Source organism: Chenopodium album, chromosome 10 (genome assembly GCF_948465745.1).
Source record: "Chenopodium album chromosome 10, dcCheAlbu1.1, whole genome shotgun sequence".
NCBI lineage: Eukaryota > Viridiplantae > Streptophyta > Magnoliopsida > Caryophyllales > Amaranthaceae > Chenopodium > Chenopodium album.
The window spans coordinates 33,643,647-33,715,735 of NC_137843.1; the positions used below are offsets into that span (position 1 = coordinate 33,643,647).

General features: G+C 38.0%; 2 protein-coding genes across 2 annotated transcripts; one reads left to right on the forward strand and one right to left on the reverse strand.

Moving 5' to 3' along the window:
• Nucleotides 1-11,808: 11,808 nt before the first annotated feature.
• Nucleotides 11,809-13,235, reverse strand: LOC145565153 (protein FAR1-RELATED SEQUENCE 5-like). Its single transcript, XM_081625241.1, has 3 exons — nt 12,576-13,235; nt 12,245-12,313; nt 11,809-12,084 (listed from the first exon to the last, which is right to left on the reverse strand). Exons 1-3 carry the CDS (start codon nt 13,233-13,235, stop codon nt 11,809-11,811), a joined length of 1,005 nt encoding a protein of 334 aa, XP_081481367.1.
• Nucleotides 13,236-17,015: 3,780 nt separating this feature from the next.
• LOC145563891 (serine carboxypeptidase-like) lies at nt 17,016-30,866 on the forward strand. The gene is made up of 9 exons (XM_081624290.1): nt 17,016-17,365; nt 18,152-18,320; nt 19,289-19,408; nt 28,953-29,096; nt 29,220-29,370; nt 29,551-29,639; nt 29,863-30,121; nt 30,223-30,356; nt 30,520-30,866. The coding sequence occupies exons 1-9, from the start codon at nt 17,067-17,069 to the stop codon at nt 30,646-30,648; spliced, it is 1,494 nt and encodes a 497-aa protein (XP_081480416.1). The 5' UTR covers nt 17,016-17,066; the 3' UTR covers nt 30,649-30,866.
• The last annotated feature ends 41,223 nt before the right edge of the window (nt 30,867-72,089 follow it).

Here is a 72,089-nt window from a genome sequence, read left to right on the forward strand (position 1 = left end):
AGGAAGGATACTCAACTCAAAGGCCTCCTATGTTCAACGGCAAGTTCTATACCTACTGGAAGAACCGCATGGAAATCTTTATCAAGGCGGAGAACTACCAAGTCTGGAGGGTCATCGAGGTTGGTGATTTCGATGTCACCAAAACAAATGCTCAAAATGAGGTAATCCCTAGGCCTATGTCTGAATTTGAGAAAGAGGATTTTGATAAAATGGAAATCAATGCTATGGCTGTGAAATTGCTCCATTGTGGACTTGGACCTCATGAACACAATCGTGTTATGGGGTGCAAGAACGTTAAGGAAATCTGGGATTTGCTGCAGATTACTCATGAAGGAACCAATGAGGTTAAACGCTCAAAAATCGATCTGCTTATATCAAAGTATGAAAGATTTGAGATGCAACCTAAGGAAACCATCCAAGAGATGCTAACCCGTTTTACTAACATCATAAATGAGTTGGTTTCCCTTGGTAGACAGATTCCTACAGATGAGCAGGTTAGGAAGGTTTTAGAAGTCTTCCGCAAGATGAGAAATGGAGAGCTAAGGTGACAGCCTTTCAGGAAACTAAGGACTTTACCAAGTTCAACATTGAACAACTAGCAGGTTCTCTCATGACTCATGAGCTGCACCTTCGAGTCAACAACGAATCCATGAGGAACAAGGGATTGGCTCTAAAGGCTGATGAGGAGGAAGACTCAGAAGTAGACGAAGATGAGGCTGCCCTAATTGTGCGAAGATTCAAGAAGATGTTCAAGAAAGGCCGCACCTCAAGGAACTTCGGGAAAAAGACCTCAAATCCAAAACCTGACTACAGCTGCCACAAGTGTGGATCCCCAGATCACTTTATCAGAGACTGTCCCCTCTGGGAAATTTATAAAGGAAAAGGAAAGGCTAAGGAACAAGGAAGAGAAAAATTCAGCAAAGCAAACTACCAAAAGTCAGACATGAGGAAGGCCATGATAGCAGCCTGGGGAGACTCAGACAGTGAAGAAGAAGAGGATGACCAACCAGAAGAGGAGACGGCTAATCTTTATCTGATGGCTAAATCAGATGATGAAAAGGCCTACCTTGAGGAACTCCAGAAAGTGGTATTTCTTGATCCTAAACAGCTTAAGACTCTCTCTAAAGATTCCCTAATAGATATATGTCTAGAAGAAGAAGAATCCTTTAGAGATACTTGTGTGAAACTAAACAAATTTGAAAAAGCTCTTAAGGTTTGCAAAGAACATGGTGCTTGGTTGGAAACAGCCTATGCAAAGTCTCAAAGCAAATTAAGAGAGCTTGATTTTAAATATAAACACATAACAGAGATAACTGATAGAATCAAGAATGAAAGTATTCTTCTGAATGTTGAATTAACTCAGTATAAGCTCATGAATTCTAATATCAGTTCTAGCAGTTCCTCAAGCGATCAGTTGTTTAAATTCAATGTTAATTTTGAAAATTTGAAAAATGAACTTTCTACTTTAAAAACTCAAAAGGATCAACTTGAATCGAAACTGAATGCTAGAAATGATAGAAGTATTGACCCAAAGGTCATACCTAAGTGGATAGCTGAAGCTCAAGGAAAACGAACTGAAGGCCTTGGTTACATGACCAAGAGAAAAGGTAAGCAAAAGAAATATGTTGAGCTTCCTAGCATGAAGGTATGCACTTTTTGTGGTAAGACTGGATATCTCTATGATCAATGTAGAATAAGAGAAGAAGCTGATAAAAGAAATGTAAAACAAGTGTGGGTCAAGAAAACTGATATTGCATCCACGTCTAGGGAACCCAAGGAAACCTGGGTTCCTGATCCTAATGCTTAGTTTTCTTGCAGGTCCTAGTGAGGGGGAACAACTCGTGGTATCTCGACAGCGGGTGTTCAAAGCATATGACAGGTGATAAATCAAAATTCCTCTCACTAGAAGACTACCCTGGAGGAACAATAACCTTTGGGGATAATAAGAAGGGCGAGATCATTGGAAAAGGCAAAATTGGAAGATCAAAATCTCATTCCATTGATAATGTGTTCCTGGTCGAGGGCTTAATGCACAATTTGCTTAGCATATCACAGTTTTGTGATAAAGGAAACTCTGTAAGTTTTACTTCTGACTCTTGCAACATCATCAACAACAAGTCAGGAAAGGTTGTTCTAGAAGGAACAAGAAGAGGGAATACTTATACAGTTGACCTCAACTTAATCCTAAGGAACAACCTTACATGTCTGAGTGTTGTTGAAGATGATCCCCTGCTATGGCATAAACGTTTTGGACATGCTAGCTTTTCATTACTGGACAAGCTAAGGTCAAGGAACCTGGTTGTGGGACTTCCTATAATCAAGTTCCTACATAACAAAGCTTGTGATGCATGTGTGAAAGGCAAGCATGTTCGTTCATCTTTTAAATTGAAGAAAATGGTGAGCACTACAACGCCTCTGGAATTAATCCATATGGATTTGTGTGGTCCCATGAGGATTCAAAGCAGGAGTGGCAAGAAATATGTTTTGGTTATTGTTGATGATTATTCCAGATTCACTTGGGTTATTTTTCTTGCTAGTAAAGATGAAACTTTTAACGAGTTTGTTGTTTTTGCCAAGAAAATCAGTGGTCAATCCATAGTCCATCTTAGATCAGTGAGAAAGAGGAGAGAAAGAAAAGAGAAAGAGAAGAGATAGAGAAAGAGAAGAGAAGAGTAACAAGTTGGGTGACTTGTTCCTCGGGGTTTCAAGTTCGTTGAGGAACTTGAAGTTTGAGTCTTTAGTTTGTAATAGGACCATTTGCCCTATTCTAGTGAAGATTCTTTTCCCAAAATCCCAAGTGGTCATGGTTTTTCTCCTTGTTAGGGCCAAGGAGTTTTCCATGTAAAAATCTCTCTTGCATCCTTTAGTTCCTTCAGTTTATCTTTCTGTTCCTTTAGCTTACTTAGTCTTAATTTCGCAAAAAGTTTGGCTAAACTCTCATACTACAATTCAACCCCCCTTTCTTGTAGTATTCATTAGAATAACACTAAACACTAGGGATATTGGTTCCACATGCAAGCTCTATGATTATGCTAATTTATAGATCACTCAATCAATTCAACATCACAAGGGACAAACAATAGTTGCAATCAAAGGAATCCAAAAGCTATCTCCTATAAGCCAAGCTAGGGTTCACTATGAATGGCTAACAAGGAAAATCACAATCAAATTCAATCAATTAAAGCAATTCTCAAATCTAGGGTTCATGTCATTGAAATTTGCAATGCAATCTAGATTAATCTTATAGGTTGATCACTCCTAGTTTAATTAATCACATGCACAACTATGTCAACCAATTTAATTGCAACAATCCAATCGATTTAGTATCATCAACTAGCAAAAATCATCAATCAAGCATGCTTCCCCTTCTCCCTAGCAACTAATCTACTCACTAATCATGGTGAAATAAAGGAACAAAACAAATTCAATCAAATTCATATTCATTTAAAGCTTAATCAAAAGAAAATCAATCAATCAACAAATTCTAGAGCTAGGAATATAATCTCAAACAAAATTCAAGAAACTAGAAAGAATTGCATTAAAAGTAAATCAAAGGAAAGAAATCTTACAAATTTTCATTGAATTGAAGAAGGAATTTCAAGATCAAATTGAAATCTAAGATCAAATTCAAGTACAAACAAGTAAATCTTAAACTTATCTCTCTACTTTCTCTCTCTACTATTTCTGGAAAATTATGTCTCAAGTGCAAAAGTTCAGTCGTCATAAAAAAGAAAGTCAAAAGCTATAAATAGAAAAATCGAACGAAGGGGCTGCACAGGGCCGTGCGCACGCACTGACCAGCCGCACGCACCCCTGTGCCGCGCGCGCGCACCCTTGTGTAGTGCACGAGGCCTTGGCTCCTTCGCTTGCTTGATCAAACTCCGCGCTCCCGAGCATCCCCATCATCAGTGCACTCGAGATGATGCCCGCGAGCAAGGCAGTCCCAAAATGAGCAAATTGACTTGATTATTCACCTACAAAACACAAATAAAACAAAGAGAGAAAGCATAACAAAATAAAACTAAAACTAAACTATGAATTATCAACTAAAAATATGAAAAACTCGTAAAAAATAATCGAGAACCAAAGTGAATTATAAAAATGGAAATCAAATAAAACTAAGAAAATTATATGAAAATGATGAAAGAAAAAAAAAATGAACCTAAATCTTATTCTTTTGAGCGCCATAAACGACGCTCATCATTTCATCGTAATCAATACCATGAATTTGCTTGTAACCTTTTGCTACAAGTCTAACTTTGTAAATGAATACATTTCCATCTTTGTCGGTTTTCATTTTTAAAATCCACTTACATCCGATAGGTGTGTAACCCTCGGGTAAGTCAACCAAGTTCCAGAATTGATTTTCAAATATGGAATCCATTTCAAATCTCATGGCCTCTTACCATTTAGCAGAGTCGGTGCTCGCCATCGCTTGCTTGTATATTGCCGGTTCGTCTCCATCCATTACCAGGATGTCTTGATTCTTAGTTAATACAACACCAAGATACCTATCGGGTTGAGACCTCGGCCACTGCGACCTACGTAGGGTAACAGACTGAGCATTTGCATTGTTGGTTTGACTTTGCACATTTTAACCAGCGTCAACAGATGCTATTTGAGAACTTTAACTGCCAATCTGATTTTGTTGCTCGTCCTCTCGAAATTCATCGAGTTCGATTTTTCTCCCACTTGTCATTTTAGAAAGATGTTCCTTCTCCAAAAAGACACCATCTCGAGCAACAAACACTTTGTTCTCGGATTTGTTATAGAAGTAATACCCTTTGGTTTCTTTTGGGTAGCCGACAAAGAAAACCTTATCAGATTCTGGGTGAAATTTGTCAGAAATTAATTTCTTGACATATGCTTCGCATCCCCATATCTTGAGAAAAGACAACCTTAGAGGTTTCTTTGTCCATAGCTCGTATTGAGTCTTTTTTACAGCTTTTGATGGAGCACGGTTCAGTGTTAGTGCACGCAAGCACCAAGCACGCACATACGCGCAACACGCCACGCACCAATGCAGGCTGCTGCTTGCGTGCGTGCCGCTGCTGCTAGCTAGGCTAGCTATGTGCCAGCAGCAAGCTAGTCATGCGCACTTAGCACCATTACCTTGGTGAGGTGCGCATGTTAGCACCATTGGCCCCTAGCACTCGGTTTGCTCGGCGCATTCCAATGCTAGGGGTATTTTAGTGACTTGTTGATTAATTATTGATTTTACCGTCTCGTCTTTTATTAATTTGACTCGACTTGCGACGCTCGGTCTCGACGCCCTAGCTCGATTTCTGACGTCTAAATTCATATTACTCGAGCGACTCACTAATTCCTTCCAAATTAATTCGTCGTGTCGAATCATTAGTTGCTTGGGTGTGACTCGAAGGGTTCAGTCAAGATTTAATTATGCATTAATATTACTGATCGGAAGCGGCCTCCACCTAGGCATTCTGATCACTTGAACTTACTGAACAATTAGCTTTGTAATAGCTCCGAACCCTCGATCGGAATAATACACTTGAACTTCCCAAACTCAACACCAAAGACACACTTCTTGGGATTGAGCATGACCTTGTGCCGCCTGAGTGTGGTAAAGGTTTCTCAAAGGTCAGCAAGATGATCCGTCTGTTGCTTGGATTTGACTATCAGGTCATCAATGTACGCCTCTACATTCCTCCCAATCTAATTAATGAAGACAGTATTAATCATCCGTTGGAAAGTAGCAGGCGCATTCTTTAAGCCAAACGGCATTACAGTATAGCAGAATAACCCCTGATCAGCGACGAAAGCCGTCTTCTCTTGATTTTTTTTCCACAAGGGTATCTGGTGGAAGCCTGAGTAGGCATCCATAAAACTCATCAAGGCATGCCCGGCTATAGAGTCGACTAGTCTGTCGATCTTTGGAAGCGGGTAACTGTCCTTTGGACATGCCTTGTTCAAGTCAGTGTAATCTACACACATGCGCCAGGTACCATTTAGCTTCTTTACAAGCACGACATTTGCAACCCAGTTAGGGAAGTTACATGGCCGAATGACCCCAACGTTTAACAATTTTTTGACCTCGGCAGCTGCTGCTTGACTTCTCTCCTCGCCGTGATTTCTTTTCTTTTGCTGGATGGGCTTCTTTTTGGGATCCATGTCGAGTTTGTGGACAGCGAGATCCAGGCTAATGCTTGGCATCTCTTCCACTTCAAAGGCAAAGATATCTTTGAATTCCTTCAGTAGAAGGTGCATGTTTGCACCCAACCTTTCAAAAGCAACTGTCCCCACCTTAACAGTTTGCTCTAGACGGCTGTCATCCAGAGGAATATCAATGTGATCGCCAGCCGGCTGGGGACGGATCTCATCTTACCGTTCCCCGGTCAGTGATTGCTATTTGTTCTCTTTCTTCACCTCCACCGACTGATCAGCTTTTCTTTTCTTTCCGGCTGCTGATGGGGCTTGGTTAGAGTCCTTGACATCGTCAAGGTCTATTGGCTCCTTTACATCGTCAACACTCTCTTACCGTCTTCTGATCCCCGTTCAGGGAGCCAACAGAGCCATCATCCTTTTCATATTTTAACAACATGAGAGCTGGGATGATGACGGCCTTGCACTCGTTTAGAGTGGGATGGCCCAGAATAATGTTATAGGCGGTCAACTCTTCAACCACCAAAAATCGGACAATCATATGTCGCCCTTTTCCCTTCTCCTCTAGCCGGATGGGTAAATCAATTTATCCGACTAGGTGCATGACCCCTCCCCCGAAACCAACTAGAGGGTGGGAGACATCGCGCAGGTTATCCAGCTTGTACTTCAGCTTGGACAGACACTTGTAGCTGATGAGGTTACAGGAGCTACCCGTGTCTATAAGGATTCGACCAACCAATTGGTTAGCGACCTTGCATTCAATGACAACCGAGTCGTCACGCGGCCGGCGGACTTTGCCCCGGTCCTTCTCAGAGATGAGGACATCCTGGAAGGTACTGCTAGCAGACGCTTGGCCATCATCGATAGAGTGCATCATCTTCTTTAGATGATTCTTGGTGCCCCGGATAGTCAGGCCACCGCTTGCGAATCCGCTTGCTATGGTGTAGACCGGCTCCTTGTCAGTGTCCGAACTACTAGCAGGCTAGGCAGTTCATGGACGATTGTCCTATATTCGTCTCAACAGTCGCTTTGGACTTCAAGATGTAAGATTTCAGCACCCCCCGTCAGCCAGACGGTCCAACGTCTGCTTGAGGCTATAGCAGTCGTTAGTGTCATGGCCGACTTCCTCATGGAAGTGACAGTATTTATTCCTATTCCGTGACTGGACGAAACTCTTCATTGGATTCGGCTTCTCAATGGTCAGTCGATCCTTTATCTCCATGAGGATGGAGTAGCAGTCTTTATTAAACTCGTACCTTGGGACGTACGGTTTGAATTCTTTCTTTTTCTTCTAGGTCGGCTGATCAGACTCATCAACCGCCTAGACTTCTTTTCTCTTTCTACTCCCTTCAGCTTTCTGAGCCGGCTGAGCAAACCGACTCTCTTTTTGTTTGTCAGACTTTTTGGAGTTTGACTGATGGCTGGACGAGCAGAGGTCGATGGCTTGAATAAAGCTCTCCGCGTTTATCAACGCCTCTTGGAGGATGAAGACCCTCTTTCGGACGAGGTCAAACTTAAAGGTTGACCCATCCTTCAGACCCTTGAAGATGTCTGTATAGGCTACCTCATTAGTCAGCCCTTACATCTGGATTCTCACCGGATTAAACCGCCTGACGTAGGAGCGGAGTCCTTTTCTCTCTTCCTATCGTATGGTGCTCAAGTCGAGACTTGTTTTCTTGGCAGGGATGTTCATCGAGAAGTTGGAGGCAAACAGGAAGGTAAGCCTCCTGAAGCTATCAATGCATCCGACTGGCAGGTTGCCAAACCATTGTTGGGTTATGCCCTTCAGGGTAGCCGGGAAGCATCGTCACCACATAGCGTCCTCCAACCCCTGCATGTGCATAAGGTTGGTGTAGGCTATGAGGTGGTCCTCAGGGTTGGTGGTACCATCATAGGCACCAACCAATACATTCTTAACCTTGGCCGGCTGTGCCGCCTCGATTATTTCCCTAGTGAACGCAGAGGTTTGTTCACCAAGTCTGAGTAGACGGAGCTGCCAGTTCAGGGGATGGACATTGCGTGTCGCTTGACCTCCAAAGAAGGTCGGCTGCATGAATGGAGGGACATGCTGCCCGTATGGCATCTGAGGCACATACGGGATTGGTCTAATCATCTGAGGGCCAGAATGGGCAGACTTGCCTCCTACATGGCTCTTATGCAAGGATTGAGAATTCCTTGCAGATGTATTTTAAACTGTTTGGAAAGCTTGATATAGAGGCTGACTCACACAGCTGCTGGCTCCGGTTGTGCTCGATGATCTGTCGAGCATCGGAGAAGGTCTTCTTGCTGCCATCCGGCTGAACAGCTCGAATGACCTTCCTTTTGCCCGTCTGGGGCAGAAGGATCTTGGACTAGTCAATGGCAGGCGTAGTCTTCTCCTTTGGGTGTGGAGTAGGCTGCCTATCTCTGACTAGCTTTCTCCTCTCAGCTTGAGGAGTGTTTTTGGCCGATTGACCCTTGTTAGAGCCAGTCGTCCTCTTATTGATCAAGTCCTTGATTTCACCCTTGAAATTTGTCATGAATTTCATAAGTTCATCTCGGATGACTGGAGCCTGACCTTGCGCTGCCTAGGTGTCCCCAGACAGTGGCCCAGCTAACTTGCTAGTACCAGCTTCATTGTTGCCCCATTCCAGCTTATCTTTGGGACGAAGGCACTTCGAGATGAGTGACCCATCAGGGGCCACATAAGTTTCAACCTCGTAATCGTTATTTGAATCATTGTCCGTATGGACCTCCCCATCGGCAATAGGCCGGTTGGGTTCAGGTGGTACAGACTCTTGAACCATCTTAGAGGTACTCTCCCCACAGACAGCGCCAAATGTTTTGGGTGTTTTTAGTCCCTCGGGAGAGTTACAGCTCGAAGACTGGTCCGGTGCGGCCTATACCTGCAAAACAACGGAGACTCCGAGTGGTTGGAGCTCCGCCTCCGACGGTCAACTTAGAACAGGCTTCGGAAAATGTAAGAGTGCGGAAAATTAAAGTGAGATCTTCTCGAATTTCTCAAGTATTTTCTCTTATGAGAGAGAATGTAGGGTAGTGTAATCAATGAATATAGATGTCCCCAAAATGTGGGGGAATCTCCCTATTTGTCCCTGATTAGGTCACTCTGACCAAATTTCTGATGGGCTGCGCCGAATTACGGCTTTCTCGGGATTTGGGCCCTAAAGGCCGTCTTTTCCCCTAAATACTGGGAACGCCACGTGTCAAATGGAGATAGGTCCAGTTTGGACTAATCTTGGGCTGACACGTGTTGCCTGCTGGTTGGTCCACGTGGCATGGGTAAAAATTACCCAAAACAAACTCTATGATGCGAGTGCTAACCGGTGGCCAATTTTTTTTTTTTTTTTATTGGATGTCCTTGCTTTTTCATGCCTTGATGGTTTGTGATTGTTTGTCTTGGTCTATACTTGATGTTATTGAGTGTTGTTGTTTTCCATGATCAATATCATGTTATTCTTGTTGAAAATCTTCTGATGATTGCTCTTTCATGATGAGTTGGTGATTTTTGCTCCCTTGAATCCAAATCCCTAAATCCAAAACCCTTGAATCCAAATTCCTTTGATCCAAATGATTGTATAGTTGATTTTTTTATTTTGAGTGTATAGTTGATTTTGATATCTTAATTGGTTTGTTTTGATTTGTTTTTGTTGATTAGTTTGATTTTATTTCTTTGTCTTTCTATTTTTGATTTAGTTTTCTTATTATTTTGTTTTGAAGTTACTAACCGTTTTCTTTTTATATAGTTCCATTTTCTCTTTTTCATTCTCACTCGGTTTTAACAATTCTTGCTATGCTTGATTGGAGCCTCATGAAGCTGGTATTTTCGTTACCCCGCTTTTTCTTAGCTTAGCTTGGTTTCCCGGTGAAATCTTTCTTATTTCCCTCTTTTCTTTCTTTTCTTTCATTGCTTGCATAGAGTAGGATTAGTTTAGGAAGAGTTGAATGGTTCAAGGATGTTTGCTTTGTAACACCAAGAGTGTTTGGGGTCATTGGCGATGTTCTCGAATGACCACGTGTTTTACGATTGGGATTTATATGACATGCATGCATCTTTGCACTTTTCTTTATCTTTTCCTTTCTTTTCCTTTTCTTCTCTTTCTACTTTCCTTTTTCATTTCATTCTTTTCAAAAATGCAAAAATACCAAAAATATAATTTTGAGGCTTTCTTTTCATTTTCTTTTCTTGTTATGCTTTTATTATGGACATAATATCTTTCGAACCTTTTCTTTTGAATGAATGGTTTCCTATGTGGTATCAGTATGCACGGTTTGAGAGTATCTTTGGTTGACTCTAGGATAGAGTATGCTAAGGTAGTGTCTTTAGAAATTTTGGGACCTTGTAGCCGGATTCCAATTGTTTGTGGAAAGTTGAAATTGCTCCCTTTTGGTGAATTTGAAACTAATAATGAGTTATTGTTACAACCATGTGAGGTTTTTTTTCTTTTCAAGCCTTCTACATATTTTGCATGAGCGGCGCATGGATCCTTGACTATTGTATGATTTATCTAAAATTTGACTCTTGTCTCCCGAGATCACGACCTAGCCATTTAGGAAGGACAAAGGCATCTTTTCGAGGTGGTAGTTTTTACTTTTCTAGGATAGTTTTCTTTTCATTATTTTGGGGTTTTCATTTGCCTACTTGCTAACCATTTGAGCCATAAACCTTCATTTCAAGCCATATCTTTAGATTTTGAGCCTTTTGTTTCATTCTTGTTTACATTATTGGTTTTTGTGAAGCAATTGATCATTTTGTTGGAGAATACAGTGGATGAGTTGTATATTGGTTCTTATAATGTATGCATGTTTGTGTTGTAAATATCTTGTGAATAAAAGGCAAATGCCAAGTTGAAAAAGCCATCCATAGTCAAAAGAGGCGAGGACAATGAATTAATGTGAAATATTGAAAAAATGAAAAAAGAAATGAGAAAAAGCAAAGCAATTCAAAAAGCTTTGGCAAAATTGAAAAAAGTGAAAAATGAAAAAGTTCAGAAAAAATATTTTGATGTAAATATTTCTCCATATTTCAAGCATTGAGGAAAATGCTTCATTTTAGCTTGGGGGAAAGCGTTCTTACGATTTTTGTATATATGTTTGTGATTTTGGCTTTGAATAAGCTTGGGGGTGTTGGTGTTTTTGTTTGGTGATTGCTTGATTATGGTGTTGAGGATTGATCACCCTTTGCTTCACAATTTAGGTAAACCACCAAATTTCAAATTTTGGCCTACCTTCATCCTTTTCGCCCTTGCATTACAACCCTTCTCAAGACCTTTTAACCTTTGTGGTTGAGTCACAAGTCGGTGGAGGGAGATGTGAGTCAAGCCTATAGAGCGGTGTGCATTAGTCAAGATGTCGAGTAGCCTAAATCTCTTTATTTTTCCGGTTCCTTCGATGAATCATTGAGATGCTCATTAGAGGTGTATTTGAAGCTAATTGGGAGATCGTGGTAAATAATGTTTGAGATGAAGGTGAATTATGTTTCATCGTTCTCTATGCTTAGCATATCATATGTTTCAATCAACCTTAGATATCTTGGAATGTGCATAACAGACAAAGATACCTTAGAGAACTACAACTTTCAACACCACATGAGAAATAGGTTGCCTGGCATTCTTCTTGAAAATCATAAAAGATGGCACAACTATAAACAACAGCAACGTGCTTTTCCAAGTGTAAATGAGTAAGCAATTAAGGCTCGGATTTATTAAGCCTATTCAACTCATCCTGTTCATGCCTTTGAGCATCAAGAGCAGTTTCATAACAGACAAAGAATTCAACACAGGTCACATGAGGGTTTGTAAAATTACAAAAGAAACTGTTTTCACCTTCAGACCTAGAAGTATAATGGAGTAACCCACCCATAAATAAGTCCCTGAAATATGCAGGGATCCAAAGATGTTTAATCTTGAACATGTAAGCAAACCACTCATGATTGACAAGGTCAAATTCCTCCATAACACTGTTCTAGACATCAACAAATACATGGGGATCAATTTCTCTCCCAAACTATTGCACTTAGCTTTTTCAAGAACTCAGTTTCATTACAAAACTGAGTTCCAACCTTTTCAGGTACCTTCCTCATTGTGTGCCACATACATAACCAGTGTTTAGTCTTGGTAAAAACCTTATGTTTGGCAATACCCATTGCAGGGTCTTGATCAATGATTATACAGCAGGGTTCTCCTCCCATACACTTCAAAAAAGTTTGAAATAGCCACACAAAAGATTCTACATCTTCTTTAGATAATAAAGCAGCACAAAATGTAACGCATCTCTTATGATTATCAACTCCAGTAATAGGGCAGAAAACCAATGAATATTTATTTGTGTCATAGGTAGAATTAAAAGATAGAGAGTCCCCAAACAATTGATAATCTCTTCTACCAATAGAATCAGCCCAAAAAACACGTGTCAACACAGTAATCAAAATAATAACCCCCTTTACTGGTTTTCACTTTTTGTTCAAGGTTTTGAACAAACAATGCACCATCAGCATTAGAGATATAAACTTTTAAGTCCCTAGAAAAATTTTTGAAATCATTTTTACTGCCCCTGACATTTTGAAACCCACCACAAAGTTCTTTCATGATCCTATAAGACATAACAGCCCCTATATTAAACTGTGAGTTGTCAAAAATAAACTTCTCATGAGCAAAATTTAAACCAACTTCATATTTAGTAACCTGCCTAGTAATAGGTATAGAAAAAGGGTGAGAATGAGGCTCATAAAAAGAATAAACCATATACTGGCCACCATTACAAAACCTAAATTTAATCTTAGCGGGACATCCAACTCTCTTCACAGTCTTTTTCCTTAAACATGCACTTTCAACTTGTTTACCAGTTTTCTTGTTATTTGTCACATACCCTTCTTTGCTACATAATAAATATTTAATTACAGTAACTCCTTTATCATTAGAATCATCCTTATTCTTTTGTACTTTAGGTGTACTAGAACGGACTTTAAATCCACACTCATTGGCATATTTGTAATAAAAGGCAATACCATGTTGAAGAGTATCAAATTTCATTCCAACAAAGGGTTTGTTTTCCAAAGAACAACCTGGCATATACTCTTTATCACCTCCAGAATTATAATATATCCTAGGAAGCATAGGCTAAGTGGGTGTTTTAAAAAATTTTACATTCATATCTTCATTAGTGACAGCAGCAGAACAATGCTCTACACTTTCAGTCATCTTCTTAGAAAGTAAATGAATCAAAGAAAAAAGTAAATTAATAATAATAACAAAAAGTAAACCAATTTTAAAAAGTATACTAATAAAAACTAGGAAAAATTGTCAAAAACCATCTTTTATAACACGTTTTTTGTGAAAAAATACCTTATAAAAATTTTCTTGTAAAAACACACCTAGAACCAAATTTATTTTGCGAAATAAGACCTTAACCCGGTTTCAAAGCTTTGACCTTGTTTTCCGGCATTGACCCACGTGAGGGTCACGTGCTCAACCCCTCCCTCCTCAAACCCGCCAAAACAACAGCCTAACCAGCCCAACCGCCGACACTACCACCTAGCCGCCACTAGAACCACTTCTCAGCCGCCGCCGACACCACCACCCATCAACATAGCCTTCGAAAAAATCCCTTTTCTTTCTTTTTTACCCTTTCCCCCTCCAATTAGGCTTTCTCACTCTTCTATTTTTCATAGCAACCCTTGAATTTTTTTTAATTGAAGGGAAAAACTCCATTAGCTACCCTCTTCTCTCCTCTCTATTAGTTTTTTAGGGGAGGGTATAATTTTCTAGGTGAATTTACGTGGTTTTCAGTGGGACGTGGGTGGTTGTAGGGGTGGGTGAGGATTTTTATGGGTGGGTTTTAAGTGATTTGGGTGGGTGGTGATGGCAACTAGGTTGATGGGTGGTCATGTCGGCGGTTGAGAAGTGGTTCTAGTGGTGTCTAGGTGGTGGTGTCGGCGGTTGAGGTTGATTATGGTATAGTTTTGGTGGTTTTGTGGAGGGAAGGGTTGAGCATGTGACCCTCACGTGAGGGTCCGTGAGGGTCAACGATGGAAAACAGGGTCAATGCCCTAAAACCGGCCTAAGGTGTTATCTTGCAAAAAAAATCTGGTTTTAGGTGTGCTTTTAAAAGAAATTTTTATAAGATGTTTTTTCACAAAAATAGTGTTATAAAAGGTGGTTTCTTACAATTTTTCCTAAAAACTATTAGAGGTATACTAAAAAGCTAATGACTTAAAGCAAAAAGTGAAAAAAAAAAACTGAAAAAATTAAACAAACTAAAAAACATGAAGTTAAAAGGATTAAGCAAAATTAATAATGAAAAGTAAATGACTTAATGCAAAAAGTAAATTTAAAACCACAAGTTCTACTACTTGATTAAGACCAGCCAGCCATATAGCAACTATATACATAACAACTACCATGAATTGGGTAAGTAAGTGTAAAACCCTAAATCGGGAATAAAAAAAACATAAATCGGAAAAATAAAGCCCTAAATCAAACACTAAATCATATAGAATAAATCATAGAACAATTAATAAGTGAAAATTGATAAATATTACAATAAAAAACCATAAATTGTAATGAATGAAACAATGAATTCAAACAAAATCATAATATAATGCAAAGAACAATAAATCGTAATATAAGACTCAAAACAACACAAAATCATACAATAAGACTCAAAATTAAAAATAAAAAAAATTAAAAATTAAAAAAAAAACCAAATCGTAATATAAAACCCTAAAATGTAGTAATTAATTCAAAAAAATCCCCAAATCGTAGCATATGAACCATAAATCGTAGAAAGTACTTCAAAAAACACAAAAGCATAACAAAACAACACTAAATAAAACAGAAATAAGCTAAAAAAATCGAACGAAAACAAAAATAACAATTCAAAAATAATAAATCGAATGAAAAAACAAAAAATCTCAAATTGAACAAAACATATCGCAAATCGATAAAAAAATTCACTAAATCGCAAAAAGTATAATAAATAAAAAAGAATTACCTCAAACAATGACGAAAATCAAAGAATCACAGCAAAAAAACTGATGAGCGAAGAACAAAATCCCGATTTCGATACAAGAGAAACGAAAATATAGAGAGTTTTGAGGGTAGAGAGAGAAAGTACAAGAGAGGAGAGAGAAACAAAAGAACTGCGAAAAGAACAGGAGAAAGGTTATTCAACTGGCAAAATTACCAAAATGCCCTTTAATGAAATTGAAAAAGGCGGGTGAAACACAAGCCGTCAGATTAAGAGCAATCAACGGTCACGATGAGTTCCTAGTTCCTATTATAGGACTTGGTTATATATATATATATATATATATATATATATATATATATATATATATATATATATATATATATATATATATATATATATATATGTTATTTGAATTTTCTACTCATGGTTTAACAGTCACTTGACAATCATACTTGTCCATTTATTGGTATTAATAATGTACTACAAAAAATGAACGGTCGTCTAAAGCTGTGTTCACTTTTCATTTTCTCTGAATATCTTGGGAAAGGTTGGTTGCAAAGAACGGTTATATATAATCACAACTTTTATTGAAAACAAAACTCTAAACTAACTTTTTATCCTAATAAATCTATCCAAGTTTTATTGAAAATAAAAATTTAAAATAACTTTTTTATTCTACTGAATCTATCCAATGTTTTTATTTTATTCTACAAACAATATATTCAAATAAATTCTACGTGTTGTATGAAAATTAATTGTCGCCTACGTGGTGTGACACTTGGCTAAAAGTTGGAATGCCAAGTGTCGCTGTCTCGTGAGTTGACTAAAATTTTAACTTTATATATTAGTATGATATAATTACAATTGACATACTACCTCCGGTTCACATTACTTGCAATTTTTGCCAAAAAGGGACGGTTCACATTACTTGCAATTTTTGTCAAAAAGGGACAGTTCACATTACTTGCAACTTTTGTTTTTCTTTCCTTTTTTAGTAAGTTTTTAACTACACAATGACGAATTTACCCTTACTTTTTTTAAAAAACATCCTAATTAAGCTATCCCAAGATTCATTAATTTCATCCATCATCTTCTTCCCCATTATTTTTCTCTCTCCTCCTCCAACCCCATTGTCATGATGGTAGGTTCAAATTGGTGGGTCGTTGGTGGTAGGTGGGTTCAGACCGATGTATTCGTGGGTGGTAGGTAGGGTGCTAGGTTCAGATCGGTGGTTGATGGATTCGGTGGGTGTTGGGTTTAGATCTGTGCTTGCTAGGTTTAGATCGGTGGTAGCTTGGTTCGGCGGTGCTGGGTTTGGTTGGTGTTGGGTGGTCGTCGGTGGTTGATGGGTTCGTAAGTTAGTGGGTTCGGGGTTGCTGGGCTCGGCGGTGCTGGGTTCGATGGTTGCTAGGTTCGTCGGTGATGGGTTTGGCGTTGCTAGGTTCGTCGGTGCTGGGTTCAATGCCTGCTAGGTTTGTCAGTGTTGGGGTCGCTAGGTTCGGGGGAAGATCGGTGCCAGGTTTGCTGGGTTCGATGGTAGGTGTTGGTGGTGGGCGGTTTCTGTACATATAGGTGGTGGTGGTGCTAGGAGCGGCGGTAGGTGGTGGTGGGGCTAGGAGCGGCAGTAGGTGGTGGTGCTAGGTTCGTTGGTAGGTGGTTGGTTCACTGGTAGGCGGTGGTGGTGGTTTCTGTACAGTTGGGTGGGTTGGATTAATGCTTAAGTATATACTCTTATTTTTCAATAATCATGTTTATGATCTTTTGTCTAGGTTTCTGCAATACCTCCCAAAATTACAAGTAATGTGAACCGGAGGTAGTATATTAGATTTACCATGACTCCAACCCAATTTTTTTGAAAAGTGAAAAGCCCTCGAGATTAAAGTATTTATCGGATTTAAGTCATTAACTGCACCACAAATACACACTACAGTATTACAGGCCTCATCCCAAGGCTCAAGCATAATAAACTTAGAAATATGGAAAAGATGATCATTTTCTTGACAATCCTCTTCTTCTTCTCTTCCTTCACCTCTGCCAAATTTTCAATTTTCAATGAATTTCAGGCTGATAATCCCATTGAAGCGTTCAATTTATTCCCAAAAAGACCTGTTAACATAATCAATAGCTCTGATAATGGCGATCTTTCTCACAGCGGCCCAAAAATCGTCGAAAAGAGGTTCAAATTTCCCAATTTCTACGATCCTAGTGGTGCAGCTGTTGAAGAATTGGGCCATCATGCTGGTTATTATGAGATTCAACACTCTCATAATGCTAGGTTTGTGTTCATAATTCTTACTCTTTGAATTTTTTTTTTTAAATTTTTGTGGTTGTAAAAGTTGTTAGTAAAATTGAAATTTCAATTTTAGATTGTTGTTAAAATTTGTTGATAAAGGTTGATTCTGGGTTATTATTTGTGTTGCAATTGAATCTGATTGTTTGTTATAACTTCTAACACAAAAATGCATGGCTGTTTTTGGCAAAGAAATTAATTATATATAATCTTAAATATGTGTAAGAATTTGATGAAGATGTAAGAAAAATGGATAAAGATAAAGAAAGAAAAAATTATTTTTGGACATCTAAATTCTAAAATGATTAATTATGCATTTTTTCTTTCCCTAAATAGAAGTAGAGTTGCGAAATATCGAAAAAATAGGGCAACTTAGTGATCATAGACTTCAATTAGTTGAGTTAGTAGTTAACATAATTTTATCAAGCTTTAAAATTAGATAAAGATGAACTTGCATTTACATACAGCTTTTTTGATGGGGTCTGAACTTTAAGGTCTGGTGCATTGTGTTATTAGTAAATTCCTTACGTTTGATAACCCGGAACAGTTATTGTGGGCATTAGGCCATTGTATGGTCTAATTAGGGTCTACATCTGGTAATTAATTATGGGCAATCAAGTGTTGTTTGTTCAATTAGGCTTACTGCTTGCATTGTTCAGCTACATTTTTTGGCTTATAAAGTAGACATTTATCCATGATCTTCGTCATTTCTGTGATACTCGTCAATTATGATGAATTTTCTAAATGTTTGTGTACCTGTGTCATCTGTAGGATGTTCTACTTTTTCTTTGAATCACGTAACAGAAAAGAAGACCCTGTTGTTATCTGGTTAACTGGAGGGCCTGGTTGCAGCAGTGAGTTGGCTCTCTTTTATGAGAATGGGCCATTTAAAATTGCAAACAACTTGTCCCTTGTATGGAATGAATATGGCTGGGACCAGGTACTTTAGACACTTACTGCCTTTTGACTTACATAGTGACGTGTGAAATTGTGCTATGCTTCATACATTAATGTCTCTTGTGAAATTAAGTCGTTCTGAGTTCCTGACCACCATGACATTATCTAAGCATAGATGATATGTGCTTTGAGATTTATAAAGATGGAATAAAGTCATCCACATTGTGGCCGTAAACTACCTTCAAGGCTTCATGCCAAAGTATCTCATTCTTAATGCTGTTTACATGGTAGTCATTGTCTTGAGTAACAAACTTGAGACTTTAGAATTTGAATCTATGGACTTGGGTGTCTTACACAAGTATGTGTCATTGTGTCCTAGTGTCACACTCTATTGTAAAGTATGAGAATTTAATATTACGCGTATTATGAAAAAAATTATGATTTTTTTTTTTTTTCAAATTGAAGTGTCAAGTTTCCGTAATACATAGTCATGTTGGAGTGTTGAGGACATGACACAAGCTCTAGAAATGATATAAAGCTGGGATTGGATGCCCATTATGATGGTTCCATGATCTGAGTTGCCTTAATTGATAAGGTCATTTAGTCGGATGTAATGATTCTTACTTTACCAGATTGAAGGGTTGTCATTTGGTTAAGGAGGCTGGTTTCAAAAAAAGAAAAAAATTTGGTTAAGGAGGCTGTCTGGTACTTTTTTGTATACATAAAAGTGTAACTATGTAGGGCAGGTTACAGTAGAAATGTAGAATTGTTATAGGTTTTAAATCTGGATGATCAGATTGAGGATAACACTTCAATTGTTATTGGTTTTTTATTTATTTATTTATTTATATATTCTTTTGGTAAAATCCTATTTCAATTTTAGAAGTAATACTACTAGTTTCTTGAGGTTATATGTGGAGTTTTAGTCTCTTGCCCATTTTCACAGCAGATTCCAGAACATGCTATTATTAAAAATATCATTTAACAGCCAGAGTTATTGCTGTTTTGCAGGCTGCCAACCTCATCTTTGTTGACCAGCCCATTGGGACTGGATTCAGTTACTCCACTGACAGACATGATATACGACATGATGAAAGTGGGGTTAGCAATGATTTGTATGACTTTTTACAGGTAGATCTGTCTTACCATGTGTCAAACTTTTGGTCTCATTCTCTCAGGCTTTCTGAATAGAATTTTCTTGTGGTATTTACTTCGACATGATATTTTTCTGGGATGTTTCGTTTTATCATTAATCATTCTTTTGATTAGATAATCATGAATCAGATAGTAATTACTAAGAAGATGTGAGAACTTGGTCTTAGGTAGTGGATCACTCATTATGTATAGACAGCTGTATCCTTGCCTACCTCTTTTGCAAGTACTGGATATCTATAACCAAGCTGCATCTTATTCAATCTCTTAGACAACTATTTGATACCCATAATCATGTAGCTTTCAAGGCTATAGTAACTGAAGGAAGAAGAAAAATTATGACAATTGCAGTAATGAGAAAAAGGATCGTGGTTACCTTATTCAATTTACATTTAGGCTTGAATGCACTGACATAGATAGGTAAAAATGCATTCTGCCCTAAGCTTTAGCCTGTTTTGTTGTCTGTTTATCCTTACCATTACATTATTATTGTTGGGAAATTCTCATATTGTTAATCAGAAACAAATATTATTATCTCTGGTAAACTTATATCAACCATGAAATCAATGGCTATCAGTACCTAACAATTAAGTTGAATTTCTAATAGAGCTGTCAATTCAGGTATTCAAGTCGGGTTCGAGTCGGGTCAAATCAGTTTTTGGGTTAAATCAAGTCTCGGGTCAAATCAGGTTCAGGTTATGTTGGGTCAATCTAGCCTTAGATCAGGTTCGGGTTGGGTCAATTCCAGTTCAGTTTATTCTGGGTCATTCACCCTTTCGGGTGTAGGCCGGGTTCGATTCGTGTCAAATTTAGATCGGATTTAATTTCAGGTTCGGGTTGGGTTGAGTCGGGATTGGCGGGTAAATAAATGGTACATTCGGGTTCGGGTTAGGGTTAGGGTTGGGTAAGATAATTTTTTGATCGGATAATCTTAAAGTTGGATCATTCTTGGTTTTGGTTCAAGTTCAATTCAAATAAATATCATTGTGGTCAAGTTGAACCTATATAATTATACCTTCCATAATTTGATCAAGCATCATCAAGATTTTATTAAACCTATATACGAAGTAATAGAGAACAACAAGTATATAAGCTGAACCCAATATGGATTGAGGGTTTACAGAATTGTACCAGTATATATATAAGCTAAACAAAAGGTATATAAAAATTTTATTAAACCTTCCATGACTCGGGTCAATAACAGGTTGTGTTGGGTTATAATTATTTTCAGGTTCTAATTGGGTTGGGTACTAGTCAGGTTCGGATTATTGTCGGGCCGGATTAAATTGGTTGACGGTTACCATCAGGTCGGGTGCGGGTTCAGGTCATAAAGTATTGGATCAAATTGATTGTCGGTTAACATCAAGTCGGATTTGGGTTACAGGTCTCTAATTTCACCCCATTTTTCGGGTACAAGTCGTGTTCAGATCATTGCTGGTTCGGTTTGGGTTCTCAGGTCGGGTCAGTTTTTGATAACTCTAATTTCTAACCATGATCAACAAACACTATCATCCGCATTCATCAAATTTCTCCCAACTACACACTGGAAACCAGAAACCCACAGCTGTTGTTACACTCTTGGTTCTTGCCCAGATTTGTAGCCCTGCCATGAGCCCAGCTGTAGTTTGCAGCGATCAACGCCACCAGTGTGCCAGGAATCTGCAGCCACGAGGCTTGTTCCCCTCGACCTGTCTTGCAAAACGTTTGACAGGGAATATAGCAATAATTCTGGCAACAATTGCTCAATTTGGGCATTGTTTAGAAAAAATTAAGTGTTATTCAACGGGCTTAATTTGTTAATAAGAAACATGCTAGTAATTAGGGTCAACAGAGAATTCGCAGCAATTAAGTAGAGAAACTAATATCCCCTAGATAGATTGTATTGATTGATCAAAGCAATCTCAATACAATTCCCTTCTTTCGAGAGGTTCGAGAGGAAGGAATTCTCTCCCAATACTTCTATTTATAACTTCTCTGCATATTTTTCCCCCATTAACATTCTACTATTTATTACAATTATTCCCTCATAACAAACTGACAACTCAGCTAACAAGAAATAACAAACTATTTCTGAATTACTTGATTGCCCTTCCTCCATGACAAACTTCAGTAACTGATTCCACATCAGCCATCCAGTTGCTGCTGCTCTGGATTGGGCCTTCTACGAGCATAGGTAAAGTGCACTGCAGGCCTGGGTTGAGCTCTTGCAAAACATTTCCAATCTTGGGCCATTCAAGCTCTACTACTCATACTTTAACCGTTTAACGGGATTAAGCTCCTCTATATGGTTTTAATATCTTAGATATGTAAATATGTTTTAGTTGAGGGACCTTTAGGAAAATAATGGCGAGCATGGGCTGTCAAATGTGTTTAGGAATACTTAGCATAATTTAACTTATCAGTAACCAACATTTAATTTGCGGATCATAGAGAGGTAATACTCAATGAAAAGCACACTATTATGTATTACATGAAAATCTATTTTACTAGGATTCTTGGGAAGTAAAGTGCCCAACACGAAGGCAAAATGAATTTTATGATTTCATGTTATATACTTCATTCTTTAACAAGTGCAACTTAAGTATTCTTATCCCTTCCAGGTGTTGGAAATATGTAGGCCACTACTACTGTTAATAGGTAATTGAACATTCAGAGTGATGAAGATGACAGATATATCATTGGGCTATTCACGAATATAAACAAGTTGCATATTGTCTAAACCTTCTTTCCTATGAGCAAGCTTAAAAATATTTGTTTTCTATAAGTTTTGTAGAATTGACAGTTTTAGCCAGGTTGTTCACAAACTGCTCATGAACATATTTTGTCAGTGCTAATACTATACTCTCGTTGCATGGTGAAATGAGGACAACTTTAGAAATATGAAAAGGACAGTATACCGTTTCACTGGCCATAGTTTGTCCTAGAAAGCAAATAAATCCATATAATGTTCCTGGTTATTGACCTAAGGAAAATATTGCAATGGTGCTAATTGGATGAACTTCCATGAACTGGTGTAGAATCTGAGCTTGATACCCAATAGCAGATTCACTAATTAACTAACTTAAAGTCTGAGATTGTCCCATTCTCACTCTCCTGTTTTTGTGTCCCCCTTTCTGTCTTAATTAGTTATGTGTTGTATGCACATTTATTTGTCTATCTTTAGAGGAGAGTTTGGATGGATGCCGTATGAGTACCTGTTACTGGTTATTGGAAATCCAGTAATTTAGTGGTTTTATCTTTAATTTGCAGAACTCAAGAACTAATTCCATAATGGCTTCCTTTGCCTCTCCAAATTTGTTTTTATTTCTTATCCACGTTTCCTTCATCAATTCACTGCCTATAATTTTCTCTCGTTTTGATACTCTTCATGTTCTGATGTCTTATTGAGACTGGCTAACATAAATTTTTGATATGTGATCATCAATTTTTACATCTTTTCTGCTCATGTAAGGTGTATCAAACTGAGTGTGTCTATCTAATGTGATAAGAAATCGGGCACTAAAATTTCCATCTGATAGCTTTGATGCTTTCTGCTACTTAATGCAAAGTGTTGGAGCTTTGGTGGATGATATTGCTTTTCAGAAGCAGCATTACTGCTTGTACTGCTTCAGGTCATTTTTCACAGAAATTGATACACCTTCTGCTGCTTTTGATAGGAAATTTTTGACAGAAAATGCATCTTATCTGGTTGCAGATATTTTCATAAGATGGTTGTTGATAGAGATCGACATACATACAGTTTTCAACTAATTCTCATTCAAATTCATAACAGTAAAATCTGGGAAAACATATATTAGGTTAATATTTACTCCTATTTGTAGTACGCCTATTATTAGGTGATTCTTCCTTTGTTTATTTATACTTGCAACACACCTTTTTTTCATGCTATTTAATGAAGCGATTAGACTAGTCAAACAAAGAAATTAAGCTATAAAAGCTAAGCCATTACTTATCACTTTCTTCTTATTGGTGGTAAATTTTTGTCAATTTATTTGTCCACTTACCTAGTCTAATATTTCCCTTAAAGTGCGTGCCAAGTAGACATGAAACAGTTTGCAATTGTTACCACCCCTTTGAAAATTCAAGAACAAGCAAATAATGTCTACAAGTATTGAAGACTATGAAGAGAATTAAAAAAGGGAGAGAAGTGATGATATAGAGAATCGGAAGAAATAAACCACCCTAGCACTATGTAGTAGTATTAATGAATGAATCCAGATCACAAGAATTCATCGTGTGAAAATTTATGCTCCTCAACCTCTCAAAAACTCTCTCTTAGTGTTTTAAACTTTTAACTATTTTAAGTTTTGCGAATACTTTACAAAGTGGCTTTTGTGAACTGATTTATATCAAGAGTTTTATGAGGCATTAATGAAACAGTGTTTTATATCTGGGCTAACAAAGATGATGCGTATCCAAGACATGAATATCATCATTTTATTATTTTTATTTATTTTTATTGAGTCGTCTATTAATCATGAGGTTGAGTGGCGTCAATCCAAAAGTTACGCGTGATCAATCAAATTAGAGTTGGAGTAGAATTAGTAGATTGATAAGATATTATTTTCTAATATTATTAGAAGATATATTTTGCTATTTAGGATAGGTTATTTGATATCTATATCTTATATATTTTATTTATCTTTTAGTTATCCTAACGGCATGGGATGTTTGTCTATAAATATTCTTTATTTTCATTATTAAAGGTAGAGAAGTTTTGAGTTATGATCAATTCGTATGAATTGTTTTAGCAAGAGAATTGCATATGATATTTTGCTGGGAAAGCTACCAATTTAGTTGTTATTTAGTCTTGGCTAGATTAAATAGATTCATATCCCCAAAATTCCTGAAGAGTTCATAGAAATACGTATCAAATTGGTGTGGCTGCTGGGATCGCTGTTAGGCGAGGGAAACGGAGCACTTCTTGAAGTTCATGCAAAATTTTGTTGAGATCGGGCCTAAAAAATATCAGTTTTGTAGGTCAGATTGTTTGGCTTTGTTCTCCTTCGTTTCTAAGTCTTTTGGGGTGATTCTTTTTTTCAAATTGGTTAACTTTTTGTCTAGTTTCCACTTGGGAAATTTGAGAATTTTATGAGTAGCGTAGATATTAAACTGGGTTCGTTTTTGGCAACTGGTCAAAAATCGAATTAGTCAGATAGTGTTGAGAAGAAATTAAACTGTAACCACTTGGCTGGGTATTTTTTGCTGAAATTTTGATCGAGTCTTGTAAACATATAGGGCTAGCATCATACAAAATTTTAGAATTTTTCAAGGTGTTTTGATTGGGTTTTTGTCCTCAAACTTTCGATCAATTTTCAGGACTGGTTTTGTGTGTTTTCTTATTCACTTCAACATGGTGAATCAAGCTGAATTTGCAGCATTGTTGGATGAGCTGAAGAAAATTAATGCTCGATTGGATAAGTCGGAAGAAGTTAATGCAACACTCCAGCAAGAACCACATAACCGTGACTCAACTCCGCCCACACGCAATCACACAGTTGAAGAGATCAAACTTGCTGATTTGCCCACTTTTGAAGGTGATGGAGACCCGGAAACTTATCTTGATTGGGAACGAAGGTTAGACCGTCTCTTTAGGTACAAGAACCTAGATGACACTAAGAGGTTTCACTATGCTATCCTTAAACTGACCAAATATGCATCTCTTTGGTTTGAATCCTTTCAAAACCAACGAGAACGAGATGGGAAAGCACAACTTGCAACTTGGACTGAATTAAAACAAAAGATGAAGAAGAAATTTGTGCCACGATCGCATAAACAAGACTTGTTTTTGAGGCTAAACTCTTTGCAACAAGGGTACATGACAATTGATAACTATATCAAGGAATTTGAGAGATTATATATAGCATGTGATTGTGAGGATGAGGAGGAACAAAAAATTGCTAAGTTTGTTCTTGGCCTCAACACAAGCCTGCGTTTTAAGGTCGAATTGCAGCCCCTAACTACCTTCGATGACGTTTGCTCGTTGGTTATGAAGTTGGAAAAACAGAACAAGGGGAAGAGTTTCGTTTTAGGGCAATTTTCGGCACCAAAAGCTGAGCATATTGCTGCCCACGAAACTGAACAACAAGCTGCCACCAAAGACGACACCATGGCTGCCTTAAAAAGCAAACTTGAAAAGGCTCCACTCTCGCAGCAACCAATGAGGAAGACAGTATGTTTTCGGTGCCAAGGTTTGGGTCATGTTGCCAAACAATGCCCCAATCGTTCCATGGTTACTCGGGAGGAATTTTGTACGTTTATGTTGCATTATATGGATGATGTTACAGTAGATGAGCAACAACAACCTTTGAACGATATTACGTCGTCGGATTTTTGGGAAGCTCAACCACGATGCACTCCGGAAGATGAGGGACATGCTTTGGTCTTGCGGCGTTCTTTGATTTCCGATTCGGGGGATGATTTTGACACTCAAAGGTGTAATCTCTTCCACTCAAATTGTCTTGTTAAGGATAAAGTGTGCTCTTTTATCATTGACAGTGGAAGTTGCACTAATGTGTGTGCTCTAAATTTAGCCGAATCTTTGCAATTACCTATGCGTAAACACCCTCATGCTTACAAATTAAATTGGTTGAATGATGATGGAGGTGTTCGGGTTCAAAAGCAAGCATTGGTTAATTTTAAAGTGGGAAGTTATACGGATGAAATGTGGTTCGACGCAATCCTATGACTGCTTGTGCTCTACTTTTAGGTCGTCCATGGCAAACCAATCGTCATGTCATCCACAATGGCAAGACAAATGAGTATTCTGTGCTTATGGGGGATAAACGGTTGCTCCTCCAACCTTTACCACCAAGAAGGCAGTCACCTACAACTAAACAAGAGAGTTCTAATAATCATGTATGCTTGAGTTCTTGCCGTGACGAGGTGCTTGATACTACCACTATTAAGAAAGATTGACGCAACCAAGTACTACAATCGAGGAAGGGTACAACATTGGATGTTGGTGATCGAGTTTGGTTGTCACTCACAGCTCAAAGGCTTCACGTGAATCACAAGGATGGTGAACCTATGGATGAGGGTCCATTCCAAATCATTGACAAGGTGGGGTATGAAACCTTCAAGGTCCTATTGGGTGATGGAGTGTGTGCTACCTTGTCTTCGTGCGACCTAGTTCCTTGTTTTCCCGATGAAACTTGAGGACAAGTTTTTTTTCAAGAGGGGGAGTGAGATGCGTATCCAAGACATGAATATCATCATTTTATTATTTTTATTTATTTTTATTGAGTAGTCTATTAATCATGAGGTTGAGTGGCGTCAATCCAAAAGTTACGCGTGATTAATCAAATTAGAGTTGGAGTAGAATTAGTAGATTGATAAGATATTTTTTTCTAATATTATTAGAAAATATATTTTGCTATTTAGGATAGGTTATTTGATATCTATATCTTATATATTTTATTTATCTTTTAGTTATCCTAACGGCATGGGATGTTTGTCTATAAATATTCTTTATTTTCATTATTAAAGGTAGAGAAGTTTTGAGTTATGATCAATTCGTATGAATTGTTTTAGCAAGAGAATTGCATATGATATTTTGCTGGGAAAGCTACCAATTTAGTTGTTATTTAGTCTTGGCTAGATTAAATAGATTCATATCCCCAAAATTCTTGAAGAGTCCATAGAAATACGCATCAAAAGACTTATTGGTATAAACAAGGACATGTTGGGTGTAAAAGAAAGCTAAATTTAAAACTGAATCTGAAGCAACATGGACGAGTCACACCAGTCATGGATGTGTGAAATCAAGAGAAAATCCAAGTTTCAAGGGGCAAAAGTGTACACTTTTTGGCTATGTTACATGGACTCAGGAATGGGTGTTGGACACAGACACACATGTCCAAGTGTCCGATCCGGAAAGTCTTAAAAATTTAGGACGCGGGGATTGTTCGATATTTGGACACGGGTACGGAGACATGTCAATACGTCACTTAAATTTATATAAATAAATTATATATTATAAAAGCTTTAAATTTTCATTACGTCCATCCCTAATTTTTTTTTTTTAGTTCTTTTCTAGGTAAATTCTACCAATAAATGGCAGTCTTTTTTTTCTCCATCTTCTCTATATCCATAGTGGTCTTGTTTTTCTTTCATATTTGTCCTCTTTTTTCCTCTCCACTCTTAATGGAAGTGTTCGAGTGCACCGTGAAGGGTTGGACACGTGCCCCGTGTCGTGTCGTGTCATGTCCGATTTTAGCCATGTCCAATTAACATAACAATTTGGTAAATAAAAGGGTAAAAATGCTCGCAATATCTGTCTTACTCCTGCAGAGGTACTCCAGGTAAATAAAATACATGTTATTTTAATGTTAATTCTTATTATTTCAATTTATATATATTTTATTTCACCTTTTTTTTCAGTCATCTTCTTCGCACACTCTCTTCCTTCCTCTTAGCTACTTCAACTCAAAATCACACATTTTCTCTCTCTTCTCTTCTTCTAGTTTTCTAGTTTTTCCAGAAATTAACCTCCCACACTCATTCTCTCTCTCTCTCTCTCTCTCTCTCTCTTCCTCTCAGCTACTCTAACTCAAAATCAAACACACTTTCTCACTCCTCTTTTCTTCTTTCAATTTTCTGGGTTTCCTATGTATCAATTGATTTGAAATCATTTAAGGGTTCAAATGTGTTCATATCCAGAAATTTAGTACCTCCCGAAGACTTGAAGTGTTTGATTCTCTTTACGATTCCCTAACACTCAACGCTGCAAATTTTATTTTGATGTGAACTTTTTATTATTTTAATTTTAATATATTGTATTTTTAAATAAGTTCTTGTTATTTTATGTTAAATAGCATGAGTTGAGATTGAAGTAAATAAGTAAATACGAAGTAACATATTGTTTTAACAAAATAACACAAGATTTAAGCAAAATAACATAAAGTGTAGGCAAAATAACACAACCATATGTGTATTGAGTATCATGATCCATAGTACTCAAGGAGTATATAATACTAATACAAAATGCTTATGGTGTTAGCGGTTTTACCCTTTTTTGACACAAATTCTTACAATTTACCCCTTGATAATCGAAATTTGTTTATCAAGGTTATAAAGTGGGGCTCCCTCGTGAACTTAACATGGGCATGTCACCTGCTTCTTCCCTTTTAAAACTTTAATGTTTGCTTCCTCCTTCCAGAACTACAACTAACATGGACAGGCCTATGCAGTCTCCATGCCTTAATTACTTTCATGCTTGAATTACCAAGCAACATCATAAATCTCCATTAACACCTTGAACCATCTCAATTAAACCTAACAATAACTGCCTAAGGAGTTAACAAACGATGAATTATGTCCGAGGTCTTGCGTTTCATGACCAACAGATACTGTATCATAATATCATTCTATCATATATGTTCTAGGTAGCTTTTCTTATATTTTCTTTGCCTTGCTGACGCTGATTCAAATAAAACTTTATGATCCCATCACCTGAATCTGACTATTTACTTATTATTGGTGTTCTGTCTTCTGACTTGGTGGATTCCATTTCAAATGCAAGGCATTTTTTACCGAGCACCCAAGCTTCGCAAAAAATGACTTCTACATCACTGGAGAATCATATGCTGGCCACTACATTCCTGCCTTTGCTGCCTGTGTTCATAGCAAGAACAAAGCTAAGAAAGGAATTCATATCAACCTCAAGGTCTGATAATGGTTTTTTTTCTTTTGTTTTTTTTTTTTTTTTTTTTTTTTGGTTAAATCAAAACATGTGCTCTAGTGTATGTGATATTTTAGCCGGTTGTAACATGTTTCAACATACGAACAGGGATTTGCAATTGGAAATGGGCTGACTGATCCTGCAGTGCAGTATGAAGCATATCCTGATTATGCATTAGAGATGGGGCTGATCAAGAAATCATCCTACAATGTGATCACCAAGATGGTTCCTCTGTGTGAAACAGCAGTAAAACTCTGTGGTATTGTTTTGTTTGAGGTTTTAATTGCATTGTTTTTGGCTGGGGGTTGTGTGTGTGTGTGTGTGTTGGGGGGGGGTAGTTGTGGGAATGGGGTTGAAAAAGAATCAAAATCTTTCTGGTGATGTTACGTAGATACCTTAATTTTTATTCTCTAATTAATGTTTTGGTCTATTGTTACAGGTACAAAGGGTACAGTCTCCTGCATGACTTCATACCTTCTATGCAACACTATATTCACAAGCATTAGACTGCTAATTGGTGATACTAATGTATGATTTTGTATAGCATTAAATATTTAGAGTTAAGATTCATTCTTTGCTAAACTTATAGAGAAAGATCTTTCCTAAATCTAGAAAAAATCTAAATCTAGAAAAAATAAAAATACCGTTTAGTAACTAATCAAATGATAATTCTTGTCTTTCTTCAGAATTAGCTATAATGGCTTGTGTTTCACATGAATTGATGAATTCTGGAACTTATTGGTTCTTGCAGTATTACGACATCAGAAAAAAGTGTGAGGGCCGCCTGTGCTATGACTTTTCAAACATGGAAAAGTTCTTAAATCAGGAATCTGTTAGGAGTGCTCTGGGTGTGGGGGACATTGAATTTCAGTCTTGTAGCACCACTGTATATCAGGCCTTGCTTGTTGATTGGATGAGAAATCTCGAGGTTGGCATCCCAGCTCTTCTTGAGGATGGAATACAGTTGCTTGTATATGCTGGAGAATACGATCTCATCTGCAATTGGCTTGGTAAATTTACAAAAATAAATTTGTCAACCTGCTACTTCAAAATAATCTGTAGTTGATTGCATGTTACTTTGCTTAATTGCGCTATTATTTTGTATTACCAGGCAACTCAAGATGGGTCCATGCAATGGAATGGAGTGCACAGCAAGATTTTGTAGCTTCACCTGAAATTCCTTTTGAAGTTGATGGCTCTGAGGCAGGAATCCTGAAGAGCCTTGGCCCTTTGAGTTTCCTCAAGGTTTGACCACTCTTCCTGGAATTAAGTTTTTGGCATTTTTGTAAAGTCAATTTATAACATTTGAAACTGAAGTACAAAGTACTTACTCTAGTTTTAAATTGGGGAAATGCTTCTCAGAACATGACTGTTTTGACAAAGCTGCTGTGAATTATTCATTTAACAGGTTCATGATGCTGGTCACATGGTTCCTATGGATCAGCCGAAGACAGCCTTAGAAATGTTGAGACGATGGACTCAAGGCTCACTTTTGCTATCTACTTCTACGCCTCAAACTTTTGTTGCTTCCCAGTGATACCTTATGTTCAACTCTTCTAACAGGGCCTGTCGCATGAAGAAATGTTGTACTTGATCTTTCTAGTGTTTTATGTAGCTTCTGCTGACTGCTCTGGTTTGGCAATGGTGTATTTTTACAGGGACTTGAAAATGATCTGAACATGCATACTTTGGCTATAGCTGTACTTTTGTAAACCTTCATAATATAAATAATGCATATATGGAGTTTTTTACTTTTCTCTTGGAGCCTGAGTAAAACTTCTAAAATCAAGATTGACACAATCTGTAACGAGAGAATTACTTGGAATCCTTCCACATCCAGAAATACTAGGAAAGAAAATTTGTAGATACCGAAAAAAAAAAAAAAAAAAATTATTTCCTCTATCTAACAAATATTGCAACCATTATCGTTTTGTTATGAAATATTTGTGGATAATCATTATCCTCGTATCATTCCGAAATGTTCTAGGTTTATATTCTTATCCAATCAAGTCTTAATTATATTGTATGTATATATACTCCATCATATGGAATAAAGATGTACACATTAATTCTCTCTCCATCTCTCATATTTTCTCCATATTTCACAACACGTTATCATCACCAAAACTCTAATTCATTAATTAAGATCAGATAACATTTTAATTGTACCGGGGATCGAAAATTTGCACAGAACCAAGTTTTGGATATACTCGATGAAGCTCAGAACCCTATTGTCCGCTTTGGGTCAGATTAGTTGTACACCGATATGAATAGCGTTAAACGATTAATATAATCAAGCGAGAAAATTAATGTATCAATGGAAGAATATTCAACTTTTATGGCCTAAATTGCTACGTTTTTGAGGTTGAATACTGTAAGTGACGTTCTCATGTACTTTAGAATTAGTTAAGGTATTATAATATTTTTAAGGAAATATAGAAAAGAGTAATCCCCACCTTTGCTCGGTCTTTCGAAAATAATCCCACCTTTGATTATTTCAGAAACAATTTCACCTTTAACAGGGATCTATCTTCTTTAAGTGGACCTTAACTGGTTGGTGACCGGTTTTCTTAGATTACTTGCCACGTGTTGGTTTTTAATTGGTCTATTTTTTTTAAATACATAAAAATAAATAAAAATAAAATAAAAAACCCTCCAACATCCAACCCCATCCCTGACAGCTCCAGCCCCACCTTATTCCCCCGCCCCCGCCCTCGCCCTCGCCCTCCCCCTTCCCCTTCCCTGACAACCTTAGCTCCAGCCGCACTCCCCTAACCCCTCTATTTAGTGAGTAGGTGGCTGATGGTGTGGGACTGTGGATTGGGGTTTCTTGATTCAAACTCCTGTTTCATTCGGTGACGTAAATGATTTGGAGAGTAATAGATGATGTGGGGTGATCTAGGAGAGAAAATAGAGGATGAATTAAAGGGGAAATAGCCATTAAAATTGACTGAAACTCCATCAGTGAATTTGAGTTCTTGATGATTGGAAATGGAGTGATGCTAATTGGTAAAGTTTAAATTTCAAATTTGTACCTTTGATCATCAAGTGCTGTAAAAACTATGGAAGATGAAGATGATGTAAATTTGCTAAAATTAATGAAATTATAAAATGATTAAATTAAAAATTAGGTGGGGGTAGGGTTGCAGTTCACGCAGGCGGGGCCTTTCGAGGTAGAGGATTCCGTATAGGGGTGGGGGTGATGCCGTCATGATGTGATGAGGTAGTTGCAAAGGACTAATGGTGGTGTGTGGCGGTGTTTATGGGGGTTTGCCATGGAAAGGATAGACGGAGGTTGGAGGACAGAATTGAAAAATAACTATTAAATAAAATAAAAATATTTCACCTGTTAAACCGGTTGTAGGTCAAATAGACTGTTAAAAAAAATCCTATCAAAGGTGGGATTATTTCTGGAATAATCAAAGGTGAAATTATTTTCGGAAAATCGAGCAAAGGTGAGATTATTGTTTTCCATTTTCCCTATTTTTAAAGGTTCGTGATGATTTGGTATTATGATTTGCTCTTTTTTTTTTTTTTTGATTGAAAGGAAAGCTTGTTGTCTCTTTAGCTCTTGCAATTTTATTTTATTTTTGCGTATGTTTTTGCTTAATTGCTTTTGGCATATTGCTGCCGTTTACTCATGTCATGGTCAAGCGATGGGCCTGATTGTGTAAATATAATAGTGGGTATCATTGTATACTATGGAGTAGTAGATTGAGTAATACTCTTTGACTTTTTGATGATGGGTTAATTGAGGTTATTTGGTTTCATGAGTTCAGATATGAGACTCTGATGTTGTTAACTTGAATCTTAATGATGGTTTAATTGGAATTCTGTTTGCAGTATGTTGCTGTTTTGTCTCCTACTCTCGTTTGATCATGGACCTAATTTTCCGCTTTTTCAGATTGATTGGTATAATATCTATGGAAGTTATTATCATTTGGTTGATGATAATCAATTAGGGGTTAGATATATTTTTAAGTATGATAATCAATTTACTATTATATTGGATCAACTAATTATAGTTTTGATATTAGTATTACAGGAGTTTTGGATGATAGGTGTTTTAATCGTTAGATTACATATAAGTTATATATACTTATGTTGTTATATATATACTTATGTTGATTAGTTTTTAAAGTTATTTATCATGTATATCTCCATTATAATTCTACTATTTTTATGTTCAGTCGTAATTTGTAAAATTGATAATGCTCACGTAATATACATATAATACAATCCCACGATGCCTAACTCTAGTCAAACAATATCTTATGGAAATTCTAGAGATTGAAGATCAGGGGAAATCTACCAAAATATGTCCTATTTTACATAATACTACGTATATATTAACATATATATATTCCCATAAATATTATCTTGATATATCTCAATACAGATTGATGCGTTCAACTACGCTTGTTAAATCAAATTATCCGATTTATCATGACTTTCAAGGGTCCTACACCTGTGGGCTAAGTATATGTTTAGTTCGCCTATTATTGGTTTATTATGTTTATATTGTTATATAATGTACTTTGTACTTGCGTTGCATGTTGATACTCAAGACATAATCTTGATGTTGTTAATGTGTTTTTATTCCTTATCCTTGAGAGTTAGTTAATGTTGATCTTGAAGTGTCATATAACTGATTTTTCTCTCTTAGTAACTTAGTAAGCATGCGACGTAAAGAATGATTTAATTTGAGCATCTTGACATTGTCAAAATTAACCCCAAAATATTTCATACGGAGTATGAGATTATAGTCATTACTATATATGATGAGTAAATGTACTAAGGAAACTAGAGTTTATGAACTAAGGCCTTACTTGGTTTATCTTATTTTTACTAGTTTGGTCTGATCTGATCTGATATGATTGTCTAATTTGACCAAATTGTAACCTTAAGTGAACGATAATCTATAAGGAAAACATATATAAAGTGGGGTCTTGTTAGATTCGTAATAATGTGTATTTTATTAATATGTAAATTTCATAATTTTTTTCATTATCGGAATTAAAGATAATTAGCGATAAAAAATTGCACATAAAATGATGATATGATCTGAACTTATTTTTTCTGATCTTGTCTGGTCTGAGCTTATTTTTTCTGATCTAAACTTATTTTTTCTAAAATAAGTAAAAACAAGGTGAACTAAACAAGGTCTAATTTTAACAAGGTAAGAATGAATTAATTCGTTGAAAGTTGTTATATTGCTTATATAATCTGTGAGATTACTGGTACGTAGATGATTTCAAATCATGCTAGTATTTGTTTAAAGATGAATTTGTGAAAATAAATCAAATGTTTTGTTAATTAGACGCGAAAGGAATTTATGAATTGTAGTTAGTATTATATTGCTTATTACAATTTTTTGATTTTATTAATATACACGCATTATAATTGACATGAACTTGATACCATGGTCCTATTATTAGTTAAGTTCATATTATTACCAAGCATATATACTGTCATGATTTCTACATTAAATATAGATTGTGTGATTTCGTTCATTCAATTATATGCAATATTATACGCCTACATGAAGATGGAATATTTTTGAATGATGTGTAAGTTGAACATGGAATTCTAGTATACATAGAGATGAAGTTCCTTGAAATTATGCGCCAAGAATCTCTCAACTTTAGAAAAGTTGACATAATGTCTTTTAATTTGGTGGTTATTATAGATACCACACTTTGGGTGAGTATTACTGATTTATAGATTACAAGATTCTTGCTACTCCCAATAATAAATGAGAAATAATTGTAGGATTGAGATGACACATGCATATTTTAGTGATGAATATAATTTATGCAAAAGGTATACGATCTGCAAATTAAAACATGATTGCACAATATTTATTTGAACAAGAGATAGATGATATTGTAGGAAACTTACTTGAAAAATGTATTACTTATGCCCATAGTTTTAAGAATTTGTGATATAAGGATTAATATAATTGGACTAGAGGAACAAAAAGAGTTTTATTAAAGAATAATTTTACTTTGCTTGATACATGTTATTGCCATAAGAATTTATGACTTTAAAAAGTGTAAGTAATTTTTAAAGGTTGTTGACTAATATCATAACCCCATTTTGACTTTCATCACCTCCAAAAAACGACTTATTTGATTTTACCACCTACATAAAAAAAAAAGTTTTATATTACCACCATATAAAAAAATAAATGTTGGCTTTTACTACCAATCATCTCCAACTAACGGATTCCGTCCATAAATCCGTTAGTGGGGCCTACCTTGCATACGTGTCACCATATTATTGGGTAAATTTTTCTAAAAAATAATTAAACAAACAAAACAAAAAATAAAAAAACCCTAGCCATCAACTGGCGGTTGTTGCCATCGCTAGGACCCTACCGCTAGACTGGCTACTAGCCCCATCGCCGGATCGGCTACCGGCCCCACCACTAAACTGCTACCAGCCCCACCACCTATTCGCCACACAACGACCTCTGCACAACCACCGCACAATGCACAAGCCACTACCACCGGATTTCGACCCCCTTTCCACCAATTTGTGACCTCAAAACCCTAGCCACCGAATTCTGACCACCCATAAAAGCCCCCTCTTAATTCCGACCACTCTTAAAACCCTAGCCACCACCAAATTTTGTACTCCAAATACCTTAGCCACCACCTAATTCCGACCACCTCCCTAGCCCACACACCAAATTTCGACCCCTCGTTAGCCCCACACGAAATTCCGACCAATAGAGGTAAGTTGATTTCGTTGCCGGTTGGTTGACATGGAAGATCGGGGAAGATGAAGAAGAAATGTCAAAAAGGTGGGCCTTACTAACGGATTCATGGACAGAATCCCTTAGTTGGTGGTAAAATCCAATTCATGGAAGGAATCCGTCGGAAATTGCCTTTTTTTTCTAGTAGTGGTAAAATAAAACTTTTTTTTTTATATAGGTGGTAAAAGCCAATAAGTCATTTTTTGGAGGTGGTAAAAATCAAAATTTCCTAATATTTTATTATTTTATGTAATTCTTGCACATGAATAATAAGATATATGAATTTACAAGATACATTGATGGTCTGTTTGGTACATACATTAGCTTTAGTATCAATGATTTATTTAATATTTGGAACGACACCATTCAGATTGAAGATGGATATCAATAGATGTCATTGGCTATATACCAACTATAAATGCTCAAAATAAAATTGATGTCCCAAAAGGACAACATTAGATGCTAATGAACCTAAAGCACGACTTAAGCGTGGTAGTCGGGCCTAATAGGTTCCAAAGATAAGAATCTTCAAGCAGGAAAAGACAACTATTGACAATAGCATATTTGAGGAAGTGATACATTATGATAGATTTCTAGAAGAGATTATATTTGGTAAAATGGATATATACCTATGGACACCTACTTTTGGTCCCTATCCCAACCGAAAGTGCTATGACGATAAATAAAACCATCTTTGTGTTGGATCAACGTGAAAGATACTTATGGACTGCTGTTTAAGTCATGAAAATACAAAATGACTGGCTCAACCCAATACAAAATGAACCAAAGTTAATTAAAACTAAGCCCGATCTATAATTAGGCCTAATCCCGAGAATAAACCTAATTTTGACGGATTTTGCGCCTAGGTTAAAATTCAAGGTTGTTGCAGGAAAAAACCGCGTACAACTCAGAGAGTCACGCTAGCCTGGCGCGCGTAACCCAAAAGGTTGCGTGTGACACTCAGCACAACTTCCTGTTCTTCACTCACAGGAGATTCAGAATTTCTCAAAGGTATTGAATCGAATCTTACCATAAATCCATGTGCAAGAGATCAATTCGCATCCTCATTACTTACGTGCAGCAAGAGTGCACGACCTTCTGAGTTGCGCGCGCCACCTGCTGCGGCAGAATGTTTAAAACCCTAAATGCATCCATTCCCTATAAATAGGGGCTCAATACGAAGCTTTGATAGACAGAAATTAACCTAAAAAAGCTTGCAGAAACTTTGTGAACTTATGCACTACTCAACCCTATTGTCCTAAACACTCACCCCTTTTGTTACTTGTCCTTACGGTGGAGGTTCCCGAACAAGAAGGATTCCATAAGTGTTCTAAACGAATATCTAGCAAGGAAAAGTGGTAAATTCCCGAGCACTTAGATCGATCACCATTTCTTTTATTGTCTAGATAACATTTAATCAATTAATTATTGTTGTTTGATAATTTAAAACGAACTTTTAATTATTTAATTAATTCACACAGTGTTCTTTCGTTAATCAAGACTAGAATTTGGATAATTAATTGATTGTTTTATCACCTAAGCTAAGGTGAATTGTGTTTATTTTGTTCTTTCACGAATATTGATTAAATAAGAATAACGACTTTTGCAATGTAATTCCTACGTGATTAATGCGTGTAAATAAAATCAACTAATTTAGTTTTAGGTATCATGTTTCAATATTTTTTGGTAATGAAATTGTGGAAAAGGAAGAGCTAGTAGAGGCCGCATTAGGGCTAGAATAGAGATTCTCCCCATAAAGGGAACGTTATTTTAGTACCCTCGCTCCCGAACTCATTTCTAGTACAAGAAGACCAATTTGGGCATGGGTAAACTTATGATTCATGCTATATATCCCTTGAACCCTACTTGGGAGAAAGGCATGAATGAGGTTTATGAGTTTTCCTAAAACTTATTGGTGACTCTTTACTAGTTTCTTACAAAAAGGGGTAATGATAGGATCAACTCTAATTCAAGGTCTCTCAAACAGTCAAGAATTTAAGTCCTAATACACCCTAAAAAGTGTAAAATCACAGGCTTTAATTTTAAAGGGCCATGGGCATAAAGGAGAAGGATTCCCTACGATGGGCACACCCTCCTTACAGTGGCGACTCAGTTGGGGACTTATTGGTTAAGAGATTAGTTTTTAGTTATGGTCCAAGCTAAGGTTTCCAACACTAGGTTACCTATGGGTTGAATGGGAATTAACTTGGATAATCTCTAGTTAGAGAGCAAGACTTGAACACATAATATCTTCCTTTTTTCCACAAAAGGAAAAACCAAACAAGAAACATTGCATCATGCATAATCATAGCACACTATAACCATTGGGGATTGGCTCATTGAATAGGGGTTGCCAACACTAGGCTTCTATCCCGAAATCAATAACAATCATCCCACCCATATCGCCAACAAAATATTGAGAGAGCTATGTCATGGGTTAACACGTTCAGTGATTGATTTGTGCATCGTTGCTCAAGATATGGTACCTTTGGACACCCAAGCTTCGACTTCAGATTGGCATTGCGTGGCTTAATGGCTTTATTGTATGCTTACATGATTATTTGTGACATGTTTAGGATAGCCTTTTAGTTTTGGTTTAGGTTCCCAAATACAAAGTTGTCCCTTCGTAATTTTGAGTCATATTCGAAGGTTGTCATAAAAAAAAAATATATAAAGTATGTAATAGAAAAAATCGTCAAAAAAATGACAAAAAAAAAACAACAACAAAAAAAAAAATCGTTCGACAAAAAAAAAATCCTGCTCGAACAAGTGGAGCGTGCAACTTGTCAAGTTGCGCGACCATACCCAGCGCAAGTCACAGGGCTGCTTGCGCCATCCGCGCGTGACCTAGCCTCTTGCGCCCCCCTTCTGCTGCAAGACCATTTTGATTCCTCGAGAAAAATTGGCTCGTGTAAACAATATCATTATTAATGAATTATTAAAAGGTGATGTTATCCTTTCGAATATATTTTGCGTCTTTTCTTTCTTCTTTTTTTTTTCTTTTTTTTTTTAAAAAAAATAAACAAGCGCATCGGTTTTCTTAATTTCTCGTACTTCCTTTAGGGCTGGTTACCAAGCTTGGGAACGAAGACTCCCAGGCGCTCACATTCTACGTTTGCCATCAAACAATTCACCCCTTTCAAACCACCTCCCTTTGACAACTCATTCTAGTCCAACAATGTCAGCCATAGAATAATTTCAAGAAGAGATTGTTCACATGAGAGAGGAAAAGGCTCAAGAAGCCGATGAGAGAAAAATAAAAATAAAAACTCGAAAAGGCTGAGAAAAAAGTGGTCGAGGCTTTATCTTTGAAACAAAAAATGGATGATTTAGCCGTACGAGAGAAGTGGTTAGAGAATCTTGTTCTTCGTTCTACAATGGGGAACAAGTTCTTTGGTGCAGAAAAGTTTGCTCCTCCCACAGGACTTACTGTGCCTGAAAAGTTCGCAGCTACTGACTTGTCAATGTTTAAGGTGACCAATAATCCAAAAAATCATTTAATGAGTTTTTCTAGCACCATGGCTTTAAAAGGAGTTTATCCTAATCTCTATACTTTGACATTTCCTTTATCTCTAGACCTAGCCGCGAGAGAGTGGCATTATGGGCTAGATGCCAAATTCAAGAGGACATGGGAAGATGTAGTTTCGGCTTTCATCACCCAATATGAAAGTAATGTAGAGTTCAAGTCAACTTTCATCACCCAATATGCTTAAGCAAGGTGACGACGAAGATTTCTTATTTTCTATGGTAGATGGCGAGAAAAGGCAGCCCATATTGCCCAAAGGCCACCTGAACTCTAATTAGTACAAAAATTCATTGACAATTGTCATGAAAAGTACAACAAACATCGACACTACCTTGGTCTAGACACTTTCCTAAAGGTCTATTTTGTGGCCACTAGGATAGAAGATCTTGCTAAAGAAAAGGAAAACAAGCCTCATCATCATCGACCTAAGAATAACTACAAAAAGGGGAATGATAACACTTCATCCTCTATTGATGTTTTGTGACTTCCACGCAGTATAATAGAACGATGCAATATAATAATAATGACCCTCGGAAAAGATGTCAAAAGAAAGAAAATTTATGCAATTCCTTGTAAGTTATAAGGAATTATTAGAAAAACTAAATAAAAAAGGGTTGCTCACACCAACAGGAACAACACTAATTCCTTCCCCAGAAAGAAGACATCCTTAATAGGACGGTAATTCTTATTGTGCTTATCATAGAGGTGTTGGACATGATACTGAACGTTGTTTTGTCCTGAAACACAAAATTCAAGACTTAGTAGACGATGGGAAAATTCCCACGCCTAAACCCAATAATAATGTTTCCCCATTGGGAATATTTCACATTGATGAGGACCACATGAGAACTGATGCATTCAATCCCTTGGATTATATCACTCCCATAGGAAAACCTCTAACCACAACACTCATAGTGTGTGGGCTATGGGACGACGACTTCAAAGACCTATACGTCTCTAAGTATGCCGCCGTCCCACCTCCATCTTGTCTCCAAGTTGAAATAAGTGGAATGCTTGATTGGGATCATTTCTTGGAGAAACCACAAGATTTATCAAATCTCTCCTTAGATGAACAACGACATCAAGCACAACTCATGAAACATCTCGAAATGGAGGCACATTCAAAGCCTCTAGAAAAAAGTTGGTTCATGAGCACTATAACTAATCCAAACGAGGTAGATCATCTAACTCATTATGGGTGAGTTTATCAAGCACAACCAAATGGACTTTCAACTAATCAAAATCAAATTCAAAATCCAATACCTCCTCCGCCTGAGGTAGAAGATCCATTGGTCAAACAAATTCATCAATCTAAGGCGAATGTTAGTATTTGGGAACTCCTAATTACTTCTAAGGAACATAGGAATTCCCTAACGAATGCTCTAACTGCTTTGTCTGTAAGTACGGACACAACTCCACAGGTTCTCGTTAGCTTGCTTACTAGCGAGAAATCCGACAAGTCAATCACTTTTACCAGTGATGATTTTCCCACAAAAGACACTACTCACAATAATGCATTATACCTAACTGTAGGGTGCAAGGGATACAACATCCCTCTTACTATAGTTGACAATGGGTCCGCCGTGAATGTATGCCCATTACGAACTGCAAAGTATTTAGGCCTAGACCCAGAAAAAGATTTTCATGCAACAACACAAAGCATTAGGGCCTAAGATAATTCAAGGAGATCGGTGTGTGAGACTGTTAAGCTACCAATTACCACAGGCCTAATACAACATATGGTTGAATTTCATGTCATGGATAAACCTACATTTAAGCTTCTTCTTGGACGTCCTTGGATACATGAGCTTGGAGCAATACCATCTAACTATCAAGGTCTTCCTATGACTGTACATGCTTCTCCTCTCAAAGTCGCAATAAAACGATCAATCTCTTCTATATATAAATCATGACAATGATGAAGCGGACATGTGGGGATTTGCCGCGGAGGCTTTCTACACACTAGAAATGGATCAAACTCTTGAAAAACCATTCAAGATTGATCCATATTCCTAACCCCAATAGAAACAACATCTTATTTAAGAGTAGTTACTTTCCTGGAATGCCTTTTGGAATAGGAATGAAGAAGCCTCTTTTACTTCCTGTCCCAAAGAAAAGTTTTTCCTTTGGAGTGGGATATAAACCAACCAAAGAAGAACTTAAGACTCACGATGCTAAGATTAAAGCACGTAAGAATGATAACAAAAAAGGGATAAATTCCTTACTCCCATCCTACAATCAAACTCTCAATGGACAATTCATTAGGGAAGGGGAAAATTACCCATGATATGACTTTCCAAAACCATTAGTTCTAGAAGGTATCAAGAAGCTTGGATTTGAGATGTTCCACGATTGCTACTTCTTGAATGACGACTTAAAAACCGTTCAATCAAAACACACAACCCTAGGGTGCTATGATAGCTAAGCATTTAACTTGCTATTTGGATTAGAGCGAAACCATGTTGCTGCAATAACTAATCAAAATGCCATCCAAGACGAAGCTTTTGATCCAACCTCATTGATCACCCTTTCTAATAAAACTTCCGAGCATGGATGGAGGAAGAATTTTAAGTGGATTACCACAAAGGTGACAAGCTAGAGATCACCACAAGCGAAGGGGAAACATTCGAAGGATCTGACAATGAGTCTAGTTTAGATTTTAAGGAAGCTGAAAATTTAGGCCTTGTGGCCATTAATGAGTCTTTATTCTCTAGTTCTAAGGACAAGGATCCTAAAAAGAATTATTCTCTTGATGTATTTTCTTTTGATTTCAATAATATGAGCTCTATTTCCGAGTATATGCCTTCTCTCGAATCTTTTGAATGCTATAATAATCAATAACATTAATAAACTGATTGAATTAATGAATGAACGAGAACAAAAAGATCATGTGATCGAAGAAATTAAAACAGTCAACATAGGAACAAATGAAAACAGGAAAGAAGTCAAAATTGGCTTAAGTTTAAATCCGGAAGAGCGACTGATCCTCATATTGACGCTTAAAGAATTCGAAGACGTGTTTTCTTGGTCATACAAGGACATGCCTGGAATAGATAGGGAAATTGTGGAACATAACATTCCCTTGAACTCTATGTCTAAACCAGTAAAACAAAAACTTCGACGAATGAAACCTGACGTCGCCTTGAAAATAAAAGAAGAGGTGCAAAAGCAATTGGAAGCAGGTTTCATTCGCGTATATAATTACCCAGAATGGGTAGCAAACATTATCCTAATCCTTAAAAAGGTGGACGAGTTGGCATGTGTGTCGACTTTAGGGACCTCAATAAAGCTAGTCCCAAAGACGATTTCCCTCTACCTCATATTGACATATTGGTAGATAATATGGCCGAAGATACGATGTTATCCTTCACCGATGGATACGCAAGTTACAACCAAATTCTAATGGAAATAGAAGACGAAGAAAAGACATACTTTATTACTTCTTGGGGTACTTATTGCTACACGGTTATGCCATTTGGTCTCAAAAATGCAAGAGCTACGTACCAAAGAACGGCTATGACTCTCTTGCACGATATGATGCATATGTTGGGTTTCGATGAGTCCAACTCACCGCGGAACAAAACCCGACCCCATGACTCGTTCATAATAAATAAAAATAAAACGACATAAATAACAAGAAAGAGAGAAAAGACGATCTTACCCTTGCCGCATGCTTCGCTTTCACTCGGAGCTCTTACTTTAAAGCCAAGTCTTGCAAGCACAGAGACCTCCTACGGTATCCACCCGCAACTTGACCTTGACCGGTCTATTACTTGGAGTTTATCCAAGTCGGACCAAAACACTACTCGAGTATTATATGAACTTAAAGGTTTTCTCTCAAGTGAAGATGCATTATTGAGTTCCTACTCAAGTGACTTTCTCCAAATCCCAAGGTGGGGTATTTATAGAGAATGTCATGAGAGAATTCCATTCTCCCATCAATGTGGGAGAGTTGGTAAAATCAATTTTCCCTTTTTATTTTTAAATCAAAAATAAAAAAAATAGCAAACAACTAATTAATCAACAAGTGGAATTCTAAGAGGAGAGGTTAGGTGAGGACCACAAAGGGGGGGGGGGGGACCAAACCTTGATCCCCAAGACTCCCAAAACCGCCCTTTCTCATTTCTCTCGGCTCCAATGTGTGGCTGCCACATGGCAGGCCATGCCTTGGGCACCAAGCAGCCTTTCTGGCACTCAGTGCGCTCGGCTAGGCCTGCTGTTGGGCGCATGCATGTGCGGCAATGATGCTGCCTCGACCCAGCACGCTTCGCATGCTTGTGGGCTGCTGGCCGAGGGCATTGCACGCCACATTTCTAGCAGTGTTATCATGCTCCTAGCTAGCTAGCCCTGCTAGCTAATTGCTGCTGCTGCCCGCACATGCTAGCACGGCTTGCTTGCCATGTGCTAGCAGTGGTGCGCTAGCATGCCGCAGCACCAAGCCAGCCTAGGCTCGGTGTGGTGCGCATGTAAGCCACCATGCTATCTCAAGTGCCCCTAGCACTCGGTTTGCTCGGGGCATTCCGATGCTAGGGTTATTTTGTTAACTTGTTGATTAATTATTGATTTTACCGTCTCGTCTTTTATTAATTCGACTCGACTTGCGACGCTTGGTTTCGACGCTCCTAGCTCGATATCCGATGTCTAAATATTTAATACTCGAGCGACTCATTAATTCCTTCCGAATTAATTCGTCGTGTCGGATCGTTGATTGCTTGGGTGTGATCCGAAGGGTTCAGTCAAGATTAAGCTGTAATATTAATTATGGATTAATATTACTGATCGAAAGCAGCCTCTAACTAGGCATTCTGATCACTTGACCTCACCGAATAATTAGCTTTTTAATAATTTCGAACCCTCTATCGGAATAATACACTTGTTCGAAGGACACCATTCCTATCAATCTCCCACTTGTCCTTCCGAACAAGTGCGGTTTTTGTGTATAGCCTATTTCTTATGTCACTTAATGTCTCTTCATGAACTATGAGGTAAGATTATTCGTCATCCTTATTACATCAAGAAGTGTTTCTCAAAATTCGAGTTTGACTGTCAATAAACAGATGATTTCTAGAATCCATCTGAGCACGACCATGCATTTTCACAGTCTCGCTCTTCAAGAGGCCTTGTAAACAACAAAGACATGTTCCCTATTAATAATAGGGGGACATTGCTAGTCTTGTACTGTCAGCTTCTCTTACTAAGAGGACCTAGCCGCTCGAGTGTTGCCGTTATAATCTCCATGTACGACAGACGTTTGACTAACATCAAAACGGACTAGTACTTAAACAAGAGAACTCACAATACTCATGGTCGAGGAAAGAGGTTCCGATAGCCATAATGAGAAGTATACTTATGACGATTTTTAAATCTCTTAAAGTATTCTCATAGGTTGATTCAGTATGGTTCTAAACCAATACCTCTGCAAATGATTTATGACAATTATGTCCTTGTAGCACAAGAAACGGTGCTATAACTCACACTACACACTAATCTCAAGCGGTCATTAATCGTCCATCATTTAAATAACCTCGATTAGGGATAATTTTCGATTATAATATTCAATGTTCACTTAATAGGTGTTTCTTTATCCAAGACTAGTCTTGACACCCTATTTTGAATATTCTCATAATCGAATGGACTCAATATTTAATTCTAAACCACAATTAAATAGAAAAGGAGTGATAAAATTGCATGAAATTAAACTACTCCAAAACTTGAATGGTTCATCTTAGTGTCTTACATTAAAATGTTCAAAAATTAATTAAAACACTAAACAAGGAAATCAAAGCCAATCTCCAACGTGCCTGGTTCCCTTGCCTCAACGTGCTTGTTGTGCTTCACTTGAGGCAGAGGTTTAGTAGATGGATCGGCTACATTGTCGTCCGTTCCAACTTTACAAATTCTGATTTCACCCTCTGATTTCCATTCCCTTATCATGTGAAATCGCCGCTTGACATGTTTGAGCTTCTGATGTTCCCTTGGCTCCCTAGACCGAGCAATAGCTCCATTGTTGTCACAATAGAGGGCTATTGGACCCTTGATGGAGGCTACAACATCAAGTTCATAAATGAACTTACGAATCCAAACTGCCACCTTAGCCGCTTCAACAGCTGCCAAGTATTCGACTTCAGTTGTAGAATCTGCAGTTGTGCTCTGCATGACATTCTTCCAACTAAATGCTCCTTAATTTAGATAGAACACATATCCAGATTGCGATTTGAAATCGTCTCTGTTTGTCTGGAAGCTTGCATCAGTATAACCTTCGACGACTAATTCTTCTAAGCCACCATATACCAGGAATTTATCCTTGTTCCTTTTCAGGTACTTTAGGATATTCTTGGCCGCAGTCCAATGCGCTTCTCTTAGGTCTAATTGGTATCGGCTCGTAGCACTCAATGCATACGATACATCTGGCCTAGTACATATCATATCATACATGATCGATCTAATAAGCGAAGCATATGAGATCTGGTTCATCCTTTCCCACTCATCAGGTGTCTGTGGACACTGCTTTTTTCTTAAGGTTATGTTATGTGACATGGGTAGGTGACCTCTTTTGGCCTCCTGCATGTTGAATCGAGTCAGTACCTATAGACGCATGATTGTGTCTCCCAAAAAACCAAACCCAGTGATGAATATATTTCACGTCATTTGATTATCGAACAAGGTGAAATGTGGAAAGTCTTGTGGTGCGGTTGTTTTAATAAAAAATATTTCTTTCTGTTTTCGAAAATATTTCTTTTTGTACTCTATTTATGGAAAATTTCCAGTCTAGTTTAGTTTGGTCCATGATAAGGGTCCAATAATAGTGTAGTTGGATTGGGATCAAAAAGATCTTTCCAATGATATATTATAAGCCCAATTCTGATGAATAATGAAGAAGTTATGGCCAAAATACTAAATTGAGCCTAAAATGGTTTTATATGCGGCCTAATGATCAAGTGGAGGGCCCATTAATTAATATTCCTAAAGTCATTAGGATTGATTTTAATTTTCAAGAATAGTCTAGAAGGTTATCTTAAATTCTAGTGGAATTAGGATTAGTAATTATATCTCTTAGAAAAGTAAAGAATTTTATTTGGAATAAAACAAGTGTTTTTAAAAGAATTTAATCTGATTTTCAAAGATAAGTACGGACATTAATTAGTCTAATTTAATTAAGTAAAGGACTGTGTACGAATTTTAGTTAGCGTGTGAACCATCGCGAAATGACAGATCCATCGCGTCACGGTGGAGCTGTCGTGCCACGATGCCACCATCGCGTCGCGATGGACCCTATCGCGCCATGATGGGAGCAGTTTTACTTCGAATGGAATTCAATCTTTTTCAGAGCGTTTCGGGACCTTTTTCCTTATAAATAGGGTCTTATTTCCTCGTTTTTATTCATTCACAATCATCAACAATCTAATTATCTTCTCTCTCTCTAGAGCAATAGCTTATTCTTTCTCCTTCTTTCTAGCCTAGCCCTTTCAAACACAATACCGCATTCACGAGTTCTAGACACACCTGGCCAAGTTCAAAGTTGCCTTCGCCCTTGACGTGAAAGGTTGATAATTTCTGAGGGTTTGGTCTCAAATCCCTATTTTAATTATTTAAATTAATTGTTTGATTTAATATTTTCCTTGAAGTTACTAACGCGTATATTGTTTTGATAGAAAGAGGTACGAGGCAACAAACTAAGTAGTTTTATTGCTTTAGAGAGCATGCTTATATTATTTTAGTTCCTAGTAGCATGTTAGGATGTTATTTATTGCTTTCTAGTATCATAATTAGGTTGCTTCCTATTTTCTTCTATCATGTTAGTATCATGTTAGGGCTAAAGCTTTGATGTTTATTGTTTAGTGACATGCTAGGATTTGTTATTAATCTTGTTAGTATCATGCCTAGGATCTTGCTAATAATATTATGCTTTGATGAGATTGAGATTGATATGATGATGATTTGTTGTTATATCATTATGTTTCTTGATATATTACTGTTGTTGCTTGATCACGCCCTCTCTTGCAGGATTAAAGGGAATTTGTACTTGTAATAATGCTTAATAAGATAATTAATAATTTTAGTTAGGCTAATGTGATTTTAATTCAAGTGATCGCCAATAATAGTTTTGTTTGTGCATTAATATTCAACCAACATAGATTTAACAGGTTTAGGATTAATATATTGATTGTATGTTAGTCAGAAAGCGCACATGAATATGAGAAGAATAAAGTAGAGGCTTAATTTTTAGGGCAGGTTCAATCTTTTTTAGGTTGGATTTGTACCTTCATCCCCGAATATCCAGTCATGGTCCTAGACCACTATGGAGTTAGCGATCTCATGGATCATGAAGGGGTGTGACCTTCACCCTGTGAACGGTTTACAAGTTCCTAAAACTTGTTGGCGACTCTTTTGCTCTAGCTTCCTTCCCTTTGGACGCCACCATGCTTAAGTGCATGATCACAGTGGGGCTCAAGTGTGGGATGCTTGAAATATCCCCGACAGTTTTTTGCGACTCCACTGGGGAGGATTTCTATTTTACTTCCTGAAATTTATTTTGGCAATAATTTATATTGAGTGGATGAGACTCGAAAAGTTCTAAGTATTCATGTCCATAATTTTGATTGACATTATTGGCATAAGCATAAAAAGGTCTGCATTGGATAGACCATCCATAATGCGTCAAAAACATAGGATTTTTACCTGTAGGAAATTTGGGAAATATCTTTCACAACTAAAATCGAAATAACATTACGAAAAAATGGAAAATTCTAAGAGCAAAGATAGCTGCTGAGGCATGTAGGAACTGACGCTGAGAAAATAGTGCCCATCGAAGTGCGATGGCTCTGTCGCGATGCAATAGCAATATCGTGGCGCGACAGGGCTATCGTCTCGCGATGGTCCCTGTTGTCTCGCGCCAAGTTCTTCCAAGACCGAGCCAGAAATCTGAGTTCTTGTTTCGACTAGTTCTAGTACTGTTTGCTCGGTTTTACTTCCTGATTGAATTTTTCTCACTTTTCTGAACCCATATGTGTTCTACATATAGCCATAACCCTCTGGGAATTCACGCTCCATCTACCCAATCGAATGCTCATTGCAACGAAGGGTACATTCGAGTTTGTGAGTTCACCAAACCATGGAAGTAAGTTTAACTCGCGGGGTCCCATCCATACGCGCCAACCCTTCCAAAGGTAAGGCTTCCGCGCGATGCATTTAGACTCATAACCATGGACCCTCTTTGACTAACCCTTATCCTTGAACTTTAGAGAACTAGAGCCATGGTTAGGTTGCAAACTCATTGCATCATATTGTGCTTACTTGACTACTTGTGCATCTTTGCTTGTGCATATTTACACTAACAGTTTGTTTGACTTGTTTAAGAGTTTAAATAAACTAATTAATGACTATGTAAGACTTTTCTTAATTAATTAATACAAATAATTAAAGTTTAATAAATTGTTTAAACCGACTTAGTACGACTTTAGGCTTGTCCTTTTAAAGAGGAACACTGGAAACAGGCCTAGACCGACGCATCAGTAATGACGCGAAGGTCAGACCTGTGGCGCGACACGATGGTGTCCATCGCGACGCGATACCCTTATTGCGCCGCGATGGCTTCTGGCGTTTCGCGACAGTGCCGTTGCTCCAGTTTTCTGCTCGAGTCTTCACGATGAGTCTAATTAACCTTTTTATTAACGGCAGATTTTGTATTTACTCCTTGTTTAAGTCTAGGCACATAGTCCCATGGTCTTACACAAGTGTCAAAGCATATCACTTTCACTCACTTTCTTAAACACACACCTTGTAAATATGTTCACCATGACCATGTCTAGAGAGTCTTGTGTGCGCTTGTTTTCCATCATTTTTTTAGGGGGGTAAGTCGGATATTAATCCTCCAAATTAAACAAAACCATGTTACTTAAACCTTATACTTGATTCCCAAAAATATACACCCTATTTTTGCTTTTTTTCCTTTAAAACTAATAAAGTCAAAGTCAATTTGAGTTAAGTCATTAAGTCAAATATGGTTTAATTTATAGCTCTTGGGCTAGAGAGGAAGGATGACTAATCAAGGACAACGCTTTCATCCAAGTTTTACTCTTTGATAAACCGATTCGACAAAAGAAAAAAGATAAGAAGAAAATGGCAACTCAGGAAGAAGTCAATGAACTTAGGCAGAATCTTGCTAGTTTAACTGAGATGATGAAGACCATTGCTCTTCAAGTCAATGAACCTGCGAAACAACAACAGATAGAACGAATGGAAGAAAGCTTGAGCAAGCTCTCTAATGACTATAAGTTTCAGGGGATTAGCTCACAAGGGGTCTCGGTGGACATGGAACTTTTTCCGCAGAAGTTTAATGCCAATGACATCCCAAGATTCAAGCCAACTGACAATCCATACTTCCACTTAAAGAGCTTTTGAAACAATAATGAATATTAAGGGGATAAATAAGAAGGTTTTTCATTCACTGTTTTCACTGTCTTTAGAAATCGTTTGTCAACAATGGTTCTTTTCCGTTGATAAAGAGAAGATCTCTTCTTGGGATTCAATAACAAACGCTTTCATAGATAGATATAAATGCAACATTCAAGTTGAAACTGATCATAGAGAACTTGAGATGTTGAAGCAGAAAGAGAATGAGGGATTTACAACCTTCTTTAATAAGTAGAGGGAAACTTCTGCCAAAATGGTTGAGGTTCCCACTGAAAAAGAATCTGTAAGGATGTTCATTAAGAACCTCCAAGAAAAGTACTCTAAGAATCTCAAATACCAAAGCAATTTGAGTACTTTCAAGGCCGTCTATGACATATGAATCAACATCGAGGACGACCTTACAAAACAAAAAGCTGCTAACACTTCCAACAGTGGCTAGAAAGGAAAGAAGAACGACAATCCTTCTTCTTCCAAAACTACTCACTCTAACAATGTTAGCACCTTTAATCTGAATGAGGTCCTAGCTATGAATAATCAAGGACAAAAGAAGCCATTTAGGAAAAATTACACACCTATTGACATGAGTTATGACACATCATTTGATTGTCTTCATGCAAAAGGTCTCATAACTCCTATTGGACCATTTGAAGATCCGCCAGTCGAAAGAAGGACGGCTAGTTGGAATCCCAATGCACATTGCAAATATCATCAAGGCAGGGGTCACCCTATTGAAAATTGCTGGAAGTTAAAGGAGGCAATTTAGGATCTAATAGATAGTAATAAACTTCCATTACCTCCTGCAAGCAAGAAGCCAAGCATCAATAATGCTCCACTTTCAGATTCCTTGGCCATTTCTGATGAGGAAGGTCACGCTGACCCATCACTTCTCATCAAACCACTTGAAGAAACTCATGCCAGTGAAGAAGAGGAGGACATTTTCTTCGATGCCATGAGTGATTTTCCTACAAATAAGGAACCAACTTCTAAGGAAGATACATGGGTGCTCATAAACACAATGAGGGCAGCAATGACCCAACAAAGGGCAGCGATGGCCCAACTTCACCATGCTCTCTAAGAAGCAAAAGAGATGGAGAAAAGGCGCATGGCCGAAAAGATGACACCCACTAAGACTACCGAAAGAAAACTCTTTTCTCTCAAAGTAGTCGAAACACCCAAAAGGAGTAACAAGTCATAATCACCTATTGGGACCACTTATTCAAATATATTTCAAAAGCTCTTCGAGAATGGGAAGATCAAACCTCTCGATCCAAGACCTTTTAAATCACTCAAAAGAACAGATAGGTTCTACTGTCTCTATCATCAATCAGGAGGACATACCATAGAACACTATTTCAAATTCAAGGACTTAGTCCAAGGATTAATTGACAGTAAGAAATTGGTACAAATTTGACCAGACAATGAGGTATTTTCAGAATTGGTTAATGGAGTATGGGACAGTGATGATGAGGATGTTTGCCTCAGAGATATAGAAGACACTCCAGTTTCCTCAATATATCCGGTTGATGACATTTGGGATGAAGAGGATTCTCCTATCGACGTCCTCACAAGATCAGGGAGAATGCAACCTCCTGTCACAACGCAACCCATTCCTACTACTCAGCAAGTTCCCATACCAATTATAGAAGACAATGATGTTGTCAAACAACTTAAGAAGACTAAGGTCGAGATGAACTTATGGAAATTACTATCCACATCTCGTGAACATAGAGTCGCGGTAATGGATGCTTTGGCTAAAGTAGAAATAGACTCAGAAACCACTCCTGAGGGGTTGGCTAACTTCCTCACGAGTAATCTCCCTAGTCCCATTAATTTAATCACCTTTTCTGACAAGGATTTACCTCCTAAAGGTGTTAAACACAATAAAGCCTTAAACCTCACAGTAATCTGCAAGAGGATGAATGTCCCAATGACTCTTGTACATAACGGGTCAGCAATCAATGTTTGCCCACTTCAACTGCGAGGATACTAGGAATAAGAGATGAAGACTTATCTCCATCTACGCAAGGCATAAGAGCTTATGACAACACTCGTCGCCAAACTCTTGCAACTATAACGATGAATGTCACGGCAGGAGTTATTGAACATGCTACCACCTTCCAAGTAGTAGACATAAAAGCTTCTTTCAACTTGTTATTGAGACGCCCTTGGCTCCATGACCTTAAGGCCGTCCCTTCATCAACAAGTAAAGGCTATAGTTGGAGGAATTCCCGTCACAATCGATGCTTCCCCAATGAGGATCAAGGCGATTGACAAACCCCTCATAAATGTGGAACATGACAAGAATGATGAAGATTTATGGGGGCTTCAATGCTGAAGAGGTCTCTTTTATCAACGAAGATGAGAAAACCCCTCTTTACTACCACCTCCATTCAAACATGATAGTTAATGGTATACTCTGAAAGCAAGGACACTTTCCTGGAATGACTCTAGGAAAGAAGAAGGGAGTAGCAACACAAATGGGATCGCTTGGCCTTCCTAAATTAGATACTTTTGGACTTGGTTTCAAACCGACTCCGAAAGACTATAAGCAAGCCCGGGAAAAGATTAATGCATGGAGGAATGCTCGTACTCAAAAGAAAGCAATCCCAATGGACCAATATCCTCTCACTCTAAATGGTCAATTCATAAGATAGGGTGAGGACTATCCATGTTACGAATTTCCTGAGCCCTTCGTCAAAGATGGGATAAGACAACCAGGATTCAAAATCTTCTTGGATTGCAATTTCTTAAACGAGATTCCAACCTCTATTCACAAAGAGAAAGTACCCCTATGTTTTTATTTCATGGGATTACTCTTTGGCTACGAGAAAATGAGCCTAAGCGTATCAATGATAATTCTACGCTTATCCAAACGGCCTTGTAAAGCGAAGATTTTGATCCCACAAAGCTCATTACTCCGCTAGAAGGATTAGTTCGAGGATGGTGAAAGACTGTGAAGGTGACTACACTAAGTGAAAGAAAGATCTCCAAACAACAGGACAAGGACCAATGTTCGACGAGTCTGAATCATTTGAGTCTGAGTCTGAGTCTGAATTCAAGTCTTCTGTAGTCGAGTCCTCTAAACCTCGTATGGTAGCATCTCCTTTTCCCTTCTACTTCGAAATCTACTCCTAGGATAGTTAGTAGTCAAGTCACAACGGACATTTCTTTATTTGATGTAATTATTTCCGAATTCAATAACATGTCTTCTTTCGCTTACTCCTCGTGTCATTCCCTTACTCAAGATGACGAGCATTGCTTAACTAACAATGAAAGTAATGAAGAAATAATTAAGTCAATGGAAACACTTGAAAACAAGACACCAGTAATTGATGACACCGAAACGGTTGATATCTCAAAAGATCCAACCATTAAAAGAGAAATCAAAATTGGTCTAACCCTCAGTAAAGAAGAAAGGCCCGATTTAATTAATCTAATAAAAGAATTTATTGATGTATTTACTTGGTCATACGAAGATATGCCAGGAATAAATAGAGAGATAGCTCAACATACAATACCACTAGTTCCAGGAATGAAACCAGTAAAACAAAAGTTACGTCGAATGAATTCCGACGTAGCTCTTAAAATAAAAGAAGAAGTTCAAAAACAAATAACTGCAGGTTTTATAAGGGTATCCAAATACCCCAAATGGGTCGCAAATATGGTGCCAGTTCTTAAGAAAGACGGAAGGGGTAAGAATGTGTGTCGATTACCGAGATCTAAATAAGGTAAGTCCAAAGGACAACTTCCCTTTACCACACATCGACATTTTAGTAGATAACACGGCAAATCATGCACTTCTCTCGTTTATGGATGGTTATGCAGGGTACAACAAAATTCTCATGGCTGAAGAAGACATGGAAAAGACTGCGTTCATAACACCTTGGGGCACTTACTGTTACACGGTAATGCCATTCGGGTTGAAAAAAGCGGGTGCCACTTACCAAAGAGCAGCGACTACCTTACTCCATGACATGATGTATAAAGAAGTCGAGGTCTATCTGGATGATATGATTGTAAAATTAAAAGACCGTCCAGGACACCAAGTAGCCTTAAGGAAATTCTTCAAAAGACTAAGGAAATACAACATGAGGCTAAACCCAGCCAAGTGTGCTTTTGGAGTCACCTCAGGAAACTCTTAGGCTATGTGTTAGAATCCGCCTCTTTTTCTATGTACCCCCTTCCTTTTTCTTGTATTTCCCTTAGGTTTTACCTTCTAAGTCCTTTCCTTTTATTTTCTAGACTCTAGGGAGCATTATTGTGTTACTGTAGTTCCAGTGTTCACTTGTATTTCTCTATGCAATCAATATAAAGCTCTTTAAGGAGTGATTGGTTATTGAATCATAGCTCCTTACCCCATTGCCATTGCTTTAAGACTTGTGTGTTGTTTTAAGCCTTTATAGATATTGTGCTTACCTTGTTTTAAATCATCCCCCTCCAACCCAAGAAACCTCCAAAAGACGCCCTATTCCGTCGGTTCCGCTTGTGCCCGCTTTGAAGCATCGGCCGTCACAAGCCCCGACTCCGCACCCGTGGTTGAAGAGTGCTTCCTTGAGATACCCTTGGTCCGTGTTGCTGTGTGCTCACGAACCTTTCTCGCTTTAGGCTTGCGTCCTTACCATCAATAGTCAAGAGCGCGCCGCACGATCCGGTGTCAGATTATTCGGACCGTGACACTATGTCATTAGCTCTAGAGGAATAGAGATAGACCCAACTAAGATCAAAGCAATCATGTTAATGCCGCTGCCTAAAACCGAGAAGCAAATTCGAGGTTTTATTGTCCGGTTGCAATACATAATTAGGTTTATATCCAAGCTAACCACAATATGTGGACTAATATTCAAGAAGCTTAAAAAGAACGTGCCAGTAATATGGGACAATGAGTGTCAAAAAGCCTTTGAAAAGATCAAAGCCTATCTCGCTAATCCTCCCGTATTAACACCAGCAATTCTAGGGATCCTTCTTCAATTGTACCTAATAGTCACTAAAGAGACAATGGGAGCTATGCTTGCACAAGAAGTAGAAGGTAAAGAGAACGCCATCTACTACTTAAGTAAAAAGATGCTCGAGTATGAAGTACGCTACACACCACTTGAGAAATTGTGCCTCGCACTAGTGTGGGCCACAACCTGATGTGAATCAAGAGGCTAATTCTTTTGAAGGGCCCAATACACTTATAGAAGGTCCAAATAGCTTAATTATAGGCTTCCCAAACAAAGAAATAAACAAGGAAAGGTCCACTAGATCAATAGAGAAAGAAGAAAGCTTGATCACCAAGGAAGAAGGTGTGCAGCAGTTCGATTCTGGTCAGGTTGACGGAGGCCACGCACCGAGATGGGGCCCACGCGCCACCTTCCCGGAGCCGCCTTGAACCCAGCTACAACCTGAGCCGACGCGTGAGGTGGTTTTGTGGCGGTGATGTGAAATGGCTAATTTTTCATACTTATTTTTTTATTTTTTTTATTGATCTTGAAATAACTTAGCAAAAGCATCAAACCTTGCATCAGCACGGTCAGTCAACTTTTCTTCCAAAATCTCAAATTTCTCCTCAAATTTTTCAATTAATTTTCTCAAAGCTTCTTCTACCATGATTTATACACAAAGTATGCGCACAAAACAAAGCAGATTACCAACCAGAGTATAGCAGTAGCACGGAAGAAAATTATATGATCAAAACACCTTAAAAATACCCTAGAACACACAGGAAAATCCCAGTAAAAATCGCAGTATAATTCGAGCAAAAACGAACCAAAACAGAAGAAAGCTCAACATAACCTTTATTCTAAGGCTGTGATGATGTGGATTAACGCCCTTACAATAAAGCTTCGTTCTTGATCAGAAATTCAAACCAAAAACGATTGAAAGTAACCGGATATGACCTTGAAAACGACCACTCCTGGAACGAATTCAATGCCTAATCAAAGTACTTAGACTACTCCTAGAACTAAGTATTTTGATGAAAAAATCTTAGACTACTTCTAGAACTAAGAATTGCACGTTCTAATTATCAAAACAACTCCTTGAATTGAATACTAGCAAGAAAATGTTTAAGCAAAGCTAAACAGTTTTTATTGAAATTAATCTGATTTTCAATGACTCTAAAGGCCACCAAAATCCTTATTTATAGACTAAAAATAAGCTAATTCCATCCCTACAAGGATTAGGAAAAACTGCTAACCTTGCCCCCCAAGTATCCTAACTAGAATAGAAAACTACTTCTAATTAGAATAGGAAAACTAATCCTAAACAAACTCTAATTAACTAAAAAACTTTCCTAATATATTTAGGAAGTTTATAGTAACTCTAGGTTCAAGGTGGTTTCTCAGAGGTGGCGCATGGCCCTTGTTGTGGCGTGTGGCCGTTGCAATTGTCGTCGGAAGCCGAATGTGTCATTTCTTCTTCTTTAAAAATCAAGCTCCTTTCTTTCCAAATTAAGCTATTGAATCTTTCCTTGCTTCTTTCCTTGTTTGGGCAGCCTATAATGAAGTTAATTGGACCATCTAAATGCTAATTAGATCCTTCAAAAGAATTAGCCTCTTTATTCACATTATTCTCCCCTTCTCCAAAAGAATTTGCCCTCAAATTCACATCATCAAAACAAGTAAAGAGGTTTGCAATGTTATATGCAGAATCTTCATTACCACTATCAATAGAAAAGTCATCCTTGTACTCACCATCTTCATAAGTATCATCTTCTTTCATAAGAACACATGCCATGGGTCTTCTATCGATCTCTTCCTTGAACACTTCTTCCCTTAGAAACAAACTTGAAGTTCGATTACTATTTGAGCCTTACTATGCCCTTTATGAGACAAAGGATGTAGACTAAAATGTTTGTTCCCAACCTTCACGGAATACACATCGGTCTTGCCATCATGTTTAACTTTTCGATCAAATTGCCATGGTCTTCTCAAAAGTAAGTGACAAGCATTCATTGGAATCACATCACACCATAATTTATCTTTTTAATTTCCTATGAAGAAACTTACTAGTGCTTGCTTCTTAATTTGAAAACGCTTTGAGTCATCAAGCCAATTCACTTTATATGGTTTTTCATGATCACGAATAGGAAGGTTTAATTTACTAACCATATTAGTTGAAGCAACATTTGTGCAAGAGCCACTATCAATGATCACTTTGCAAGTATTTTCACCAACTTTGCATCGAGTATGAAACAAACTCTCATGTTGAGAGTTATTGAGAGTAGCCTCGGCATGAAGGATCTTCCTTATCACAAGACAATTATCATCACTCTCGAGAAAAGCCTCCTCCTCTTCTTCCTCATCAGTGTGCATCTCCTTAGCTTCAGACTTTTCATCTTCACACCCAAAGGTTATGTTTTGCTCTTCTTCTTCCATTTGTCGATACTACTTGATTGTAAGAGCTTTCTTTGTAGGACATTGATCCGACCTATGTCCCTTTCCTTGATACTTGAAGCACCTAATTCGACTTTCAAATTCTTCTTTTGAAACCTTGACAACCTTCTTTTCTCCACTTATCGAACTCTCTCCTTTGTTCTCATTAGAAAAAGTTGTGGAACTGGACTTGAAAGGCTTCGAAAAACTTTTACTTGTCTCCGTTTTTTCCTTGTCCTCGAGCCAATGATTTTCGATCTTCAAAGCAAGCTTGAATACATCATTGAATGACTCATAGGCACTCAACTTAATTTTCCTAGCAATAGGCCGATTAAGACCTTTGAGGAATCTAGCAATCCGCAATGGTTCTTTCTCTTCCAAATCACAAAGAGAGGTTAGTTTATCAAATTCAGCAATATATTCATTAACACTCTTAGTACCTTATGACAACAAAGTGAGTCGAATGTATAGGGTTTGTTCGAAATCATGTGGAAGGTATTTAGTGCTCATCTTCTTCTTCAAAACCGTCCATGTCTTGATTTTCTCCTTCCCTGCTCTAGCACGTCGAGCCTTTAAATTATCGAACCAAATTCCCGCATTCTTAGTGAGTCGAATATAAGCATTTTTGAAACATTTAGCATCATCAAAACCCTTATAATTTGAAATTTTCTCCAATTGTCTCGCCCACTCAAGAAAATCTTCGGGGCTTCCTAGACCCGTGAAATCATCAAGTTTTATTCCTCTATCATCGATCTTATGCTTATGATTAGTATCATTATCACTACTAGAAGCATCACTATCACTATCTTTATGTTTTTTCTTCTTTTTATGATCTTGAAGTAACTTAGCAAAAGCATCAAACCTTGCATTAGCACGGTCAGTCAACAATTCTTCCAAAATCACAAATTTCTCCTCAAAATTTTCAATTAATTTTTTCAAAGCTTCCCTGCCATGATTTATACACAAAATATGCGCACAAAACAAAACAGAAAACCAACCAGAGTATAGCAGTAGCACGGAAGAAAATTATATGATCAAAACACTTTTAAAATACCCTAGAACACACAGGAAAATCCCAGCAAAAATCGCAGCACAATTTGAGCAAAAATGAACCAAAACAGAAGCATGTATCAATTCGGACCAAAACAGACCAGTACGCACAAAACAGACCAGTTTAATAGCAAACGTACTCAAAAAATTCTAAAATTTTGTATTCAGAAATAAGACAATTTCACCCAAATTCAAAAAAAGAATCACCTAAAAAGCTTCTGTAACGAAGGAGAACGAGTTGAAACAAGTTGACCCTCCAAACTGATCCCCCGAAAACACAGAATTTAGAAAACGAATTGTGACGATTCTCCCCTTTAAATCTGATACCAATTTGATGTGGATTAACGATCTTTAACCTAATAAAAGATCTAAAATCACACCCTTAGAATAAAGCTTTGTTCTTGATCAGAAATTCGAACCAATAACGATTGAAAGTAACCGGATATGACCTTGAAAACGACCACTCCTGGAACTAATTCAATGCCAAATCAAACTACTTAGACTACTCCTAGAACTAAGTATTTTGATGAAGAAATCTTAGACTACTCCTAGAACTAAGAATAGCACGTTCTAATTACCAAAACAGCTCATTGAATTGAAAATTAGCAAGAAAACGTTTAAGCAAAGATAAACAATTTTTATTGAAATTAATTTGATTTTCTATGACTCTAAAGGCCACGAAAATCCTTTATTTATAGACTAAAAATAAGTTAATTCCATCCCTACAAGGATTAGGACAAACCCCTAACCTTGCCCCCCAAGTATCCTAACTAGAATAGAAAACTACTTCTAATTAGAATAGGAAAACTAATCCTAAACAAACTCTAATTAACTAAAAAACTTTCCTAATATATTTAGGAAGTTTATAGCAACTAAATAACAGAAATTAAACCTTATCTTAAGTGCTTAAACCAAGAAAAACCCTCTCAAGTGAAAGGTAAAAACCTGGAAGCAAAACTCTAGAAAAAAAAAACGAAGTAAGAAAAAAAAAAACTAAGTATGAAAAATTAGCCATTTCACATCACCGCCACAAAACCACCTCACGCGCTGGTTCAGGTTGTAGCTGGGTTCAAGGTGGTTCCAGGAAGGTGGCACATGGGCCCCATCTCGGCGCGTGGCCTCCGTCAACCTCGTCGGAATCGAACTGCTGCACACCTTCTTCCTTGGTGATCAAGCTTTCTTCTTTCTCTATTGATCTAGTGGACCTTTCCTTGTTTATTTCTTTGTTTAGGCAGCCTATAATGAAGATATTTGGACCTTCTAAAAGTGTATTGGGCCCTTCAAAAGAATTAGCCTCTTGATTCACATCATTACCAAGTTAAGACATTACATGCTCGTTCATACAGTCTATGTAGTATCTCGAATGGACCCACTTAAGTATCTCTTCGAGAAATCTACACTTAATAGACGTATATCAAGATGGATAGTAAACTTAGCACAATTCGATGTAAGATTCATGCCTCAAAAGGCTATTAAAGGATCAGTGATCTCAGACTTCTTAGCAGATATCCTAATATAAGATTCGACACTAATACATGAGAATGATTTTCCAGATGAAGACTTGATGGTTACAGAAGATGATACTTGGACATTATACTTCGAAGGAGCCTCAAACCAAAAAGGATGTGACGTAGAAGTATTACTAGTATCACCTAAAAAAGAACACGTCCCAATCTCTATAAAGTTATATTTCGATGTTACCAATAATGCTGCGGAATATGAAGCATGCTTGATAGGCCTCGAAACAACTTTGGCATTAGGAGTAAAGAAACTTCGAATCTTCGGAGATTCTTCTTTAATCATCAATCAGATTTCCAAAAGATGGAAAGTAAGGAGTGAAAGCTTAGCTCCTTATCAAACATACCTGGAAACCCTCACTGATCAACTTGAAAAGGTAGAGTACACATATTTACCTAGGGAAGAAAATCAGTTTGCTGATGCCTTGGCAAGGCTAGACTCAATGATTAGAATTCCTAAGGAAATTGAACAAAGGCCTTTAACAATAGAGAAAAGACATAAACCACCTTATATTCAAGCCATAGAAGATGATGAGGTAGTTCAAGGAGAAGAAGAAGAGGAGGAAGAACCTTGGTATACTGACATCCTCAACTATGTCACCAAAGGAGAATATCCACTCCACGCTAATAAGAGAGCGAAACTAGCGCTAAGACTTTGGGCTTCCCAATATGTACTCATAAATGACGAGCTACATAAAAGGGTACCTAAAGGTAGAGTTCTCCTATGTGTAGGAAAAAAGGAAGCTCAAAGAGAAATGAGAATAATCCACAAAGGAGTGTTTGGAACTCACATGAATGGCAAAATTCTAGCCCAAAAAGTAATGCGACAAGGATACTATATTATTGGACTACCATGAATAGGGATTGCCATTAATATGTAAAAAGATTCCCTAAATGCCAAATATACGCTAACTTGCAACATGTTCCTCCCTCTCTCCTTTACACCTATACATCACCATGGCCATTCTCAAAATGGGGAATATACATTATTGGAAAAATCACTCCTCTTGGGACAGGAGGCCATGAATACGTCCTAGTAACAATTGATTACTTTAAAAAATGGGTTGAAGCGGCATCATATGCCAAACTCACCGCAAAACATGTAGTACTCTTCATCGAAAGGAACATTATATGTCAATATGGAGTCCCACGTGAAATGATATGTGATAATGGAACTCAGTTTCAAGCGGAATGTGAAGAATTGCTTCAAAAATACGGCATTCAACATCATCGCTCTTCTCCATACATGCCTCAAGCAAATGGCGCAGTAGAGGCAGCCAATAAGAATTTAAAGACTATCATCGAAAAAATGACAGAAAATTACAAGGATTGGCCTGACAAACTCCATTTTGCTCTATGGGGTTATCGCACGTCAATTCGTTCATCCACTGGAAATACGCCATTTTCCTTAGTCTAGTATAGATGTCGTACAACTTGTGGAATTAAAAATACCTTCCCTACGCATCGCGTTGGAGAGTAAACTCGATGAAGTCGAATGGACTAGAGCAAGATATAAAGAGCTAATTCTACTCGATGAAAAACGACTAGAAGTTGTACATCATACTCAATGCTACCAAACTCGCATGGCTAGACACTTTAATAAAGAGGTCAAGACAAGAAACATCAAAGTAGGAGACTTGGTGCTAAAAGCATTAAGGAAAAATGTTCTAGATCCAAGAGGCAAATTTAGGCCTAACTATCCGGACCATATATCATCAAAACTATCCTATCAGGAGGTGCTGCAAAATTAACTGATATGGATGGTAATGAATTCTCAAATATGATGAATCTTGACCAACTTAAGAAATTCTACCCATGATTACTTGAGTAACATACTCAAGAGATCTACGTTTGGCCTGATTCCTAAGAAAGGATACGTAGGCAACCCGTTATAGGGTGCGGTCACTTTAAATTTTACAAACCTCGCACTCCCTTGTCAACACGACAACACAGTGCGAACGACGCACAGAATTCCAGTCCAGCGCGCCGCGACAGGATCTGTCGCACAGCGACAAAGCCATCGCGCCGCGACATGTTTGTCGCGCCGCGATGAATCCAAAATTCCGGCGCCAGTTCGTTTTCGTCAATCTGGGCAAATTTCGGTGTATTTCGGGAAATTGTCGACTTCCGTACTCAAAAAATTTTCAAAATTAATTCAAGTGGTTTAATTGCTTTAACAAAATAATTCAATGTAAAAAAGTCAATTTAATTTAAAAAGCTGAAAATTGCATTAATAAAAGTAAAATTACATTATTGATGGAATTAAAACAAAGGCTTAAAAATAAAATTGACTTGAAAATAAAAATTGACTAATAAATTGATAGTAAAAGCAATGCTCTAATCTATTTCCTAGGCATAATAGGGGTCTTGAATTCAATTCTTGCACCTAGACGCTCTTTAGAAGGAATTTTCTTATCTCCTAGACGATCTTTAACACTAGTCTTGTACATGTTTCGGACTTTGTTCTTGTCCTTTTGAGATCTATCAAGTAACCACTGTTTCACATCTCTAGACAAAGAAAGGAGGAACTTTTTGGGTAACAACTTCCCACAAAGGTCTGGCACACCAATAGTCATCAAATCTTTTTATATCCTGTGAAACGGGAAATTCATAAGGGCGACAAAGATCCCCGGAAGGAACAGTTTGAGCAAGGCCATATTGTTTTTCACTCTAGAAGGGTAGTAAAAGGTCAATTTAGACAAACTTGGATGACGGCAAAAAGGTTGTTTATTGACACCAACCATCTTCTCAATTTTTCACCACGGAACAACCCAATTAATGGCAAAGCCGCGAGTTTCAAAGATTCTACTCCACTCTCGGCGGCCCATCTTTATGGAGAAGCATTTCTTCCTTCTTACAAGGCAATTGGGTGTATACTTCTCAATATTGTCAAGAGGGCTAATTAATTCAAGCCTTTCCATTAGCCAAATCTACAAAGATTCAATGCAAAAAAATTAGTATTATTATACAAAATTAAATATTTTTTATTTCTGTAATTATAAGTATTGATTTTCTACCTGTAATAAAATTGGAGAACCTCTAAGAGGTGCTTTCGGATCTCTCTTTAGTTCATCTAAACTAAGCATAGTCTCTCCAACAATTAATGGCATTGGATTTCTCCCGGATTCAATTTGCTCTATGACAGATGCTAAAATTGCTTGACCCTCATGAATGTTACCACTGGTAAGGAGATATTGGCTAAACATGCAAAAGAGGAAAGCCCTCCGCCTATAAACATGAAAAGACTCAGAGTGTGGTCTATCAAAATAAAAGCGTGCAAATTCTTTCAAATTTACTACATTCCCATGCACTATGTCTTTTAAGTCCCTATCTCTAAGGTTAAGGAAACGCTCAAAATCCTTATAATAATATTCTCTCACCTTAGGAATTACCGCAAGATTTAAAGAGGGGAAGCCAAGAAAGGCACGAAATTCATCCGGTAAAGGGCATATTTCATCATAACTAAATTTAAAGAAATGGGTATTCGAATCCCAATATTCAAAGGTGGTATAAATAAAATCTATGTCATGATCTACCCCCTTAATACCACATAAACCCCCCAAGTGGAAAAAGTCAAGCTCTTTCTTCTCTTTGCCAGTCAAAGACCGGCACCACTCACGAGTAAAATCACCAAAGGTCTTAGACATGGCTATATTGAGTGAAAATTAATAAACTAAATATTTTTATTTGCTCGAATTATGCCGTAATCGAAGAATTTGGGGGATTTTTATAAAGAGAACCTGACGAAAACAGTATCCCAAAAGAATTCGGAGAAATAAGACCATCGCGTTGCGAAAGGTCCATCGCGCCAAGACAAGGTTCAATTTTTACCGCGTTAGAATAACGCGCTTAGCTGACCATGTGTTATCTGACTTTGACTCGGATTCGTACTTTGACTTTATGGTTTTGATTCTTTTCAATGCATTATCTAAACTTATTTTTGGCAATTTTCTTTCAAACACTTATCCCCTTTTGATTATTTTAAGTTTAATTAATTTTAAGCTTATTTTTAGTCAAACTCAATTTTATTTTTCACTTTTCTTTTTGGGGAGGAAATCGGATACCCTCTATTAGTAATAAAATGATAGAATTTTTTTTTCTCAAAAATTAATCACAATTTTGCACACACTTACATGCACATAAAATGAAAAATAAAAAGATAAAAAGATAAATAACATAATAATCATAGGATGTATGTACAATATATCTAATATAAGTGTCAAATAAAGCAAAGTCCTACAAAGTCAAATAAAAAAAACACAGGTACAACTACGGCGTCGGAGGACGTAACTATGGAGGAACACCAAATGCATCCAAGAACTGCACATTCCGCGGAGTCAATCCCTCACCAGCCTCAGGATCACTAGTAGTCGGAAGCAAAGGAGTAGGGGTAGCCCATCCTAGCTCACCCTACTGAGGTCCCGGCTGGTGTGGCCACTATGACGACGAGCCAACCTCGTACGTCCCACCACCCACGAAAGGAGCTGATGTCGCGCCTCCTTGGCCAGTTGGCCTTCTCGATGCACTCTCGGAAGAAGACCCGGAACCCTCCACTACCACCGTCTGATCCGACTCCGCTTGACCGCCCTAGTTCCCGGCCGAAGTACGACGACACCTTGAGCCAGACCCGAATCTCTCTCTTTGATCCTCGGTTCTAGTACGAGTACGTGACGGAGGAACAAGCTGAAATAGAAAAATAAGCCGAGTCAAAATGCAAGAAAAATGTGTAAAACAGATAACATAAGAGTCAAAGAGAAATACCCCCATGTCGTCGCTCGCACGACAATAGCTAGCTCAGTGACAACCTCACGAGCTGATAACGAAAGGCGTCCATACCTCTTGCCATCCTCATTATCACCTAGTGGGAGAACTTTCAAGCATAAAAGCCAGGAACAATCAAAGAACATGCATACAAACAAAATGATGATAGATGACTCACCCAAGTCTGGTGGCGACGTATCAACCTCTCCACAAGCGCCACTCTTCGAGGGCTAGAGGAATCATCTCCTCAACCGGGCTGAAAGACCCCTGATAAATAATAGACACTGGTGGAGGTACAAAATTCGCAGCCGTCGCCACAGCCTGCAAGAATAAAATCTAAGTGATTAGAATTCCCTAGGGGCTGAATAAATCAAAAGATGCGAAATATACCTCCGCCTCCTCTGACGGGCAAGGTGGTGGAGCCAACCGCGGCACAAGCCTCTCACCATAGCTCCAGTTCGGATTGCTATGACGCTGCCACTCTGTACCAGTTGGCGACCTACCCATATAAACTCTCAAGTCCGTCTGATCAATCATATGTCGTGGAGGACGGGTAGGAACGACAAAAGACTCCGAAAAGTGCTGAATCGCAACTCTCTCGCCCAGGTACACCACAACATCATATGTCCCCTAGAAGTAGCGCCGCTGAGCCGTGTACTGGACAGCTAGCGTGGGGACGTCAAAATCAGCCCACGGACGGAAGTTAACCTCAGGTCCCTGCAAGACAAACACTCATGAGTAGGAATCCTATTCTAAAGAGTGAAAAAATGGCGAACAATGCATACTGAGATAAGCGACTCTCGAACAAGGGCAGCAGCAGTCTGGTCGGTATAACAGCCACCCCAGCTAGCAGCAACAGGGAGCCCTCGAGGCGAAGGCCTGGCTGGAGCCAAAGATGGCATATACTCGTAGAACCACACCGGTAACAACACGAAAATATCGGCAAAAGCTAAAGTCAAAAGAAACCTATTTCCAAGAGGAATAGAGTATACCTCTACGACCCTCCAGAAGCTAGAGAGTGTGACCTCCTCGTCAAAGGTACGCTAACGACAGGCGAGTCACAACCCCAGCAGTAAGTCAACATAGGCCAAGCTGGCCCAATCAAAAGTCCCGATCGCTCGAAGGTCGCGGAGAACAGGCAAATAGTATAGTAGCACTCGACTTCCTTTGTCAAGAGAGAAGGACCCTGACAGAAGAATCAAAACAAAAATGGGCACCCGTTGCTCCGAGGTGGTCGCATCATCCCGAAAAGCCTCTACCAGCACAGACCGCCGAATAGATCAGCTACTCATTTGTAGCGGCCGAGACTCACCACAGGCCCGAATAACAATGGGGCCCAGTAGCTCCTCTGCCTCAGGAGAGAAGAGGGTAGTATCACTACTAAAAGGAACTGCAGCTGACCGGAACTCCGATCCGGTGATCACAGAGAAGTCAAGGGGAGTGACACTCATCTCACCCCAAGGAAAGTGGAACGTGTTGGTGGTGTCCCAAAAGAACTCCACCAAAACTTGAACCAAGAAACGACTCGACCTTAAAGAATAGAGAGCCCGAGTGGCCTGCAACAAAGTCAGACCACAAGACTCCCACAGCGCAAGCAACTCCTCATTGTTTCGAAAGTAAGAATCGTATAGCTGCCTAATAGTGTCGTTGCCTGAACCGTGGCAACGAACTCGCTCGTCAGTCATCCTGAGCCGAACGCGCTCTGAAATGTGAAACTGGGGCGCGAAGTACAAAGTGTGCCCATCCCACTCAGGGAACTCCCCAAAGCTAGTGGAAGTCCCCTCGCCGGTGTCGACAGGCTCGTCCTCTCGGTGAGCCCCACGAGAGCGTGAGCCAGAACCGCGTCATCGAGACATGCTAATTATGCAAGCAAACAATAAATGAAAGGCTCTATAGTATCTAAGGTTTGCCTAGCCGCATGATTCTATGTTAAAAAAAAAAAACAGAGTACGTAGTACTAAAACAGAGCATATTTTTTATTCGAGCAAAAATAACATTCTCAAGCAATCAAACAATTTCTTGCAATACTATGACAAATATTGTGACAAATTGAGCATGAATAACTAGCGAGAACATGAAGAACAAGTCACATTGTTCTCACAAACTCAAAGAGCCCAACAATGGCAAAATGTTCGTTTCTTCACCAAACTGAGTCAAACAAGTCTCAAAACACTCCTAAGGTGATATACAAGCATAAACAAACAATTTCATGGCAAGAAATTTGATAAAGAAAGCAAAATAAGAAAAAGGAGTTTCGAATTTTTCGAAAATTCGCAAATAAAACACACGAAATTCTTTCAAACAAGGAGGAGTTGGAGCAAAACTTACATAGATCGGCAAACTAGAGATTGAGGGCTTCGATTTGCAACAAATTTGAGCAAATTTGGTTAAGAAACGAGCAAGAACGACCATGGTGAAGGTTTGAGCGAAAACCGAGCAAAGAAAACAACAGCGACGAAATGAGGAAGAAAGGGGTTTTATTCTGAAACCCCGATTCCATCGCGCCGCGATGGAACCATCGCCCTGCGACAAACCTGGCGCGCCGGGATGACAAGTGGCAGCATGCGCTGGCTCTCCTTTCCTCAGTGATGCAACTCCTAGGCCCCATAAGTGGTTATGTGGACCTTATTCAGCAAAAAGGGTTCCTTGGTACACCAGTTAGCCACTATAAGCAAATTGACATGATTAGTAGTCGGCTTGATTATAATCGCCGTAAGTGATTGGCCTGACGACGATCATCTCACTTTACTTAAAGCGCCTAAGTACTGGCTCATCACAAGCACCGAGGTATTGGTTCACAAGCAAGCACAGTTGCCAAAGTACAGACTCATTTCAAAATGCGCCGAGGTACTGGCACAGCAAAATATATCAACAAAGCACTAGAAAACTGAGGATCATCAAACAATGGTCTTTAATGATCTTCCTTGTGCACAAAACCAAAATTATTTCCAAGAACTATGAACATAACATTAATTTAACCAACATAAATTAATTATGAGATTTGACAAAATTAAAGAGAGAGTTGGAATTATGAACACAAATATTCAAATAAAGATTCCAACTTTAACTTGTGAATCCTTGAAAATTATATCTTTCAATATGAAGATAAATTAAAATACTATCATAAGATTGAAACTTTATGATTCCAATATACTTGATAAATGATTAAATCAAAAGGTTCAATTAACATACATGGAATTTAGTAACACAAAGTTTCAATCACTTAAAATAATTAAAGATTGAATCTTTAGTACTTATGAGCCTCAAGAAACAAACTTTTCACACTTAAAGCAGTTTATTTGCAATTATGTGAAAATTTGAGCCAACTATTAAGCACCAATTACTACCAAGTAATTATGCTCAAAAGTGGTCTAAAATTGCAAAAGCATAAAGGAAAGAACCAAATGCATAATCACAATTAATATGCCATTAAGATTCAAGGTTTAAAAGATTTAAAATTTTTCGTCAAAATAAAAAAAAATCCCTCGAAACAGGCATTTCTGGGCACAATTTGCCTTTTTCGCAATCCTTAAAGGGTCAGAATGTTTCCATAATATCGATTCCACCCAAAATTCACTAGTCTTAGGTGAAAATCTGGGTTCTGAAGCCATAGTTCTTAATAAAACGAGATTAAAATTAATAAAATCGAGTTACTAATCTAATTAGCAACATAACAAGAAATTAAATCATTTTTAAACCTTTGAAAATTTTTAGTTACAAAAATAAAAGAACTTGGCTCTGATACCGCTGTTGGGTTTCGATAAGTCCAACTCACCACGGAACAAAACCTGACCCCATGACCCGCTCATAATTAATATAACTAAAATGACATAAATAACAAGAAAGAGAGAAAAGACGATCTTACCTTTGTCGCGTGCTTCGCTCTCACTTGAAGCTCTTACTTCAAAACTAAGTCCTGCAAGCGCATAGACCTCCTACGATATCCACCCGCAACTCGACCCTGACCGGTCTCTTACTTGGAGTTTAGCCAAGTCGGACCAAAACACTACTCGAGTATTATATGAACTTAAGGGTTTTCTCTCAAGTGAAGATGCATTATTGAGTTCCTACTCAAGTGAATTTCTCTAAATTCCAAGGTGGGTATTTATAGAGAATGTCGTGAGAGAATTCCACTCTCCCATCAATGTGGGAGAGTTAGTAAAATCAATTTTCCCTTTTTATTTTTAAATCAAAAATAAAAGAAAATAGCAAACAACTAATTAATCAACAAGTGTCATTTTAAGAGGAGAGGCTAGGTGAGGACCACAAGGGGGGGGGGGACCAAACCTTGATCCCCAAGACTCTCAAAACCGCCCTATCTCATTTCTCTCGGCTCCAATGTATGGCTGCCATATGGCAGGCCATGCCTTGGGCACTAAGCAGCCTTGTTGGCGCTCAATGCGCTCGGCTAGGCCTGCTGCTGGGCGCACGCATGTGTGGCAATGTTGCTGCCTCGGCCCAGCACGCCTCGCATGCTTGCGGGCTGTTGGTCGAGGGCATTGCGCGCCACACTGCTAGCAGTGCTAGCACGCTAGCTAGCTAGCACTACTAGCTTATTGATGCTGCTGCTCGTACGTGCTAGCACGACTGCTAGCGCTAGCATGCCACAGCACCAACCAGCCAGCCTAGGCTCGACGTAGTGCGCATGCTAGCCACCATGTTATCCCAAGTGTCCCTAGCATTCGGTTTGCTCGGGGCATTCCGATGCTAAGGGTATTTTAGTAACTTGTTGATTAATTATTGATTTTACCATCTCGTCTTTTATTAATTCGACTCGACTTGCGATGCTCGGTTTCGATGCTCCTAGATCGATTTCCGACGTCTAAATATGTAATACTTGAGCGACTCATTAATTCCTTCCGAATAAATTCGTCGTGTCGGATCGTTAGTTGCTTGGGTGTGACCTGAAGGGTTCAGTCAAGATTAAGCTGTAATATAATTACGGATTAATATTACTAATCGGAAGCGGTCTCCAACTAGGCATTCCGACCACTTGACCTCACTAAATAATTAGCTTTCTAATAATTTTGAACCCTCTATCGGAATAATACACTTGTTCGAAGGGCACCATTCCTATCAGCATAAGAAAATTGAAGTATATGTGGATGATATGATTGTAAAATCCAAATATATAATGGGTCATATGAAAGCTTTATGCAAATTCTTAATACAAAATGAGATTAAACCCACAAAAATGCGCTTTCGGAGTAACTTATGGCAAGTTACTCGGATATGTAGTAAGCACACGTGGCATTGAGATCGATCCTTAAAAAATAAAGGCGATTATTGACATGCCTCCCCCTCAAACGGAAAACAAATTAGGGGGTTTCTTGGCAAATTACAATACATTAGTCGATTCATTAGTAAATTGACGATGACTTGTGAGCCAATATTAAAAAAATTGAAAAAAATAAGAGAAAAACATGAATGGGACGACCAATGCAAAGGGGCCTTTGAGAAAGTCAAAAACTATCAAGAAAGTCCACCAGTTTTAGCACCACCATTACCCAAATTACCTCTTAGACTCTATATTAGTGTCACGGAGACTGCCACAGGGGTCATGCTTGCACAAGAGGTGGATAAAATAGAACGTGCAATATATTATATAAGTAAAAAATTCATTCAATATGAAACGAAATATAGCACTTTGGAAAAAACGAGCTTAGCATTAGTGTGGGCAACCAAAAAATTACGACATTATATGCTCCCCCACACCACTCATGTGATCTCTCAACAAAATCCGATAAAATATTTATTTGAACAACCACCCATACAAGGAATAATATCCAAGTGGTTGGTGATGTTGGTCAAATTTGAATTAAAATATATTCCTGAAAAATCGATAAAAGGAAAAGTAATATCCGATTTCCTGGCTCAACATGCTATTCAAATAAGTCATGCAGAAAAACCTTCCGGATGAGGAGATTCTCATGACACAAGATGACAAATGGGTAATGTACTTTGACGGTGCATCCCATCAAAAAGGGTGTGGTGTAGGAGTGTTACTTATAAGTCCAAAGGGAGCACATACTCCAATCTCTGCCAAACTAGACTTTTGAGACTACTAATAATGCCACGGAATGTGAAGCGTGCATTATTGGATTAGAAGCAGCAGCTAGCATAGGTGTACAAAAATTAGAGGTATATGGAGATTCCAGTTTAATAATAAATCACAAACTCAAAAAATGGAAAATCAAAAACTCCACAATGATATTATACCAAGCACACCTAGAGCAACTCATCGAGCACTTTGATTATATTGACTACAAGTATCTCCCAAGGGACGAAAATCAATTTGCCGATGTGCTAGCAAAATTAGCCTCAATGATCAACATCCCTGATCACTGTTTTTTTTTTTTGAAGGGATGCCATTATGGAAGATACTCACTAAGGCGTTTGTGGGCCTCACATGAATGGAAAGATGCTTGCTAAAATAATCTCACGACAAGGGTGCTTTTGGTCCACAATGGAACATGATTGCATTCAATATGTCAAGAAATGTCCAAAGTGTCAAATGTTTGCTAATTTACAACACCTTCCACTATTCGAACTATATAATTTCATTTTCCCTTGGCCATTCTCAACTTGGGCAATTGACATTTTGGTAAAACTCTCTAACAGGAGAAGGAGGACACAAGTATGTATTAGTAGCCATTGACTACTTTACCAAGTGGGTCGAGGCCGCTTCTTATGTTAACATCAATTCTAAACATGTCGCAAAGTTTCTTGAATGAAACACATTTTGTAGATATTGAGTTCCACATGAACTAATTAGTGACCAAGGTTCTCAATTCAAAGCAGAAGTTGAGACTCTCTTAGCTTGTTATAATGTGAAACACCATTATTCATCCCCATATCGACCCCAAATGAATGGAGCAGTAGAATCGACAAATAAAAATATAACAGTCATCATTAAGAAAATGGCGGAAAATTATAAAGACTGGCCGAATAAACTACACTTCGCTCTTTGGGGTTATAAAATGTCTATACGAAGATCAATAGGAGTATCCCCATACTCCTTAGTTTTCGGCATGGACGCAGTTCAACTGGAAATACCATCCTTACGCATCATACTCGAAAGTAAGCTACCGGAAGCCGAATGGGTACGAGCTACATATGAAGAGCTTTTATTTCTCGATGAGTGACGATTGAAAGCTTTGCATCATGTACAAGTCTACCAACAACGCATTACACGCCACTTTAACAAACGGGTACGACCCTGTAACATTAAAGAAGGCAACTTTGTATTAAAAGAGGTTAGAGGTCCACCAACTGATCCAAGAGGAAAATTCAAGCTTAATTGGATATGACCATATCACGCAATTGAAATTCTATCAGGAGGAGCTATCCGATTAATGGATATTGGTGGCGATGAATTCCGTCAACTAATAAATATAGATCGCCTTAAGAAATGTTACATATAAAAATCTGAATAAACACGTTCATTCAAAATTCAAAATCATGACTCATAGCATTCAAATAAAAGATTCTAAGTGTTATGAACTTTACTGAATCCCACGATAAAATTCACAACACTTGGGGGGGGCAGCCGCAAAACATGTTAGTCAGAACAAGTCATTCAAGTGCTCGGATTTT

What these genes read in the sequence shown, in the direction of transcription:
- LOC145565153 (XM_081625241.1), bottom strand. Translation starts at nt 13,235, where the DNA reads ATGCTTCCTAGGATATATTATAATTCTGGAGGTGATAAAGAGTATATG. An exon ending in TTCAAAACCTTGAACAAAAA is followed by an intron (nt 12,314 to 12,575) that starts GTGAAAACCAGT and finishes ACTTTTTTGAAG; the next exon opens with TGTATGGGAGGAGAACCCTG. An exon ending in TGGGTATTGCCAAACATAAG is followed by an intron (nt 12,085 to 12,244) that starts GTTTTTACCAAG and finishes GTTGATGTCTAG; the next exon opens with AACAGTGTTATGGAGGAATT.
- LOC145563891 (XM_081624290.1), top strand. Translation starts at nt 17,067, where the DNA reads ATGGAAAAGATGATCATTTTCTTGACAATCCTCTTCTTCTTCTCTTCC. An exon ending in AACAGCAGTAAAACTCTGTG is followed by an intron (nt 29,371 to 29,550) that starts GTATTGTTTTGT and finishes CTATTGTTACAG; the next exon opens with GTACAAAGGGTACAGTCTCC. An exon ending in GCCCTTTGAGTTTCCTCAAG is followed by an intron (nt 30,357 to 30,519) that starts GTTTGACCACTC and finishes TTCATTTAACAG; the next exon opens with GTTCATGATGCTGGTCACAT.